The sequence below is a fragment of the Peromyscus eremicus genome, chromosome 20 (assembly GCF_949786415.1).
Source record: "Peromyscus eremicus chromosome 20, PerEre_H2_v1, whole genome shotgun sequence".
Taxonomy (NCBI): domain Eukaryota; kingdom Metazoa; phylum Chordata; class Mammalia; order Rodentia; family Cricetidae; genus Peromyscus; species Peromyscus eremicus.
In genome coordinates this window covers 54,953,812-55,025,900 of record NC_081436.1, presented here as the reverse complement: position 1 = coordinate 55,025,900, position 72,089 = coordinate 54,953,812, and the positions used below count along the sequence as shown (strand labels likewise).

Here is a 72,089-nt window from a genome sequence, read left to right as displayed (position 1 = left end):
GGAATGCAGTCTCATGAGTTCAGAGAATGGGAGCAGGGCACACTGTGGCAGTGACCTTTCTCATTGCTGTGACCAAATCCCTGACAGAAGCAACGCGGGCTTTGTTGGTTCATGTTGGCTCACAACTCAGATGCTCTAGTCTATCGTAGCAAGGAAAGCATTGCATGCTGGGAACTGACAACTGGACATGTTCATGTCGCAATGCGTTGGGAAGCTGAGATCTGTGATGGGAACTAGAAGTGGGTGTCACATTAAGCCCTACTCCCCAAGTTTTTATTTACATTCTCCAGTTAGGCTGCATCTTCTAAAGCATCCACAACTTCCCCAAACAGTGCACCAATCAGAGATGAAGTATTTACACCTATAAGCCAGGGGGAAAAACTTGTAACATTCATACCACAACACACACAAAATATCTTAATCAATTTCAGGAGAGTGTGATGAAGGGCCCAAATCTAGGCAGATGGCCAAGAAGATCAGTACGGATTAATGGCAGGTCTTTAGGTCACAGGGGACGTGCCATTAAAGGGGACTGTAGGTCTTCTCTATTCCAGCCTTTTCTTCCTAACCATGATGTAGATGGGATTTGTTCTGCCACACACCCTACCGCGGTGTCCCGCTTTGCAACAAACCTAAGCTAAATGGTAGCATTAACTCTCCCAAATTTTATTCTGAAACAACCTTACTCTATGTAAGTTATTCATCTCAACTGGTGGTTACCATTAAGGAAAGCTGGTGAACACAAATGTCCTTTTGAAATTCCTTTACTGAAGCAGTGAATATATGAAACTGTCGCATTTTCCCGTGGTTGTGGTCCCCATGAAGCAGGAACTGTCCAGAGACAATCTCTCTGCTTTACCTGACTTTAAATTTCAGTCCCTCACACTGTGCCTATGACGCTTAGGTCCTCTGGGCCTGCTGATTAAGGAGCAAGTGCATGCCTTTGGCCTCTGTGCTTTTTAACAGTGCTAAACTGCCTGTGTGGATTATGCTCCAGTTGGTTTATGGTGTTGAAGATGCAGCTGAGTTTATTGTAAAAGGTCATATTTGCAATATTTAACACATATTTTATTCTAGGCAAAGGGATTAAAATGCATAATGCAAATAAAGTTCATAATGATAAAGTAAGACATCATTGAAAATTCTACCTTTCTAAAAATCTGTTTTCATTTTGTCCACTTCTTTTTGGATATGCTGAATACATGATTGAGATTTTTGCATGCCTTCAATCCAGAATAAATCAAATACCACGGTCTTTGCCTTTTTGTTTACTGTGTCATATTTGATTGCTACCCAACCAACCTGCTTGCAGATTAGTCAATCTGTTTATTTAATTAAATTGGTAATATTAAAATGTTTGGTTATTCTCACTTTTAGAAACTATTTTAGTGTTTACGGACTATTTCTTGTATATGTCTTTTTATGCGTTTAGGGCTCATGCTTTATGAAAGCAATCCATTTGGTTGAATACAAGTCAAGGTGTGCTGAGCATTCTTATTATTCTTGTAAAAGAACCTATGCTATTTTTGAGAAGTTTTTTTTTTTAAAAAAAAAAACAAAACTAATTTATACTCCCATCTGCCATCCATTCGTGTATCCCTTCCAATGATTTGAAAACTGTGAACTCCAGAACTGAATCAACCCTGCCCTCTTGTGGTCAATTTTAGAATTTCAGGACAGACCTTTACCGAGGATTCATTTGCTATTTCCTTTTATTGGTATCTTACTATACATTAGCGAATTATGATTGCATGTATATGTGGAGTACAGTGGAATGCTTTTTTTACATTTGGAGACATTCTTTGCTGTTGTGATCCTAACATAATGCTGCTGTTATTGGCATTTTGTTTTCAAACGCTGGTATTAGTTAAACAGATTCAGATATGATTTGGTTGTACAGTCCAAAACATTAACTGGAAAATAATCTTGGGATAGATTCATGTACAAAGAGATTTCATGGTTTTACTTAAGAATAAACTTTTTTGAGGGCCTGATGGAGTTAAATCCTTTAAAAGGGTGAAAATATGCAGTTGAAACTGAGGAGGGTTTTTTTCTTTTTTGGTAGACCCAGAAGAACCAATAAAGATTGCCTAGTTTAATTACGTTCCAAATGTGGAGATCTAGATGCAGGCGGTTAACTGACTTTCCCAAGGGGAAAACAATAATAACAATAAAAACAAAAACAGAAACCCGAGGAATTCATACAGAAGCCGTAACCCAGCTCCCCTTTTCTCTAGCCTTTCAATTCCATGAGAAACCTCTTTCCATCAAGTCTCTCCCAGAACTGTGGCCAGCATCAAATGGGAAGAGATACAGGAAGCACTTTGAGAAATGGTGAGCAGAGAGAAGCAGACTTATCAGGTGTCGTGGCAGAGAGATGAATCCACAGGTCTGTGGGTTTAGGGCTTGGTTCTACACGTGGTCTTGGGCAAGTCACTTAAGTCTCAGATAGTCAATTTTCTAACCTGTAAATGAGAGATGGTGATAAAAACCACAAGTGCTATTGTTAGGGTGATATAGCCTGCTTAAAATCATTGGACATGGTGCACCTCAAAAAGGACTTAGAAGAAGATGAAGGCTTAGTGCATTGGAACTAAAATAAGAAGTTTGACTCAGTCCTCGTGTGCAGCACTGGCTGCAGGGTTAAGTACTAGCCATTACCTAGCTGTAGTGGCCTGTATAGGTTACTCCTCATTGCCTCTCTACATCTGTGTGGAGAATTCCCATTTATAATTCCATCTATAGACAAGGATGCAGAGGGCCAGAGAAACTTGATATGACCACATAGAATAAGAGGATGCTCCAGAATCTGACCCCCATAGCCTGGATCCATCACATTGGCTTGCTGCCTCACCAGGCAGGCTTCAAGGGGTCACCAGAGCTCAGGTTAACTGTATGTTTTCTGAATACTTCACAAAACATACACTGTCTTCCCATTAGGCAATTCTGTTGTGTGCTAGGAAACAGGGGAAACCCAGGTCTTTTTAAACTAATTACAAAATTTAACCTTGCTATAATTATATATCATCAAGGTGATGTAATTATTGCATCAGAGGAGCAATTTGATTTTGTTTGGGAAGAGCAGTGGAGAAACATGATAAGACCCATGCCCTATTTTCTCAACAGCAGAGGGAAGTTGAGGTCAAGACTCCTTTTGTTTTCAAAGGCAACTAAGACAGATCGGTCTTACATACCCATGGTACTTAGAGAGGAAATGAATGTTAGTAGATCACAAAGGTAGATGTAATCTTTTCTATAAAGAATTGAGATGTAGAAATTATCTTTGGGAAGTCCATCTTTATATGATGTCTGGATAAGGTTTTCTGAGCCATTAATATGAGAACTGAAAGTTGAAGACAAAAATACACAGAATAATAAAGAGCAGCTGAAATTGGAGGGCTTTCAAAGAAAGGTTGATATAGGAGTGTGGAGGTGAGATGAAGTGTGCATGATGAGCAGGAGGTACAAAACTCTTTTGGGTTGGGGGGTGGTGTTTGTCTTTCTTCTGAGGATACTTGGTAATTGAGCAAAGGGCTTCACTTGGTGTATGTATGTCTGTTTCTTGCTATACACTTTAAGGCAGTGGTTCTCAACCTGTGGGCCGTGACCCCAGGGACCCTTTCACAAGGATTGCCTAAGACAGTTGGAAAACACAGGTATATACATTACAATTCATGTAGTAGCAAAATTACAGTTATGAAGTAGCAATGAAAATGACTTTGTGGTTGGGCATTACCACAACATGAGCATTAGGAAGGTTGAGAACCACTGCTTAAAGAATGGGCTGGAAGCCGGGCGATGGTGGTGCACGCCTTTAATCCCAGCACTGGGAGGCAGAGCCAGGTGGATCTCTGTGAGTTCAAGGCCAGCCTGGGCTACCAAGTGAGTTCCAGGAAAGGCGCAAAGCTACACAGGGAAACCCTGTCTCGAAAAAACCAAAAAAAGAAAAAAAAGAAGAATGGGCTGGAAAGGCACATTGTTGAGACCATGGTTACATGTCTAGTACCAAATGGCGGTGGATTTGAATAAATTATAACTGATGCCGAAAAGTAAGTAGGCTTAATGGATCTTAAAGAGATGCTCCCAGTGGTCTTTGGTAAGGAAGTGGCTGTGAGAGATAAGAGGTTGGAGAGGACAGCTTTAGGTGTTCTTAAGTACAACTCAGTGGAGAGTCTTCAGGAGTCTCTTCATCACTATCACGGAAACACAAAGTTGTAAGTGACATGAAATTCACTACAAGGAAATGCTGTGGGATGTTCTGTATGGCAAATGTGTTGCTAATTAGTCAAATAAAACACTGATTGGCCATTGGCTAGGTAGGAAGTGTAGGCGGGACAAGGAGGAGAATAAAGCTGGGAAGTGGAAGGCTGAGTCAGAGAGACACTGCCAGCCGCCACCATGACAACCAGCATATGAAGATGCCGGTAAGCCACGAGCCATGTGGTAAGGTATAGATTAATGGAAATGGATTAATTTAAGCTATAAGAACAGTTAGCAAGAAGCCTGCCACGGCCATACAGTTTGTAAGCAATATAAGTCTCTGTGTTTGCTTGGTTGGGTCTGAGTGGCTGTGGGACTGGCGGGTAACAGAGATTTGTCCTGACTGTGGGACAGGCAGGAAAACTCAAGCTACAAGGAAACATCATTCTTGTTCCTTTCTGAAAACCGTGGCTGGAAGGGCTGACTTATCCAGGTTGGCTGTGCACAGTGTACACACAGGTTGAGGAAGACCAAAGGGTTTGCTCTCTTGGGAAGATTTCTGTTTACATTCTCTTCATCAAGCATGCTCCGGGGTAAAGAAGGTCTTCAACATTCCACTTTGAGATGTTACCCTTAAAGCAAGAAGGGGTGGGCTAGAATTTTATAATCATTTATGTTCAGTATTAAAAATATGTATGTAGTAACATGTGTCTGTATTTTGTCTACTTTCTTTGCTTTTGTGTTTATTGAGGAGGCATTTGTGGACCATGTATCCAACACTAGCACTGTGTCTGATACAGCATGTAGGACTGTGAAGGAGAGTTGCTCCCTGCTTTCAAAAGGTTTACAGCCTGCTACAAATGTGATACACACAGAAAGTAAGCTACTGAAAGAAAATAAGCATGTTCATGCCAAGTGTTGTCTGCTTTGGGAGCAGATAGAAGATGTTCTGAGCTTTGGGGGTCTGCAAAGTCTTGCTTGTCTTAAGATGTAATTTGGAAACAGAGAACAGAGAATGACTAAAGCTAAGTGAAGTGAACTGGAGGGGCACAGACTTTCAGAAGGAACAGGCTAGGCGCTGGGTCATGTGCAAGATAAGCCATGTGTCCAGAGTTCTGGCTGTGGATGAGGCTAAAGAAGTAAGCTAGGCGCTGGGTCATGTGCAAGATAAGCCTTGTGTCCAGAGTTCTGGATGAGGCTAAAGAAGTAACCCCGGTAGTTCAAGAAGGTCCAGACAATAATCACAGCAGATATGAACCAGGTTTTATGCCCAAACACATATTAGCCTTTATAAAAAACAGTCTAAGGTACCAACTAGACAAGGAAGCCTGTGGGGGCAAACGGATTTCCTAAAGTCACACTGATAACTGAGTAGGTTGTGGAGGGTGGAAGATAGCATCTCAGGATGATAGACTTTGACGACTGTGCCACATAGTCTCACAAAGGCAAAGCGTTTGGAAAGATCCATCTAGAGGGTCTTAAAAACACAAAAGTGAAATCATGGTTCAGATAGAAATTCTGATTTTTGTGGTGTTCTATACTTATGCCATACCCTAATAAAATATTTATTTGATAAAAAAAGAATAAAAGGCATCCTATAACAATCTCATATCTGTTTTCTCCATTGTCAGCAGAATATAATTATGAAATATTAGTTGCATTTATTCAATCTCATTATTTTAGCAATTGTTAGCTTTAAAACATCACAGCAGCAAATAAAATGAATCTTTGTAAAAAAACAAACAAAAAGCTAAAAAATCAAAAATAAAAATTGAAACAAACAAAAAAAACCCCAATGAGACAAAAAATAAAATGTCAGAATAAAACAAAAGGCCCACAGAAAAGCAAGCAAGCAAACAAGTAAGCAAACAAACAAAAATACCCATGGACTTCGTTTTCTCTTGGCCTGGATGATATACCCAGTGACATTCCTGAGATAGAGAAAGGGAAAACTGATTTTTCCCTTTCCTATCAGGTAACCATTGTAAATAGCTTCGTGGTTACAGGCATGACTTCGTGTCTACTTTCCTTTCTCAGTGCTGGGATTTTGTCTAGTTTGAACCTGTGCAAGTCCTGTGCATGCTGCCACAGTCTCTGTGAATTCATATGTGCATCTTTCCTGTTGTGTACGGAAGATACTGTTTGCTTGGAGTCGTCCATCTCCTCTGGCTTTTACGATCTTTCTACCTCCTCTCCTGCATAGATTGTTTTTGAAAGAGTGTGTGTGTGTGTGTGTGTGTGTGTGTGTGTGTGTGTGAGAGAGAGAGAGAGAGAGAGAGAGAGAGAGAGAGAGAGAGAGAGAGAGAGAACATAAAATTGGGTGGGTTGGGGGAAAGGAAACATGATCAAACGATATTGTATGAAAAAAATTAACTAAAAAAAGCACTCGTATAATTTACAGAAAATTTGTAAAATGAATATTAGTCTCTATCCATATAGCTTAGGAAATGGAAAACAAAACAAAACAAAGAGATATCTTTTTTTTTTTTTTTTGGAGGAGGAACGTCAATGAGAAATGTATCTACATCTAACATGGACTGGGGAAATTCCATATAGTTTCACCCACAGATAGAGTTACAGATGACCAATGGTCTATGAGAGAGTAGGAACAGCTGCTTCTAGGGACCAGCTCCCACATAGCATGTTCAGTCCTAAGTGGTCAGCCCTGGACACATGTACATACCAGATTCAGACTGTCTTGGACATAGCCAGTTCTGTGGCCAGGCATTTATTATCACCAAAAATCACCAAGTGCATCCTGGGAAGGAGAATGTATGTAGGTGGAATCTGGAAAACCTGAAACTAAAGTAGGAGACTAGACGAGTCTAACCCAGATGGTGAGCCTAGGTAACTGAGGACATTTAGTGATATTTCAGATGTCCTGTTGAGTACCTGAATACTTAAGCTTGCAAATAAGTAGATGACCTCTTGACTAGTAGTTAATGTTTTGTGCCTATGAAGACAGATCTGGAGTTTTACTGATGATAGTTGGATGACATCTACACCAATATGCTGAATGAAAACAAGGAATTGGGATGAGACTACATAAATACAAGGGTAGTGGTGAAGTGCTATTATGTGAGAGAACACAGAGCAGGGACAGCTGGGAATCCTCTGGGAAGATGGGGGAATGGCGGCTGAATCTGGGGAGCTCCAAGCCCCACTTTTAATTTGCAGCTGGCTTATTCTCTGTGAAACTTTCACATGCTGGGGAAGAAAGGCAAGAGAGAGAGAGGAGGAACAAAAAAGTGTGTCAGTCCAAGGGATCAGTCCTTCAAGGGACTGATATGACTTAGCTGTAGGTAAAGAAGAGGGAGGCGATGTAGTCGGAGGTGCTTGAGGAGTGGGTGTAGGTTAGCTGTGCCAGAGGCAGGGGGTTGGGAAAGGTGGGAGGAGTATGCAAAAAGCATAAAAGGTGGTCATTACTCTAATAGCAGGTGTGAGGATTCATTTGGCAGAACAAAGCAGAAATGCTAACTATTTTTGGCGTGTTTTTTATGGGGAGTTGGTAGTGTACATTGTCTTACCAAATATTTATAATTTAATGAGAGTGGAAGGGCAAAAATAAATTTAAAATGAGCACTCACATCTAATAGACACAACCACAGTGACGAAGCAATGCTCCATATTTAAAAGACAGTCAAGGAGTGCTCCAGGAAATGAACAGCCTGGTGCTCTACCAGGCTCGGCGAAATCTGTGGTTTTGGAGCACAGACTTCTTTCCCCTTCCTCACTTCATCCCCCTTCCCCCACTCCTTTTTTTGTTACTGGCCCCTCTTTTCCTCCCTGTGGAGCTTCAAAGGATGCCTGAGGTAGAGAAGGTGAACCTTGCAGGTGCTAAGGTCACCCTGGCATCTCCAACCCTGAGGAGGAAATAGGACGTGAGTGATGATATGGGGAAAAGAAAGCATTGTACAGAGAAAAGGAGGCCAAGCTGTGCAAGGGAATTATGGGAATGTCTGCCGTGTGCTGGAGAAGTCCAGCCAAGAAAAAGTGAGTTTTGCTTCTGATTGAAGTGTGATGGGAGATACGTGTGGCTTACAAGTTCCATGGTATGGCTCTGAGTTATGAAGTCCACACAAACTCCTTCTTTCTCTCATTGTAGCCATCCACTCAACTGTGTACAATTATTCTCCTTTCACAGATGAAGAAATTGAAGTCTGGGAACAATGAATAGTCTTCCAAACCACACCCCCAATCTAATTTAAAAACAAACCCCATCTCTACAGCACCTTATCAGACAGATGATTCACCCTATAACAGTTGTGTGTGTGTGTGTGTGTGTGTGTGTGTGTGTGTGTGTGTGTCCATACTCAAAAAGCAGGTGTCTGGCTCCAGCTAATTCCAACAAGTCTTGCCATAGAATATCATAGTGACTTTCATTCATTAAATAGTATAGCTCAGTAGCAAAAGATCTGGCTTATATCTTAAAGGATGTAGTCAGCCATGATATGAATTTGCTCCTTTGTGAGGTAGCATATTCAATTCTGTGGCAGAGACTTCAGAATTAACTTTCTGTCCACTTAATTGCCTTTGGTCTCAGAACAAACTTGTGTATGAATGTCAGCTGTGGAACACAGCTTGTGAATAATCAAGCAGGAAGCTTCATTTTCCAGTTGTTTTATTCCATGCTGTTCAGCTTAAATAGAGAGCAAAGGAGCAGTGATTTCAGATTAATTGCAGTGAAACTTGTTGGGTAATGTAAATTAGTGTCTGTGGCACCACAGGGGACACTTTCATCAAATCCTTTCCAAAGCTGGCTCTAATTGATCTCGAGGATACACCTTCAGATGTTTTTAAAAAGTGGTTTTCTCAATAGTCCCGTTCTAGAAGTATCTTTTTGTTACATATTAACCATATAAAGTGTTTTTATTGGTGGAAAGTCTTTGAGAGTCTTGGGCAACCAGTGTCTGGTGTGATAATTTGAATGTAGCCACAAAGGCTATTGTAGGAAGTCTGGGATGATTGAGGCTACCCTGAAGACCATGTTTAAACTTTGACTGAGTACAAAAATCAGTGCCATTTCTTCACACGTCTCCAGAAGCGGCAGACCTTCAATAAAATTTCATCTTTAAAATGTTTATTTATTTATTTGGGGTGTGTGTGTGTGTGTGTGTGTGTGTGTGTGTGTACACGTACATGCCAGGACATATGTGTGTGGCAGTCAGAACACAGTTTACAAGGATCAGTTGTCTACCATGTGGACCAGGAATTGAACTTACACCATCAGGCTTGGTGCCAAGTACCTTTACCTGCTAAGTCATCTCATCGGCCCTGAAGTTGCAGCTTCATTTCCTGTCTCACGAGACTTTCCAGGGCAGCTCTGTCTAGGCTCTAGTACATCTGTGGAGAAGGGGACAGGAGCAGCAGAACAGTGACCACCTTCTGTTCATTGTCACTAATGTGACTGTGGCATTCTCAGGCTAGGGTTAGGTGTGAGGGAGACAGATGACAAGGTCAATGTGGGAACACAAATAGTTAAAAATCACTTTTTTATTTCACGGCTCAGCCCCTGAGAATTCAGATCTTTACTATCTGGACACATTTAATATTTAAGAAGTAAAAGCCTGTTTCTTAGTATTTCAAAAGAAGTGCTGTCACTTGGAAATTCATATTTTTGTATCTTACTTCTAATTCCTTGGCCACAATTTAGGATAGAGGAAGAAAAAGAATAATCATTTTGAAGACATTTTCATTATTTAGGTGTCATCTCTTTAGGTTTTGAATTATTCAGACAAATTACGTAGATTTTGACTTTCTCCTTTCATGGCATTTGTGTTTATTTCATTTTTATTTACCTTACTAATATGATAGTTCAAAGATTCCCACCAAAGTAGACAGCGGTCATGACAGAGTAGCCATTTACAAAGCATCTTGATCAACTCAGTCCCAAACTTCATCAACTTGGTGCTTGCTTGTTCTTAACTGCTTCTCCCTTTTTTGTAAGTTTCTTCTCCATTTCTCCACATCTGAATATGTGTCTGTCCCTGAAAGTAATATCACCTCGGAGAGGGCCCTTAGTTTGGCCCAAGTGAATTTAGTTTGTGAAGTGAAGCATTCCTTCTACGTGCTGTGAGATGCTGAGACTTAGATGATAGGGTATGTTGTAGTTGGTTGTTTTTACTCTTTACTCTTTGGGGGTGGGCAACACAGCTCCCAAATAAATATACATGGAGACTTATTCTTACTTATAAATGTCTAGCCTTATCTTGGTTTGTTTCTATCCAGCTTGTCTTAATTTAAACCTTTTGCCTCTGGGCCTTTATCTTTCTCAATTCTGTGTACCTTTATTTCTTACTCCATGGCTTGCTGTGTACCTGGGTAGCTGGGCCCTGATGTCCTCCTCCTTCTTCTCTTGATCCTGAGACTTCTCTTCCCAGATCTCTCCTCCTATTTATTCTCTCTGCCTGTCAGCCCTATCTATCCTTTCTCTTGCCTTGCTATTGGACACTCATTTTTTTTTTATTAGATCAATCAGGTGATTTAGACAGGCAAAGTTGGGTTTTCATCTCCACCTTCAGGTCTGAGAGTGACAACAGTACTCCCCAGCTGATATCCCTTGAATATTACATTATCCCTGCAAAGCAGAGGCCAAGTGGCAGCCACTCCATTAATAGTTCTTTATTAAACTTCCTTCAGTTAGTTACTCATGTTCTTTTGTTGGGGATGGTGGTGGCTCTGATTAATTTAGGCAATAAGATACTTTCGGAAAACTTAATGTCATGACATTTTTATTCTATAAAAAACATAATAAAGAAATATGTAAAAATAATTGTGAATTCATCTTTATAAAAATAGTTTACTTGATGGAACAAAACTAGAATGTTTTGTTCTGAGATATGACATAAGATGTATAAATTGCAGGAAAACCCTAACTACTGTCCAAGGGATCATTGGTGATTATGCTAAAAAGAAACTAGTGAAGACATTTAAAAAGAAATTTGCTTACAGTGGTACTGCAATTGAGCATCGAGGACATGAAGAAGTCATTCAGCTACAGGGTGACTAGCACAAGAATATATGTGAGCTCCTGTTGGACCAAGGACGTTCAACTGAAGGGTCATGGGTTGAAAGTGCTGGTGACACTTTAAACTTAAGTGAGGATTTCCTGTCAATGAGTAGAATTTTCCTTTTGTCCCTTGTCACAGTTTAAAAGTCACAGAACTTGTATAATATAACTATTTGGGTTTCACTTTAAACTTGGACTAGTGTAACTCCTTTATGCAACAACAAACGGAAAAGAGACAAAACTAAGCAAAACAAAAGATAATATGCAGGTAGGAAAATTGCTGGCTCAAAGGCCCTTGGGTAGGAATGTGAAAGAACAAATACTATAGAAAAGGCTCAAGTAGTTGGACAGGACAGGATGGAAGGAAAGCAGAGAGGGACCAGTGTCCTGGTGCCCAGCCTAGCACTGGGGAGCAGTCCTTGGAGAGATCTGGTTGGAGGTGAATATGTGCACAGATGACTTTGTTATATAAGCTTGCTTTTCCTGTCTCACCTACCTGGAGACTCCAGGAAGACAACAGATCAATAACTATTTCTTCCCTTCTAGAAAATATAGATGTATCTGTGAGTTACATTCTGAAAAGAAATTCCATTGTGAGATTTGAAGATTGAGGTCAATACTTGTCCATTCCCCTTTCTGCTTTTTAAAACATACCTGGACTTCTCTGCTTCAGCTTGCCACTTTTTGTCATCCATATGTCTAAACCTGGGTCTGTTTTATACCATTACAAAATTCTCTTCCAGAAAGCCAGCCATGTATATAGTATAAGGGCTAAAGTTAACCTGTATGCCCTACTTGCTCAAGGACAGATAACTTCCTAGAATGCTGGGGACATTTGTTCACGTAAGACAATAAGCCACATGTTTTTACTTCAGTAAACAAGGTTGGTTGCCCCAACTGTCCAGGATGTGCTTGATCATATGTAGGCAGGAGGTATGTAGGCAGCAAGAATGTCAGGATATAGGCTTGCTACTGATTGGACAAAGGCAGAAAATACTATAGCTTTGTGGGTTTTTCCTCTAGGAGCATCTGACTGATAAAATTCAGCACCGTTCTCTGGGAATTCTGGGTATGGATCTGGCCAGTGTCCATCTTCCTAGCCAATATTTAATAAAGCTTGTTTCAATTGGGCAATTGTGGGTTTGGTCCCCCTCTTTGCCATTGTCAGGTTTAAGAGTAGCTCATCACACAGAGCATTCCTTGTGTTTCTCTTCCCTTTAAACATGAAGAAGCACTGTCTCCAATTTTAAAGCTCAGGCCTGTCGCTGCAGGTGGGTGTACGACTCTTGTAAACCTTCTTATCTCACAGTCACCTTTGGTCCTCACCCTTTAGCTGCTTCTGCAATGCACTGTGATGTTAACAGTAAACAGGAGTCGGTAACACAGCACCCACAGCACCCTGCAACATTGCACCCTGCAATACAACACTGCACCCTGGAACACAGCAGCCTGCAATACCACACTGCACCCTGCAACACAGCACCCTGCAACACTGTACCCTACAACACTGCACCCTGCAACACAGCACCCTGCAACACTGTATCCTGCCACACCGGACCCTGCACCAGTGCACCCTGCAATACAGCACCCTGCAATACAACACTGCACCCTGCAACACTGTACCCTGCAATACTGCATCCTACAACAACACTGAACCTTGCAACACAGGACCCTGCAACACTGCACCTGCAACATGGTACCCTGCAATGCTGCACCCTCCAATATAACACTGCACCCTGCACCATTGCACCTGCAACATCTCACCCTGCAACCCTGAACCCTGCAACCCTGCAACCCTGCATCTTGCTCTGTATTGCTGACTTTTCAGCAGAACCTCCCACAGTGCTGAAGACCATTGAGGCCTGTCTTTGTGGGGAAAGGTTTTGAAGCTGCATAGGCATTGTGGTGAATTCCTGTGATCCCAGAACTCATGGGGCTAGAGACAGGAAGAGTGAAGCTCAAAGCCAGCCTGTTCAGCATAGAAAGGTCTGCCTGAAGACCTCTGAGCCAGCAAACCTCTGCCTGTGTATTACTGCCCTTTAGTGCCCGTATTAAGTCAAGTATACCTCCTCTGAAAAATTTTCCAATTTTGTCAACTTTAAAATTAGTTCTCTTAAAAGAAACTTTAAAAAATAGTGTAAGTGATCATGTAAAGCATATGTTAGTTTCTCTACACATAACTTTAAAAATGCAGGGTGTGCTTTTTGATTATCAAGTTAAAGTACTCAGAGACTACAATTCTATTTTGTTTCCTTATTCGATTGTTTTGCTTGAGGAATACCTTCAACCAGCAGTTGTAAATACTGTTTAACATTTAGAAAAAGACATTGCTTGACTCACTAGAGTTTGAAAAAATACAACTTTCCTGAGAGACAATTTTCCCAGTGAATGCTGCTGGATAAGAGAAATCTGTCAGTTCTCCAAGTTCATCCTTATTTTTCAAGATTTTGGCTTCCTGTTGACAGTGACAAAGACGGAACATTCACAGACAGAGCAGCACAGGATTTGTTGCAGAGAAACAACTGGAGAACGCCAACTGGACTTAGTGGGTTATAAAAACCACAAATAAATAAAATTACGAGACGATTCAGTTAGACATGGTGGGAAGGGAGGGACTCAGGAGTATAGGAGAGGGAAGAGGGTTGAGTATGATAAAATACGTGTGTATATGTCTGAAATGGTCGAATAATGGTAATGAAAAAGGTGTTAAGAGAGAGACATACCAGATTTAGGCATTAATGCGTTGTAACCACTAGATGGCAGGAGAGAACAACAAAAATAAGCTGGCCTCCAGCCGCAGGAAAGGAAAAAACCACTGAAAAACTCCCAGTTTTTATTTTTCTTCCCACTTACTACAGGCTCACTTCCTCATCCTTCCCCTAATGCTCCCCACTGTCCTTTTGTTTACAGACGTAATTTTGAGAAGCCCTACCTGCTTCTGCAGAATTAGATATGAAAATCGGCCACAAGAAGAGTTACTAAAAATGCACAAAGTATTTTCTCAAATTCAGGAGTTTTTTTCATAACTGCTTTGTGCTGGAGGTAGAGATCAAGCTTCAGAAGATAGCAAGGCTCAGAAAGACTTAGGCTTTCAGTCCCGGGCTCTCACATGCTGGCAGGTTGAGGCCAGCTGGGGCTGAGTGGCGGGGAGGGTGTGTAGGGGGTGTGGGGGGGCAGACAGAACACGCCAGAAACTCTAGGGCTCTGTCTACATTGATAAGACATATTCGATCTCTCTGATATTATCAAAGCATTGGTCTGATAAGGATCAAAGTGCTGAACGGAAGTTTTTCTTTGAACCAAAGCAAAACAAAAGAAAACCTACCCACCCAAACATCCAGACCAACAAAGCAAGTGTGAAAGCCAAGCCCGGCCTGATGCAGGTGCAGAGGTGAAGACAGCTGCCTGCTGGCTACTCTACGGGCAGGGGAGGCAAGGGCTTGACTAGCAGTGCACTCCAGGCCTCTGCCGGAGAGCGGAGAGCGTGATTCAGGCTCCCGATTCTCCCTGGAGTCATCATTCTCCTCAGTAAATCCTCCTTACCTGTTATTGATTTATTTATTCTGTTCCCAAAGTCTTCCCCCTTTGAAGACTGGGTTCTGGATTCTGAAGTGTAGAATTTGAATTTTGGCCCCTGATCCACCAGGCACACAAAGACTCTATGAGGAGGCCTTATGAATCCTTACTAGTTGTAAGCTAATTTAAAATACCAACTCTTTCTCTCTATCAAAATAAATCATATATATATATATATATATATATATATATATATATATATATATATATATATATCAAAGGGAGTTTGAACAGGAGTACTCTGCATTAGTGAACAAATAACAATTCTGTTGCCAGAAGACATGGTCTATTAAGTGAAACTCTCACTGTCTGGCACATGTTACTTTCCTATGAGCAATTGTCAGAAATGCCCAAGAGGCACCCAAAGCATGTCAAACTATGGCCATTGCTCTTGGTTGCCTCCCCACCATAGCTAGATGAAAGACTTATTGCTGAAGACACTACACACTTTGGTGGCAGAACACAGAGAAGCCAGTCTTGGACTGACCAGGAAACTCTCTCTACTGGTTTAACATTCACAGGTTGCAGAGCCCCATGCTGGCTGCTCGAGGACAAAAGATGACAATGCCCCCCCCCCCCCAAATATGGACTCTGTATGTTACAGTATTAGCCTGCCAGACCATAGGGACTCACCGGTGTAATAGTGGCAAGACTGTTGATGGGGCAACCAACCACTCTCTTGAATTGATTTGAGACCAGCTCCACAGGAAGGAACTCGTGTTCAAATCCATGGCTAGGGAACCCAGGTTCTAGGGGAGAAACTATTGATCCTTTTCTAAGTGGTTTTCTTGTCATACTGCCTTCTTCTCGGTATTTATGTTTATATCCATAGATTTGTGCTTGACTATCCTTGTTCAGAGAAGTTTCTTACTGCAGTGGGTAGTGATTAATGCAGAGACACATTACCATTCAAAGTGCCAAAAAATAATTGACCATGAGTCCTGAACTGTAAAGATGGTCATTTTTTTCTTTTTGACTGTGACCATTGATAGGTTCCACAGGTCTCAGGATAGCCCCACACCCTTGCACATATGGGCAATAATAATTAGACACAGTGAGAAAAAAATAAGTAAATAAAAATTATAAAAAGAGGGCATGAAGCTGGGAGGAAGATGTGATGTGGAGTAATGGTGGGATTTGGAAGGGGTGTGGGAAGGGGATTTGGTCATATTGATTCATGTATATGTATAACATTTTCAAAAAATAAATATACATGCATGTATATGTATGATTTTTTTATCACTTATTATGACATTTTCAAAGAATACTTAACAACTATTTTTTAAAGTAGGCTTCAGCTGGGTGGTGGTGGCCCATGCCTTTAATCCTAGCACTTGGGAGGCAGAGGCAGGTGGATCTCTGTGAGTTTGAGGCCAGCCTGGGCTACAGAGCGAGGTCCAGGAAAGGCTCCAAAGCTACACAGAGAAACTGTGTCTCAAAAACAAACAAACAAACAAACAAACAAAAACAAAGAAACAAACAAAGCAGGCTTCAGGAAGCTTCTGTGAGGTTAGCCATGCCACTTGGGGGATACTCTGAGCAAAGGAGTGTCCAGCTGCCGTATTTTTAAAAATCTATAGGTAATAAAGGCACAGAGAAAGAGTCACCTCTTTAGCCATCTTCCTCTTTTTTACAATCTTTGTCTTTTTCACACACAAACATGCAAATGAGAGAAGGAAACACATGCTAGTGTAAAATGAACCCTGTCATAACTAAAGGGGATTTTTAAAATTCCTTTAGGTGTTGTTACCTGTTACTTGTTCTCTCCTGGTGTTGAGGTTTAATACCAGTCTGAGACAGGCGGCAGAAAGAGAAGTGTTGACTCTAAAAGAAGCAGCCTTTGTGATTACAAGTTCACTGAATAAGGGCTATGTGACCTCTGACAACAGTTCAGACACCCGAGAGCCTAACATGTCATTTAAAGACGTCTTTGTGCTGACAGACAGCGCATACACAGGGAGTGTAATTGTGTAGCTGAGTTGAGAAGATGCTGCTTCCCTTGCTGGGTGTGAGTCCTTAGTCAAGTGGTGGAACCCCCAGAGCTGTGGTTTTCTCATTGATAAAGCAACATTGATACTACTTTGCCCACTATCGGTGAAATTATTAAGATCACTCCATGTAGTTAAAAGGGAGGTTTATTAGTGGCGTAACTTACAAATGAAGGGATAGGTGGGGCGCAAGGTCTAGGGAAGGTTTTCTCTGGAGAACTCTGCTCAGTCAACATCCACTGTCCGGGGTCCAGGAACAGAGAGAGTGGTGCATCTGGATCTCGGGTCTTCAGGTGCCTCCCTTGGCCCCGCCTTGTAGGCGTGACAGTTACCGAAGCCTCAATGGGGGTTGGAACTTCCAGATCAAATCTGAAATGGCTACCCACTACAGCCCACAGTGTTTTTCTGGGTGTGAATTAAGCTGGGAAGTGCCTTACATATCTGGACCCATTGTAGGTGTTTAATGAATGGAAGTAATTAATTGGGGACAGAGATAGAAGAATAGATTGTGGACTGTGGAGTTTATTGGGCTCCATATCATTCTTGTTCTCCATCTGAGACAGGCTTCGGATCATGTGTGAGCTACCGAATCTCATCTGCAGGATGATGATGATACCATGCTGGCTACAGGCTTGTTGTCCTGGCACTTGTTAATAATTCTTTCCAGGTGATTAGTACTGTTGTTCAGTTCTTAAACTGCTTCTTGAAATAAAAACAGGTTTGGTCTTCAGAACCGAGAAAGATGTTACAGCAGAACTATGGCTTTGCGCCAGGTGTGTTGGTGTATACCTTTAATCGCAGGCAGAAACTGATTACTCTGTGAGTTCAAGGCCAGCCTGGTCAACATAGAGAGTTTCAGACTAACCAGGGCTACACGATGAGACTCTGCTTCAAAAATCAACCAACCAAAAAAAATAGAAGAACAATTGCTTCAGGGAGTGTATAGATTTATTGGCAGTGGGATAACAGCAACAAGGAAAAACAGAAGTATAATAGGTAAAAAACATGGTTGCTTAAACTTAAAGCAAGCCGGCATCATTATCAATTGTAATAACATGATATAGTGCATACTCAAGCTTGGGAGATTTAAAAAAAAAAAAAAGGGAAGTGTCAGTAGCTGCCGTCATGTAGATGAGGTTTTTATGGATGACTAAGATGGCAGATGTGGAAACTGAGATGAACAGACTGTAACTTGCTGTGCAAGAGAAATAACAGAGGAGAGGAGGCAGTGATGGGCAGGCCACAATCTTAGGTGATGTGAATAGAGAAGACCCCAAGGAGAAGTCCTTATGAGCTGGTGCTAGAAACAAAGAAAGGGAGAGAGTGAATTACAGTCATATTCGGAGAAAACGCCATGCAGCACGAAAAGTTCCTGCAAGGGCCATCACTTAGAAGCCTGCTTGTTATGTTAAAGTCATCAGGACAGTCATAGCTGGACAAGAGACAGTGAAGGGAAATTGAAGCAGATGGAGTTAGAGAGGTATCATTGTGCAGCAATGACTGATGAGAGAGCAGATTATTTGGACCTTGTGTGCTGTCTCAAAGACTATGGTCTAAACTTGAGTGAAATGTGAGATCATTAAATGATTTTGAGCAGAGAAAAGGTAAGACCTGAGTTTGTCTACTGAACATTTTCCCGGCTGTGCTTTCAGAAATACTTTAGAGGGAGTTGAAGGCAGAGAGTTGAAGTATATTGGACTCTTGAACACACGTACGCACACATGCATGCATGCACACATGCACACATACACACACACGCACACATGCATACATGCATGCACACATGCACACACGAGTTATTTTCTTAGGAAGGTTTTGGTAGTGAGAGAGGTTTTATGAAACAGATACTATGGTATAGGTAAGTATGATGACACTGGTAATCCATGTTGGTAGCCAGTTCAAACGTGACAATATGAAAGGACAGTCAATGGAAGGGTCCTTCACTTGCCTTTTGTGGAGAATGAGAGACCCAGAAAGTTCTCCAAGTGGGGAACAGTGAACCCATAGAATTTTTATCTCATTTGGGGGCTCAAATTAGAACTCAGAAAGCTTGCTTGGGCTCATCTTCCTATAGTTTTTAGTGCCGTTTCCTTGTATGAATTCTCACCATTCTTTACTTTTCAATGAAATGCCTAATAACATCCTAAAAACTTGCTGTGATGAGCTCTCTCCTTCGCCAGGGAGGAAAAGTCCTGGGAATGCACATTTCTCACAACTGCTGCTGCTCAGAGTGTGAGGGAAGTGTTCCCAGACTGTTTCCATCACTTCCCTCTCAGAATTCATCCAGTCTTCATGAACTACTTTTATCTCCTTTAATGCAACCAGACTCAATTCAAAATATCTGTTTTACAAGGTAATTATGATGTTATACAGATGTGGTTTGCATGGAAAGAACTCAGCACACGTCTTGTTTATACCAGGAAATCAATACTGTGTTACATCTCATCTCCTAGGTTTTCATCTGCCCACTCTTGTGACCTTATTGAGGACAAGAATTGTGTCTCATATCCTATCAATCACTTTTCTCACTGAACAGAAGATAGACAATAGTAAGTGTTCCTTCATTGAAATTTCCTGTTCACGTAAATTATGAAAGAAAGTTTGTCAAAACTCAGATGTGAAGCAGCTGTCCTACAGATGTTTAACTCAGTAAATCTGAGGTAGAACAGTATAGCTAATTCTGTTGTAAGTAGTCTTCGGAGAAACAATTGCCAATGCCTTGGGATGCCTTGACTGAGCTCACTTAAAACAGCCAGAAGTTAACCTTAATGTGTCCATGTCTGTGCATGAGGGTACCTGGTTCAGTCACCAGCAAGTAAAGATGCCATGTCGCCATTCTTATCTTCCATGAGAAATTCACACCTGTGAGGGGTTTTGATGCCTTTTTCATCATGGCTAAGAATCCTCATATCTTGAATATATTTAACGCTTGTGTCTTTGTGCAGACTGGCCATGGTCAATTGGGACATATCAATTTTTGAAAATGGATAGAAGTCCTAATGACTCCACCTTGTCTATTTTGACTCCTGCATTTTTCAGACCATTGACATATAGTTGTATTTGAAATGAATTGTATACTTTTTGAGAAATTAATTGTACAAATGAATATGCACAAATTCACCTGTCTACACACCTCCCTCAATCACACAGAAGAGAGCTTGTCTGCATTTCTTACTTCTTGCCAACAGTGATAGCATTTCTGAGAAAAAAGAAAAAAAGGAAATGTTGATGTTGAGACTGAAGAGGTTTTCATTATTTCTAAAGAAATAATCCCCCTTGCCTGAAGGTTATTCTACCCTAATGGAACAGACTTGTTTTTGTGTTTTCCCTACACCAATGAAATCTGTGTGCTTGTGTGTAAGCTTGGAAATGTTTCCAGGCACCAGTGTTTCCTTACTCTGACAAACAGGAGTCCCAGCTAGCACTAATTGAACAGTGTTCCAATTTAAATTTTTATAACCCTGTCCAAATTCTTACCTTTTTTTCTGACCCCTGGCTAGATTAGTATCTCATTAAAAAAAAAAAAAAACAAACAGATTCTTTTCCTCAATAAATATCCCCTTTCGAAGCTCTTTTTACTTGCTGTTCTTTTTATCTAACATACATTTCCTTGTCTTTGTCACTGGGTAAAATCCCATCCAGTCTTCAGAGGCCCCTGCTCCTCTGCCTGCTGCTCTGCTGTCGGGCAGCACAGCTTGTTCTTCCCCCATCAACAGTGAGGATCACTTACAGAACAACTACTTTAACTGGGAAAACGCACCTCATCCAAACAATCCCATAAGGTAAGAATTCCTATTTCTGTGTGTCTCAGTGGAGGAACTCAGAAGACCAGGGAGGTAAGTGGCTTTCTCAGCTTCCACACACAGTAAGAAAAGATTCTATTCCAAGTCACCACAGGGTGAAGTGAAATTCCAATACTTTTGTCCAAGTGCTGTGAGGCCTGGATACTCCTGGAGTGACATCATCATAAATCTAACCAGCCACTGTTTCATCATGCTGTAGTTATCACATGGGACAATAAGCTCTTTGAAACTGGAAACTCTGTGTTAGACACTTGCCTACACATAATCAGTTTTAAATAAATATTTGCTCAAAAAATTAGATAGAAAAGCACCTCTCAGATGTGGTGATATTTTATTTGTGCTGAATGTGGTGATATTATATTTGTGTGTTAATAAATAAAGTTTGCCTGGAGATCAGAGGTAATAGCAAGCTATTAACACAAAAGTCAGGTAGTAGTAGCACATGCCTTTAATCTGATCACTTGTCAGGCAGGGTCTTTGTGTGTTCAAGGACACACTAGGGAACAGCCAAGTGTGAAGATACATGCCTTTAATCCCAGTACCAACCATAGAGACCTGGAGGTCTGTACAGACAGGCAGTGACAAGGAAATGAGGTAGCTGGGCTAAGAACCAATGAGAGGGCAGAACAGCAAGGCAATAAAAGCCTGGGTAGACAGGAAGTAGCTCTCTTGGGAAGCTATAGCAGTAGCTCTTACTATTTCCCTGATCTCTAAGGCTTTTACCCCTATATTTGGCTCTGTGTTTCTTATTTAATAAGACCATTTAGAAATTTGTCTACACTCAGAGCCTCTTGAAACTAACAAGGTCAGTATTAAGTCTCTAACAATTCTGGCCTGTTAATAGCTTAATTCAGTACTGCCAATAGTTTGAAAATAGATCCATATATGCAGAGATTTTAAAACAGTTACTAAGATCCACAAAAGCTACACATTGAAAATGAAGGTACTGTCAAGAAAAGTCATTGGTGTCCATGATTCTCCTTAATAGTAACTATTGCTGTTGCTGTCAGAGACTGTAATCAAAGGCTATAGTTATCAGTTATTCCTGAGAGATACCCTCATTTTACTTCACTTTTCAGGAAATCTATAAGAAATAGCTTAAAAAAATACAGGATACTCATTTTTCTATTTGTATGTGACCTATTCTATATGTACCTTTAATAATATTTATTATAACATTCTGAGAGAGTTAATATTGGAAGTTCTACTACTTGCTGAGTAGGTTATAAAGGTCTTTTTTTCTGACATTGTGATTTTACATTTGGTATTCAGTCTTGCAAACCATGAAACCTAATACAGTACATTTAGATGTAAAATATTTGTGAAATTTCATTTCTATCCCTTGTCTTTGGGGTTCCCATTTTCCCTATGCTGTGTAGATTTCCATTTTTATTGCTTCACAGCTGGTTTCCAGAATGAAAACCACTCCAATTTTCTACCATTGCGGACACATGAAAGTCTCTTTTTATAGCAAACACTCAGCAAGAAATGAAGCCAGAAGCAATACATAGATGTACCAGCCCTTTTCTTTTAGGCCACCAACCAGCTCCCAAATCATGAGATGGAGACTTACTATTAGTTATGAATGCTTGGCCTGGCTTAGGCTTGTTTCTGGATAGCTCCTTTAACTTAAATTAACCTGTTTCTCTTTATCTTCCTTTTGCCTCGGGGCTTTTTACCTTGCTTACTTTCTTTCTGTCTGTCTTACTGTCACTGCTTTTTATGTCTGTCTGTCTGGCAGCTGCCTGGATGGCCCCTGGCATCTCCCTCTTTTTCTCCCCCATTTTCTTCTTTCTCTTCCTCTCTCTTCTCTTCTTCTTGAGCCTAGATTTCTCCTCCTATTCATTCTCTCTGTTTGCCAGCCTTACCTATCCCTCTCCTGTTTAGCTTTTTATTAGACCAATTAGGTGCCTTAGGCAGGTAAGGTGAAACAAATGCAACACATCTTTACATAATTAAGCACACATCCTTACAATGTTACACAAATACAGCATAAACAAATGTAACACATCTTTGCTCAGTTAAAATATTCTACAACATTTCCTCCTTTTTGTATAAAAGAAAGGTTTTCACTTTAACGTAGTAAGACTATATACAATAAGACCAGTTATCAAGTAAGCTCCCAATGTCCAGTCCATTTATATTTGGCAAATTCAAAGAAAAAACTCAATTATTTATCCTGTCATGGTGAGTCCAAAGTTTTGTACCTAATTCATGTTCTATCATAACTAAAGAAAACTATTACTATAACTATCTAGTCTTCAACACCATCAAAGACCCCAGAAGGATATATTTCCTGAGTAAACAGAAAGAGTGGTACAAGCTATTTCCAAATCTTTAGAAATGATAGAGATATCTGACTGACTGAATAGTTACCCAAGGTTCCTTGGCAATGTTGGGGCATCCAGTCTTTGGCCTATAGGCCTAAAATATCTGAGAGACTCTTCTATGAAGCAGGAATTTTGAAGGACTGTCCAACTTAGTCTTGGCAAAGTCTAGCTGTTGCTTCCCTGTGTAGCCTACAGAATGTCTGGCAGACTTTTCTACAAAGGAGGAATTTTGAAGGACTGTCCACCTTGTTTTGGCAAAGTTCAGCATTCTATTTCTTCTGTGTCCTGCATGTCCAGTTTGGATGATATACTGTCAGTAGTGGAGGCAAGGACAGTTTCTTACCCAAATGATTAGCTTTGTTGTATTGAAAGCAAAATCCGTACGAAGATTCTTCAATGCCCACCATCCTTTTATGAATTAAATTTGTGATGCCAGGAGCAGATGTGTCTCACTGTCATGGACAGCCTTAGGTTGTTAAACATCTTGAATGCCATATTCTGTAGGTCTTTGAAGCATCTGAAGATCACCTGTCTATCTAAAAAAATCCATTTATTCTTAAAAACATATATTAAGGCTACAAGTTTGATTATTATAGATGACTAACTACTAACCTGCATTTCTTAATCATACATTACATTTTTAAATAAACTGCATAAGCACAATACCTTAAACAAGAATAGAAACATATACAGTATAACATTAAATTTGTATACCAAAATCCATACCAATGTAAAGTATTTTAAGTTAATAGTTGTCCTTTCACCCTATATTCCTGTATCCCCACTAAATGATGACAACTATCCATAACCCACAGAATGACCAAAAACCACCTACCCCACCTCTTGGGAATGTGGGCAAAGACATCTTTTTAGGAGACCTGAGAAAATTGAGATAATGATTAAGTCCTGGGAAGATCAGCTACAACAATTTGTTGTCCAGTCTCTGTACAATGGGAAAATGCAAGGCTTATCTACAATTCTGGCTAGAATAGTCTGAGACTGTATCATCTCAGCCAGCATCCTTGAAGCTGTTCTGGATACAGAACTCTGAGGAAACTGTAACAGAGGCACTCTGAGAGGCTAGATCACCTGGGCCACCTGTTTTCATTGGTGTCTGGCTCCTTGCTCTGAAAACACACAAACTTTCAAAGGTAACATACATATCTGCATTAACACAGTCAGAGACCATATACTGTACACAAGTCATCCAAATATTTTTTTTTTGTTTTATGTTTGAGCAGGTAAAATATATGTCACCTGTCTTGTAGTTTTTCTAGGTTTATTTCATTATATCTGGGGCCAAGATTTTCAGGGGGTCTTCCACTACCAAACCTTATCTTTATCAACCTTGAACAAATCCACAGCCTTTCATTTCCTATGAAAACAAAAGCATAACCTCTTCCCCAAAGCAATACATTTTTGACTTCCATTTTAAAATTAAGACATTCCTAAAGTATCTAGGCTGGTTTAATTCAGCAGTTCCTTTTTCAATCTAGTGTTTCTTAGCAGCTGATGTTTGGTCATCAGCATTCAAAAAATTCCAAGACAACTCAACCATATACAGGATCCAGACTCACTGTGTATTTCCCATCTCTATGTGGCTTATTCATTTTTTATTATTTATAAACTATTAACTTTTTTCTATGACTGTCTATACCCATTTTCTTTTCTTTCTTAAGCCTACATATATTTTTAAATGCACTATAACCTGTTTAGAGGTTTGTTTGTTTGTTTTTTTCTGTCTGAACCTGTTTTACTGTATATCTCTAGCCTTTCTGTCTGCATGAGCAAAACCTTAAACTGCTAAGTTACTATTGGGTCCTCCACCTTTGGAGGCTGGCTCTACCCCCTTTTCAGGTCTGTGAGAGCTGAGCCTTAGGCTAGCAGCACCTGGTTCAGAGGTGCCTTTAACCAGAACTTCATTCATTCACTCCAGCTCTGTGATGCTGGTGCCCATGCTGCAGTAGGCTTTTTTACTTAGCTACTGGCTGCTCAAGTACTTGCTGTATGGCAGAGCCTCTTAAAGGAGCTGTATCTTTTTTTTTTCCTTTTTCAGGCCCCATGTGGAAATTTGGGCCCCATATTGGAACACCAAATGTACCAGGCTTTTTCTTTTAGGCCACCATCCAGCTCCCAAATCATGACACAGAGGCTTATTATTAGTTATGAGTGTTTGACAGGCAAGGTGAAACAAGCACAACAGATCTTTCCATAATTAAATACACATCCTTACATTGTCAGACAAATGCAGTACACCCAGGGTCCAAGGGGGCTTTGCTATGCTGGGCGTGGTATATCAGGGAAAAAAAATCTATGTACACTATGTTCTTATGACTGTTAACTTCATTCCTCTAAGACAAAATTACATCAATTCAGCTATAGCTCCACCAGGCATTCAAGGCAGGAATAACTCTAGACATACCAAGCTCTGTATCCACCTACTTTATTTCTCTGGGATGAAATCCTGTCTCCATAACTGCAATTCCATCCAGCTCCCTAGCTCATAGTCCTGCTAACGACTAACTCCTATGCTTTCAGCCTCATCTTTGTCCTCTGTATCCTCTTTCTTCATCTCTGCTACTCTCTACTCCTGGCACTCAGAAAACTCTACTGGAGATCTGCTTACCCTCTATGGAACCTCTGTTGTCCTCTCTTCTCTCGCCATGCTGTTCTGTCTTTGTCTACAGAAAATACCCACCTTTTCTTTCCCTGGGCACCTCATTCCCTGCCTCCTCAGGAATGTTGTTTCATTTCTCACCTTGATATGTAAAAACCTCTTATGTTTTCAGTAAAAATGCTGTGGAGAACCACTAAGCCTCCTCAAGGCAAGGGGATGGTCTGAGCTTCATTAGCATAGGAAGCAAAGCTATGGTCTCCTGCCAGCTTGTCTCCTAAACTCAGCAGGGCAGTTAGTAACTTAGTAGGTACAACAGGTCTGGGGAGCTGAATTGTTTACCAATTGGTCTGGTCATACAAGGATTTCATAGCAGAAGACAGCTAGAATATTACAGGCTGGGTAACACCAAATATTCATAATAAATGGCTTTGTCTTTTGACAGACCCTTGGCAGGTCAAAGTTCAGCTTTAATACACAGCTGAATCTCTATGATATATTCTTGCAGCCTGCAAGACTTTACACAGTTAAAGTACTATTCCACAGCATAAACAAATGTAACATATCTTTGCCCAGTTAAAATAACATTCCATAACACACAGACACATAGGGTGACAAGCTGAGAAGGAACCCTTTACTTATAGTGAGATTCAGTGTAGACCCCCTTAAAATAAAATAGCATTAGTGACCACTATGATATTTTACTAATGAAGACAGTTTCAATTAGACATTTCTTTTTTTTAATTATTAAGAAAATTTTTTTTTATTCATTTTACATGCTAATCACAGATCCCCCTCTTCCCTCCTCCTGCCCCTCCAGCCTCCTCTCCCCCATCCCACCCCCATTCTCTCCTACAAGATGGTAAGGCCTCCCATGGGGAGTCAGCAGAGCCTGCTACATTTAGCAGAGGCAGGTCCAAGCCCCTCCCCCTGCCTCAAGGCTGTGCAAGGTGTCTCACTCTTGAATATTATTATGGTACAGCCTTAATAATATTCTTCCCAGGGTCCCAGAAGAGAAACTATGAATGGCGAGAATTATTTTTGGGAATTGAATCTAAGTACACCAAGCTTTTTGTCTGTCTATTTTACTCTTCTGAGATAAAATCCTATCTACACAGTTTCAGTTCTGTTCTCGGGCCTTGATCCTTTCTTGCCTGATTTCTCTCTTCCTTTTTTCTGCTGTCCCCTCTAAGTTCTGTCTTAATTCTCTCATCTTAATTCTGCCTCATCTAGGTTCTTCTCATCTTGTTCTTACTCATCTAGTACTTCCCTATCTGGCTCTTCTTCATCTTCCACCTTGTCCTCAAATTCTCTAGTCAAAATCCTCCTCTAAGTCTCCTTATACCTCTCAGTTTTCCCTAAGACTCTGAGGAATCCAGTTATAAACCCAAGCCATAGCAATCCTCCCCCTCTAGCCAGGTCACCAGGCTTGAATTCCTACAGGGTCATAAAGGCAGACAAGAATTTTCCTCAGGCAGTGACCTTCAGGCTTTCTTATTCAACCCAAAAAGGGAGTGGTAGAGAAAGAGGTCAACTGAGAGCTAAAATTGGTTAATATATCAGAAAAAAGGAATTTATGTGCTCAAACTACATTCCTAAAAGTGGTTAGGTAAAAATGTTATGAGTCTATAATGTTAGTAAGGCTGTATAAGAAAAAAGGGTCTCAGCTTAAATTGCACAAGAAATAAAGCTACCCGCCTGACCTAGGAGTCAGGCATTGTTTCCATGAGGGTGTTACCTTAGTTCAGGAGATCGTTTGGTCTTGGATGCTTGATAGGTATTTTAGATAAGTACATTGTTAGGAGTTCTTGGAAGCACACAAAGCATGCAAGAAAATCATTGTAGGTACCAGCTAATATATATACAAAGCTAAAATATCACCATGGCTTTACCTGTGGAAAGGCCCTTGACCTTTCCAAGTAGTAGCTTTTGCCATAATAGCTGAATTCCATTACATTTTCCTGCAGCCTGCAGTATCCCACCATAGGCAGTGGGCTCCAAAAAGCCTGCTCATGCACCAGGGATGGATCCTGATCTTACTGCCAGGAGGACCCTTAAGCAGATCAAACTACACAACTGTCTCGCTTATGCGGAGGGCCTAGTCCAGTCCTTTGGAGGCTCCACAGGTGTTGGTCTGAATTTCATGAGTTCCCACTAGTTTGGTTTGGTTGTCTCTGTAGGTTTCCCCATCATGATCTTGATGCCTCTTGCTCATAGAATCCCTCTTCTCTCTAAGAATGTTAACTTACAGCAGACTTTGGTGCTAAACATAGACACTATTGCCTGGACATATGAAGTGAGTAGAGGCAGGTAGATCTAAGAATACTGACCACAGTGAGGTGAATACTCTCTTGAGTAGCTGTGCACTGAGTCCAAACAAGGCTCTGCCAACTTATACAAGATCATGTCTGCTGCTTTAATTTCCTCATCATAGGCATTTCTGATGTACATGCTTAGCATCTTATTTGCCTCTACAACTCAAAATTATGGACTTTTTTTAAAAGCTTTTAAATATTATTTACTTTTGTATTATAATTACAACATTTTCCTCTTTCCTTTCCTCCCCACAAACCCTTACATACACCTCTACTTGCTCTCTTTCATGACCCCTTTTTTCACTAATTGTTGAAATTACATGTATGCATGTATGCGTATATACATATATATGTGTATATACATATATTCCTAAGCAAAACCTGCTTAGTCTGTATAATGTTACCTGTGTGTGTGTTTTCAGAGCTGATCACTTGGTATTAGATAGCCACTTGGTGTGCTTTTCCCTGGGAAAGACAATTTCTCACTCTCAGAATTTCTCAGTTGCCTGTACTTCTTTGTGTAGGGTTTAGGTTTTATGGTTTTTACCCTATCCACTTCAACTGCTTTTTAATAGTATTGTCTGATGCAAATTCACATGATCCAACATGGACCTGTTTTTAAACAGAAATGGTTGTTGTTAGTTTTTTGGCTGCGTTGTGTTCTTACCCAGCAAGGAAATGCCACGAAACACGACAGAATCCGCTAACAAAGAGTTTTATTAAAGGTAAAGGGACAGAGAGTGAACAGGCCTGCGGGAAACACGTGTGTGGAGAAGAAGGAACCAGGAGCATGGCGCCTGATTTTTTAAAGGCTGGGCGTGGACAGATCAGCGTCACTACTACACGCAAGCGCGTAGATCACATGGCCACGTTGCACGCTTACGTGGCCAGTGAAACGTCACGCATCTCGGTCCCGCGAGATGCCCTGACCCGGAAATGGCTATCCTGACCTGGGCCTGGCTAGGCGGAAGTGTCCGCCAGGCATATGCGAACACGCCTGACCGTGGGGGCGTGTTGTAAATCTTTCATTCCTGACTCTTTCTTTTTTAAAAAAGAAAAAAAATTGTGGTTGACTGGGTATGGGGGCGACGTTTCTCTCAAAGACTGCTTCCAGCTGAATAGTGGGCGTTGGTTGGCTCTTGGGGGCAGGGGGATGAGAGAGTATCTTGTGAAGTCCTGGAATGATGGTGGGCAGGTCCTGGAATGAAGTTCTGCCGCTGTCCATCCGTGCTGTGGCTGAGAACCTTCCGTGCTGTGGCTAGGAACCTTCTGTTTGACAAGATACTGTTGACATAGAAAAGGCTTAGAGAGAAAGAATCATTATTATTTTATTTCGGAGTTTGCATTTGTCTGAGGTAGATCTGGCCTGTCCAGATAGAGACATGTGATATTTACCTGAGGTAGATCTGGCCTTAGTACTCTGCTTAATTTTTATCTGAGACAAGCCTTATTAGAGGTAGTTTATTTAAGGCACCTGTTTCCCTTATTAGGTTCGCATTTAGGAAACGCAGGTGATCAGTTGCTGAGTATTGAACAATGATAGATTATTGTATTACATTATTCCTTACCGCCTGGATATTGATGGTCCTTTTTTGCCTCCGGCTCTGTGTGGCCCTGGTTGGGAAATGAAGGGGTGATACCTTATTCCTCTGGAATTGGTGACAAGGCAGTGGATCCTGGTGTCCTCTGGAGCTTGAGAGTGAGAGGGGATACTGAGCTTGGGTGATATACCTGGCAGGATCTTGTAGCTGGATAATAACAGGCTGATGGTGCCTAGCAATAGAAGGGTTCTGGGTATCCCAGACTTTTGGGTCTACCTGAGAAGCTGGTAGGGGAAAAGAATTGTTAGAGTCAGCAGAGTGAGTAGCTAGGAGAGGTCTACCTGAGAATCTGGTAGGGGAAAAGAATTTTAGAGTCAGAAGAGTGAGTAGCTAGAAGTAAAGGAGCTGCTGGCGCGTCTGGGATGAGGCGAATGTGTGGAGCGAAAGAAATGGATGCTCCTACTTTAGCTAGAAGATCCCTCCCCATTAAAGGTACAGGGCAGCTTGGCACCACTAAGAATGTGTGTGTGAGAGGGATGCCCCTGAAAATGCAATTAAGTGGTGGTGTCTGGTGAGGTAGATAAGGCTGTCCCCCAACCCCGACAATAGGGAGACGAGCAGGAGAAGTGGGCCCCCAAAACTCTCTCAGGACACAGTTTTGACAAGGCTTTGTCGGTGCCCTTCGTGGGCCGGCGGTACAAGCCCGGGCCCAATGACCTTCTCTCCCACACTTGAAACAGGGACCAGATGGCTTTCGGGGAGCCGGTCGGGCAGTGCTTGCCAGCATCTGGCAGCTCCTTCTATGGGCTTTTTCATCTCTACCATGGTACACCTTAAATGCTATCGCCAGCATATCTGCCTGTGGAGTTAGAGGGCCGTTCTCCAAACGTTTAAGTTTATCCCTAATGTCAGGGAAGCTCTGTGAGACAAAGTGGGTCATTAGCAGCTGCCTGCCCTCCGGGCTTTCTGGGTCTAAGCTAGTGAACTCAAGTAGAGCCTTGGTGAGCCGCTCTAGGAAATGAGACGGATTTTCGTCCTTATCTTGAATAACCATTTTTAGTTTTTCATAGTTTACTGGTTTTAGGGCAGCCTTACGGAGACCTGTCAGGAGACAGGTAATAAACCTATCTCTGGCTAGACAGCCACCCTGGGTGTTATAATCCCAGTGTGGCTCCCGGTCAGGAACCGCCTCAGCTCCTGGAGGGTGTGAAAGGTTAGTTTGATGGATTTCGTCTGCGTGAATCCTAGCCTGCTCCCAAACCCGCCTGCGCTCCTCAGGAAGTAAGTTATTAGAAAGTATCATGAATATATCATGAAAGGTGAGACTATAAGATTGAGTTATATATTGAAATTGTTTAATAAATGCAGCAGAATTAGAAGTATAAGAACCCAGCTTACTTTCTATCTGAGAGAGTTCTGCTAGAGAGAATGGAACATGAACTTTAACCAGTCCATCCACACCAGCCACCTCTCGCAAAGGGAGAACAGTGGAAGGTTTTGGATGGCTGGAATCCGGCAATTTAGCAGCCCGAGAGCGGGTAGTAGGAGGAGTGAAGTTTGGAGCTAGGGCAGGGCCTTTGGAACTGGCCGCTGCCGAGGAAGGAACAGCTTTAGAAGAAGAATCCGGAAGAGGAGCGGTAGGAACAGTCGTTCTAGGAGCCGGAGCTGGAGGCCGAATAGGTGGAGGTTCATTAGCAGGATCTAGAGTCAGAGATTCCGGAGTTAGAGTATCCTCCGGTTCAGGCATAGCTAAGAGCATATGAGCAGGAGAGAAGGAATCCAGAAGAGACGGTTTAGCACTGAGAAAGAAAAACGCAATTATGTAGGGAAACTCTTTCCATCTGCCTGAGCGCTGACAGTAATTAGATAACTCCCGTAAAATATCGGGATCTAAAGAGCCGCTCGGCGGCCATTTTTTGTTGTTTTCTAAAGCATATTTTGGCCATTTTTTAGAACATAGATGAATTAGCTTAGGAATCTTTATGTGAGGCATTAAACTGAGAGGTTTTAAAGCTTCAACAAGACAGCCTAATGGAGAGGAAGGAGTAACAGGGTTGGAAGCCTTGTTTCCCATGTCTGCAGCAGAGAGGCAGAAAAAAATAAAAAAGAAAAAAAAACAAACGTGATCCGGAGCCAAGGCCCCAGGCGTCCCCAAGGCCAAGGACGGATACCAGGCACAAGCTGCTCCTTGGCTCGTCAGCCACAGAAGCAGGGGCCTCCCGCCACGTGAGGAAAGGATTCCCCGGGAATCCAGACAGCGTCTGCCGCTTCGTCAAGTCGGATGAACGCGTCGGCCCCACGTGGCCCCCAGGACGCACCCAACGGCGGTGGTCCCAACGCGAGATATATCTCAGGCTGCAGACGTGGGAGAGGGCTAGAAATCTCAGGCCTGCGATAGGGGCCGACCGTAGCCAATGAAGACCGTGGCCGGGGGTTCCCCTGGTCTCAAGAATAATTGTGAGGCGCCAGACGATCAACGGTCGTTCTCACAAATTCAGGAAACCATTTACGCTGGCCAAAAAATGGGGGGACTCACCAATCGGAGAAAGCAGTGTTGCATGGAATTTTTGCGGTCAGGCGAAATGGAGAGCGGTCTGTCGCATACGGAGCAGAGTGTTGCAGTCCCCGGTTTACGGGTTTCCAGGCGCAGGGCTCCTGGAAGCGCCCGCTCGGTCTCGGCACCAAAATGTTAGTTTTTTGGCTGCGTTGTGTTCTTACCCAGCAAGGAAATGCCACGAAATACGACAGAATCCGCTAACAAAGAGTTTTATTAAAGGTAAAGGGACAGAGAGTGAACAGGCCTGCGGGAAACACGTGTGTGGAGAAGAAGGAACCAGGAGCATGGCGCCTGATTTTTTAAAGGCTGGGCGTGGACAGATCAGCGTCACTACTACACGCAAGCGCGTAGATCACATGGCCACGTTGCACGCTTACGTGGCCAGTGAAACGTCACGCATCTCGGTCCCGCGAGATGCCCTGACCCGGAAATGGCTATCCTGACCTGGGCCTGGCTAGGCGGAAGTGTCCGCCAGGCATATGCGAACACGCCTGACCGTGGGGGCGTGTTGTAAATCTTTCAGTTGTTTCAAAAGACTTTCTTCTCTCTCTCTTTTTTCCTTCCTTTTTGAGGCAGAATCTCTATTACGTAGCCCTGGCTGTCCTAGAACTCCTCATGCAGACCATGCTATCCTTGAACTCACAGAGATCCTCCTGCCTCTGCCTCCCAAGTGCTGGAATTAAAGGCATGTCCCACCATGTCTGACCTCAAAAGAATGTTTTAGTAAAGACTTGTCCAGATAGCTGAGAATTTTGTTAAGACTGGAAAAAAATAGAACATTTTCTATTAGTTTTAAAAGTGAGCTCACAAATAATAGGTTTTTATTATATTTTACATCTAATTGTTGTGTAAAAGTGTGGCAAGGGAAAAATGCTACCTGTCTGAAACTAGAACTTAGAATTGTTCTTTGTGTCTAGTAACCTACAACAAATACTTACTAGGAAAGTGAAAAAAAAAATTAAATCAGCCACCATCTTAAAATTGGTTGACAAAATGACCATCTTTTTCTTCAATCTGTTTTGAGTCTTAGCATCACAGTTCTCAATATTTAGTTACCTTGGTAGCATCTCCACTACTTGTATAACTATTTCTTCATTTTACTTTTAGCCCATGCTTAAAAAGCGACATCTGAACAGTACCTACTGTAGGATGACAGGAAAAATAAGAAGTGAAATATTTTGGACCGTTGTAAAAATTTATTTATCCATTCATCCAAAAACTTTGGTAACAATGTGTGTGTATGTGTGTGTGTATGTGATGCCACAGTAGGGCATTGTCTTAGTCACTGTTCTATTGTGGTGAAGAGACACCATGACCAAAGCAACTCTTACAAAAGAAAACATTTAATTGGGGGCTGGCTTCCAATTTCAGAAGGTTAGTCCATTATCATCATGGGGAAAGCATGGCAGGCATGGTGCTGGAGAAGTAATAGAGGTCTACATCCTGATCCACAGTTGGTGGGAAGAGAGAGAGAGAGCTACTAGAAATCTCAAAGGCTACCTCCAGCGATACACTTCCTCTAATAAGGTCACACCTACTCCAACAAGGCCACGGCCGCCTAATCTGTACAGTATTTTCAAGTTGTTCCGCTCACTGGTGACTAAACATTCAAATATTTGAGCCCATGGGACCACTCTTATTCAAGCTCCATGGACATTTATCTTAAGGATGGTACCAGAGATGGATCCAGTTTTCTTCCATTTTGGCTTGGACAGGAATTCCCCGTAATTTAGTTCAGCATACATGCATAAACACCACGAGAAGGCTACAAATGTCTGTTTTGTGAGTAGAGAGAGGTTTGTTTTGCCTGGAGTCACAGAGGACATGATTCTTGAGCCAGTACTTCAATACGGAGCAGGTAGGAAGAGTCTGGAAAAAAGGGAAACAAGGAGGAGCAGACGTGTCCGGGCATTTACAGACTGACTGAGCCAGTTTGCTTCTGTACCTGGAAGGATACATTGGTTAAAACTCAGGCTAGATGGCTCAGAGGTTAAGAGCACTGGCTGCTCTTCCAAAGGTCCTGAGTTCAATTCCCAGGAACCACATACATGGTGGCTCACAACTATCTGTAATGCGATCTGGTACCCTCTTCTGGCCTGCAGGCCTACATGCAGGCAGAACACTGGATACATAACAGCCTGCAGGCCAGAACACTGGATACATAACAAATAGAGACGTGCCTCATTCAAAGAGCGAGGAGCTATGCCCTGAAGAGAAAAGACCCTGGGAGAAAAACTGGAACGGAAGCAGACATTCTTAAGAAAGCAAACCCAAACAGAGATATAGGAGCCTTGATTCACTCACATTTATGCCTTGAACTTTTTAAACATTTATCTACCAAGGACTGAGAGATGAGTAAGTGGAATTTCACTTCTAAGGGGCTCATGGCCTAAGAGGGGAGACAGGAAAACAACTCAGTGGTTATTACACTTATTAAAAGGGCGGTATGTAAACCCCTCCCCTCAGGGCTCAGGGAACCCCGTGGAAGAGCAGGGAGAAAGAGACAGAGGGGAAGGAGGACACCAAGAGAACAAGCACAGCTCCTGGGAACTCACAGCAGCTGCAGCTGCGTGCACAGGGCCTGTACCAGGCTTTACCGGTCCTCTGTGTATATATTATGGGTTCTAGTTTAATGTTTGTTATGGGATTCCTAAGTGTGTTAACAAGTGGGTCTTTGATTCTTGTGCCTTCTTTTGGGTTCTTCTGTTTGTCTTGTCCAACTCCAATATGATAGTTTTCGTTCTGTCTTATAGTTTACTATTATCCCTTAGAAGTCTGTTTTCTAATGAGAGACAGAACGGGAGTGGATCTGGATGGGAGGATGGAAAGGGGAGGTGGGAAGGAACTGGGAGGAGAAGGGAGAAGGACAACCTTAATTAGGATATATTATTTGAGAAAATAATCTATTTTTTAAAAGATATGGATTAAAAAAAAAGAAAAGAATATTTTCTACCTCATGGGAGAAATATTATCCGTGGCTGTCCTCATTGTTTTCTGTAGTATTGTGCTTAATAGCATTTAGTGTAAACTATCTGGAGTTGGGTAGAGTCCCTGCTGCACCCTCTCTGCAAAGCTGTTGGCTTTCAGAGGATGCAAAACCTGTTCTTTTTAGATCCCATTTGCTGCCTCAGGCTCATCTGCGGCTGTTTAGCTAAGGATGAAAGAACCCAGACAGAGAAGGCTAGCTGAGTGAAAGGGAGAGCAGACGCCCCGCAGACACACCTAATTGGCGAACTTCCAAAACATCCTCAGGTTTCCTTGAGCTTTGATGAAGCGTTAAAATCGTGTTTTCAGGGACTGAACGTCTTTTCGGAAGGGTGATAGATCCTCTTGCCAGGATAAAAAAGAGTAGAATGAGTCCCATAGCCTACACCTGTCATCATTTCACTTTATTTCGACAGCAACAGGCTGATGGAGAGGGCTCCTGCTTCCTAAAAAGAAGGAACAAAAAAAATGCTAGTTATCACACCCGGGTCTCCAGGTTGTGTCAGCAACACTGTGGGCACTTGCCAAGGAAAATGATTTAGCAGGTGAGAAGTAGTTTATAAGTGGATTTTCCACCCCTCCCTGTGGAAAGTAAACGGTGACTCAGACACTAACAGTATCTCAGGGTGTGAAAGAGATGCTCTGGGGTTTTCTTTTGAGTTGACTCACTGACACGAGGTAAGCTCAGTTTTGCATTGACTAGGTTTATGAAGTGCTGAAGTGCGGAAAAGGGGGACAGATGAGTGCCAAGCACGCAGCAGGCTCTCCGTTAGCCCTATGGAAAGCCGTGCTTCTGTTCTTCATTCCTTTATTTTATTTTTTTTTTTCTTTTTTGGTTTTTCGAGACAGGGTTTCTCTGTGTAGCTTTGTGCCTTTCCTGGAACTCACTTGGTAGCCCAGGCTGGCCTCGAACTCACAGAGATCCGCCTGGCTCTGCCTCCCAAGTGCTGGGATTAAAGGCGTGCGCCACCAACGCCCGGCCCTGTTCTTCATTCCTTTAAATTCTTCTGTTGTCGTCTCCACACTTGGTGATACACAAAGACACATATTATCATTTCCCTCGAAATTCCAGGACATTCCATACATTATAATTAGTGGGCAAGATCTATCTTATTAACTAAATACATTTGCCTCCGCTTTCTATTTACTGTTTATCTATTTACTGTAAATAAAACCAACAGATGGGTTTGGAACATTGGATGATAACTCAAGTGATACATCATGCTGCTGTCCTCCTTCCTAAATGTCATTATTGTTCTTTTCAGGTAGAGTCTCACCATGTAGCTTAGGCTGGTCTGGACATCACTGTATAGCCCACAGGGGCCTTGCTTTACGGTGATCTTCCTGTTTCAGCTTTCCTAATGCTGTGATTACAAGAGTGAGCCACCTTGTTTTCCTCTTTAAAAGAAGACTAATGCTGTCAAATTCGGATGCCTTTTACTAATTGTTAGTACTCCACTTGTAGCTTCAAAGCCTTAGACATATTTTTTTAGGCCACAGTTCTTTTATGCCTGATTTTTAGAGGGAAAAGGTTGCAAGATCATACAAGAAAGGCTCTAAAATCGTAAGACTTAAAACGTGGCCATCAGAAGTTGTTTTCCTCCCTTTTAGGTGTTTAAGATGGCCATGTAATTGTATACACACATTAGGTAACTGTTCCAAGGCATGAGGCATCTTCTGACTTTCTAATTATACTTGAAAATACTGTTAGTATTCCACTTTCAAAATAAGAGAAAAGAGCCACAAAAACATTTAATGCTATCTTCTTTATAAATGATATTCTTCCTTGCCTTGCATGGATAGCCAGAATGACTAATAATCCCTCCCTATATAGACTATACATCAAGCATATGGGCTTTCCATTTTATTTTATAATTCATGTTTGCCTTAAATTTTAGTTGAAGAAGAATTATCCAAGGAGCTTATCAAAGTGGGGAGACTAATATTCTGCCAACAGAGATTCTAACTTAATGGGTTTGGGGAGAAGTTACGGAGTTTTTTAGTTTGGAAAACCTTCTTGTGGCTTCTGAGGTACCATTGAGATGTACTCCCATTGAGATGGACTCTACCTGGGCTTTTGAGCCTTTTGTTAACGCAAATGCTGCTCTTATGTGCTCTAACGCCTCTCATAATAGTCATTCACATCTTTCCAAATACAGCCTCATCAAGTTTTGCTATTGCTAAAATATACGGTGATTAATTTTGTAGTTTTCTTATTTTAATGTAGTTCTTTGTGAATTTAGGAAAGCTTTGAGTTCAAGGCCAACCTGATCTACAGAGTGAGTTCTAGGATAGCCAGACAGAGAAATCCTGTCTTGAAAAACCAACCAACCAACCAAACCAACCAAACAAGCAAGCAGTGCTCCCCCACAAAACTTACTGATTTAAATATATTTAGGAATACATGTAAATATATTTAGGAATACATGGATAGTAGTTACTATATCATACAGCACAGGTCCAGACAGTACATTCAGATTTCACCTGTAGCCATAGAATTTATCTATATCAAGGCAAGACAAATTTCAAAGTCATTTACAAAAGTTCAGTTTTTAAAAATGTGATTGCTGGAATAGTGGTTGTTTCAGGCAGTGTGTGGTGGTGGAAAGAACACTAAGTGTGAATCAGGCTTTGCCACCAATTATCAGAATTCTCTTCAGAGAAGACACTTTCCCTATTGAAACACATGAGTGTCTAAGGTTTCCATCTGTGACTTTTCCATATGAACAAATGTCTATTCATCCCAGCTAGGACACTGATGGTTGATGAGAAACAATTCTACTCACATCCAGCTTGGTGAACCAGTGGGTTTCTTGCATTCCTTACAGACAGACATAGGTGTCCCAAGGGCAGCCACATCACCTAAACTCTTCTCAACATGGGGAACTCATGAAAGTCGCATCCCCAGAACTCACTGCATAATTTGCAGGCAGTTGCACTAAAGAGGGTCTCTTCTCCCCAGAAATTGTTTATTGTTCTTATAACATGTGGTGGGGGCAAAAGCCTGTAAATCTTGCAATTTTTCTGAGCTTCCTGAATTTTGTAAGTTTTTTTTTCAATTTTTATTTATTTATTTAAATTCCTGGACTATGAGCTCTTCTTATTACAGGAAGGGATGTTCCAATTTAGAGTAAATAGCCACAACTGCCCCCCAAGTCCAGTATAAGACCATTGCTAGTTACTTGAGTGAAGAACACAGAGAAATCAGGAATATACTTTCCTAACACTATGTTTTTAACTACAGGGTTGTCTTTACATGGACCTCCTTCACTTAACAATTTTCTAATGTTATGTTTGTGCGATTACATTGCACCTACAAATCTCTTATATTGCTTCTTGCATACTCTCCTGTTATATAATTACAATGTTCTGCTTTTAACGCAGTGTGAGCATATCTGTGTGTGCTAAATAGTGTCTCCTCCCTGTGTTGATGTCCTGATCTCTGTTTCCAAAGAATGTGACTACATTTGAGACAGAATCTTGAACAATATTGAGGAAAATTATAGGAGGCTTAATCCAGAGTCACAGGTCTTGTGTATAAAAGAGATTCAGACATTGACTCCCTGAATGAAGACTGTGTGTAGATGCAGGGGGAACATGGCCCAGAGGGAGCCCAGAAGAGAGAAGGAACTAACACTTCTAGTCTCAGATGCCCAGCCACTAGGAGTGAAGAGAGATACATTTCTGTTGCTTAAACCTCTTTAAGTCTGAGCCTTTAATTATTGCAGCCTTAGCAAACTAGTATTACACAGAACACCAAACTTCCTATCTTCTACCAGAATTGCCTAGAATGGTGACCTTATTTTGATTGTTTTTATTCAAGGGAACAGTTTGTGCATCCCTCAGGTAGGGGAAAAACCCCTTCAAACATTTGAATGGACTTTGGTCAAGATTTTTATCTTGTATATCCTGTTTGTGTTTCTTATGTCTAATTTTCTTATTCCTTATATCCTGTTTCTGATCAATCACCACCCACAACTTTGTCACTGAGCTTCTAGTTGTAGACTCTGTCTTTCCATTTCTTCTGCTTATCATAATTATAATTGTTTATTTTTATTTGTTATTTTTATTATATTTATTTATTTTTATTGACCCTGCACTTCACTTGGATGTTCACAGCCCTTGTAAGATAGTGCTGTGATTCTTCTTTCTGGACTGCCTGGGTGGGTAACCGTTGGAGCATAAGAAGTACCTGTTTGTATGATGTAACATAATAGTGAGTTGAACTGAACACTTTTGTGTGGACATCACTTTCAGACTTGATTTACATTGAAATAGTTTGGCTTCATAAATATACCTTTCTTTAATAAGTCTTTCGAAAAAATAAGCTATGTTATAGTTTATCAAATTCAAAGAAGCCCTCAATCAGTTTGAGAAATCAGAAATTATTATCACTTTCAGTGACGCTGAGTTGAGTCTATTAAAGCTGGATTTTATTTTACTTACAAATGGCTAGTTTGCATTGATCACATGAAGGTTTCTGAGACAAATGTTTTAAAAGATTAAATAGAAGAAATAGTAAGGGAGGGAAGCAGTAGCAATCTTTTCATTTTATAATTCATTTTTTATTTGACTTACATGCATTTCAGAGAAGAATAGTTCAAAGTGCCAATGCAGGCAGGCCAGAGTGGTGATGATCTCTCAGTTCAGAGCTTCAGTAAATTGAAAGGCAGGGGAGAGATGAAAGGGAAACCTGGAAACAATAAAAAGAAGAGTTAGATTTTATCTCCCCGTTCACTTCACATGCCAGATATATTTTTTAAAGGACAGAAGGACATAGAAACCATCTGTCTGAAATTCTGTTGATTCAGTAAATAACTTCAGAAAGCCCGGGGGTGAATCTGTGCCTAACTGGGCCCACTACCTCACCAGAAGTGGGAGTGTGAGAAGGGAAGTGGCTTAGTGGAATTTGCTGCCCATTTCTACTTTCAGCATCCCACTGTGCTATACAAACCAAAAAGCCTTATAAAGACTTCTACTTCAGTGATCTTATTTAACAGATGAACGTAATGGGACCTCGAGGAGCTAGGATCTTTGACAAAAGCAGATGTTTGTTAATTCACTTGAGTGTCATTTTACCACATAAACAGTGATAATAATTAACATTGAGCTACTGCTATGTGAAAAGCAAGTAACTGTGGTTTGCAAATATCTAGGTCCATTACTGCTGAGATCATAGGAATTACTAGATATTTAAAAATAATAACAAAAGTGATGAGTTTAGTCAAAAAGAGTAAACAGTAACAAGAAAAAGTAAGGAATAATAGGACAAATGTTACATTCAGCACAAGAATCCAACCGTACCGTTGGCAAAGATAAGATTGCATATCTGGATGAATAGTATGGAGCCATTAAGTCAGGGTTCAAATTTGAGTGAGTCTCTGACTAGTTAGATATATTTGACAAAACTTATTAGCCTCCCTTCTTTTAGCAGGCTTGTCTTAAAATGGGAAAAATAATTCACTCACAGCCCTGTATCTACCCACGTGAAACATGTTTAAGCAAGACAGTGGGTAGATGCACTGTAGGATGTGTCCTGTGATTCCAATTTCCTTGAATCCATGAGCTTCTGTAATCAGTTCCCTCTTAACCGTGACACACACTAAGGGGTTAACCTTCAAAGTGTAGATTAGAGAAATAGAGATAAGACGCCAGGCCTGTGAGTAGCTTGCCTAGTACAGTGACTTCTATCTTCCTAGACGGCTGTCTCTCTTGCTGGTTTTGGTGACAATATCAGCTACAGGTGACAGGTTCACATGGTAAGGAACTCAGGCCCTTACCCCAACAGTTGTCAAGGAGATGTGTTAACAGACAGCTCAGTGAGTTTTGGAATCAATCCTTTTCCAGTTAAGCCTTGATTACAGCTGTGGGAGATGACTCCCACCTCAGCTAGCTCAGATTCCTGGCCCACAGACTTGTAAGATAATATATGCAATTTAAAGCCCCTGAATTTGGGGACAGTGCTATGCAGTAACAGATAAGTGACCCAGACAGTGCCCAATACAAAGTGGTGAGTTGGATGGTAAAGATAAGTGATAGCATAGTAAGAATTTAAGGAGAGGCACTGAGAAGGTAGATTGACAGAGGGTGCTTCCAGATAAGTAGGCATTGAAGAAATAAATGATCGCTATAATACAAACAATACCTATGACCTAGAGTGAACAGCGATTTGAAACTAGAAGCATGAGCCCAGAGACTTCAGTATGGAGGTGTGGGAAAACAGAAGAGTCTTCTAGGCTGCTGAGAGTGAGTAGCCTCTGAACACAGAAAACCAGAAAAAAAGACTGTCATTTAAACTTTATTTGTTATTAAGTTATATTACTTAATATTACAGTAGTGTGTGTGTGTGTGTGTGTGTGTGTGTGTGTGTGTGTCTGTGTCTGTGTGTAAAACACACCTAAGTAGAGGTTAGAGAACAGCTTGCAGGAGTCAGTTCTCACCTTCTACTCTATGAGTCTCAGGAATCCAACTCAGATCATGGGGCTTGGTGTTAAGTGCCTTTATCTTCTGAACCATCTCACTAGCCCAAGTGTGCCTCTTAGAGGCTGCATTAAGACAGCTGTTGTCTTCTGTATTTTCAAGTCAGTGTGTATACACTTGTGTGTATCAGCAACCTGGGGGGCTTGTTAACACTGGATTGTTGGCCTCTGCTTGTGATTTCTGACTGAACTGGGGCCAGGAACTCAAAGTTTGATCAGGTTTTGAGGTTGCCTATGCTGGTGATAATGCTGCTTTGAGTTCCAGTATCATCCAATTTTATCTGACTTTGGTCCACAGAATATTCTGGACATTTTGTCCATTTTCCCATTTTTTTTAAATGTATTCAACAATTTATTGATTTCTTAGTTATAGACATTCTGCTAGGCATTAGGGTTAAAAATATTCAATGTCTACTACCGTGCTTATGCTTAAACATTTCATGGTGTAGTATGGTAAGTCCAACAGCAGAGCTATGTGCCAGGCAGAGGGAGAGTATGGGGATGGAAGAGGTGTCAGAGGAAGTTTCATTTGGGAGCTTTTGAAAAGCAGGGTGATATTTTAACTTTGAGTTTTGCTCCTTATATTTTGGATTTTTGAGACAGAACTTCTATAGTCCAGGCTGGCTTTGCAATCCTCCTGCCTCAGCTTCTCAAGGGCTGGAATTACAGGCATGTGTTACCCAAACCTGATTACCTTAGGGTGATCAAAAAGAGAAAGTGCATTCTACAAGTGAGGGTATGCAAGGACAGAAAAGAGGAAGTGGGAGGATGTATGCATATGATTCAAGCCATTGCCAGGAGCTCAATTTAGAGAGCTACACGATTAGAGAGGACCATGGAAGGGAGGAGGCTAGACCTGGGCTGTGCTTGCCCCAGTGTTCAGCATCTCACATAGCATCAAGTGGTGATTTACTGATAGGAACAATGACACTTATCTGAAAAGCCACATGGATTAGCTTGTTCTAAACAGCAGTTAACAACCCAAGCAATTAAAATGGTTTTCCGAAAGAGGATAGAAAAGGCAAAGAAAAACACATTATGTGATTCTATGTTTTTGAGATATATGGAGTAGGTAAATCTGTAGAGGCAGAAAACAGCCTAGTGATTGTTAGGAGCTGACAGGGGGGCCTCAGAATGGATTGAAAGCGGTCTGCTTGGAAATAATAAAGGTATCTTGGAACTAGAAATGATGTTTGTGGACTCATTTGAATTACTAAATGCTATCCAAACATACTCTGCAAAAGGAAATTTATTTTAATTAATTTTTTAAAATCTCAACTCACAAAATATTGGCATCATGTTCCAAATTTAATACAATATTTAACAATTTTGCATGTGGTATCAAAAATACAGAATAGGACTATTTTAATTTTCATGTGTGTCTAGAGAGAAATATCAGGGAACATGATTTGGTAATAAAAAGGTGATTCATCATTAACCTGGTTGAAACAACAATAGGAATTGTTGATAAATTAACTTAGCAATGGACACATCAATTCTAGACGTGTAGAAAATTTAAATGAAGATAACCCTTTTTCTTTTCCTGATGACGTTTGCTGACAGGCAGGCCTGTCTTGTCATCTTAAGGGTTAATGTACCCTTAAACGGTACCACGTCAAATGTACTGCTTTTCTTCTAACTCACAGCTAGGAAAAAATCTATCTAATATTGTAAATGAATAAAGGATCAGTGTCAGATTATCTCAGTATGTACACTGATTTTAGGAGGAAGGCATTCTTTTTTTTTACTTGAGTATTATAAATACAAATTTACAGTAAATTCTAAAATTATGGGAAAACATACAAAATGTATCCAGCATGAGCACAATTATTATTATTTTGTGTAGTTCCTTCTTTGCAGTTTTTACATAGAATTTTTCAAAAACTTGATTTTAGTCCTCTGAGGCAGAGAATTGAGTTTATGATGGTCATTTTCACAGCAGAGCATATCAAAGTTCTCTGCTAGGCCTTTCTAATTTTATTTTGTATTTTCTCCCTTCTTTTCTACTGTATATCACTTTCCTACCTCCATTCATTTTTTAATTTATGCTCACCAAGGTGTGTCCACATAAACATTGTGGGAAGATGTAATGCTGTTTCAATAATCATTGTTTTTCATTTGTAGAAATGGTATTACACAGATCTCATTCACTCCACTTTGTATTTCTGAAGTCCTTTCTAATTAAAACATTTTAAAGTTACATTTATCTATTTGTGTGTGTGTGTGTGTGTGTGTGTGTGTGTGTGTGTGTGTGTGTGTAAGCATGCGTGTGGCATAGTGTAGGCATGCATGTGTCATAGTTCATGTGTGGAGGTCAGAGGACAACTTGTATGGCTTTGTTCTCTCTTTCCGTCGTGTGGGTCCCAGGTATCAAACTCAGGCATGAGGCTTGTTGCCAAGTGCTTTTTACCTGACAAGACATCTCATCAGTACTGAAGTATCTCCTTTACAGTACTATGCTTTCCTGGAGTCAAGTACCTATGTGAGTGTAGCACGAATCTTAAAAAGTTTTATTAATAAAATCAAACCTGGAGCCAGGTATTGGGGTGAATGCTGAAAGAACAGAGAAACAGAATAAGCCAGAGCCACCTCACCTTGCTAATTTCTCAGCTGATCCTGTTTCCTCAGACTGGAAGCTTCTGAGTCCTCATCCAAATGGATCTCAGCTGAACTGTTGCTCAAAAGCCTAAAAGCTGAACCAGCTCTAGTCCTGGTTTTCATGCCTTATATACCTTTCTGCTTTCTGCCATCACTTCCTGGGATTAAAGGCGTGAGTTACCATGCCTTGCTGTTTCCAGTGTGGCTTTGAACTCACAGAGATCCAGATGGATCTCTGCCTCTGGAATGCCAGGATTAAAGGCGTATGCTACCACTGCCTAAACTCTATGTTTAATATAATGGCTGTTCTGTTCTCTGACCCCCGGAAAAGTTTATTGGGGTGTACAGTATATCAACCACATTTCATTTCAATTATTATATTTTTATTTCCAGTATCTCCAAATGTTATCTGGTATGGCTGTCCTTGCTTCTTTTTGTTTATTATTATTTTCATTTTAGTCCCATTTTATTTACATCCTGGCCACAGTTTCCCCTCCTTCCTCTTCTCCCAGTCCCTCCCCTCACCCCTATCTGTTCCCACCCCTCAATCCACTCCTCCTCTGTTTCTATTCTGAAAAGGGCAAGATATCAACAAAACACAGCATATCAAGTTGCAGTAAGATTAAGCACCTCCCCATGTATTAAGGCTGGGCAAGGCAACCCAGTATGAGGAGTAGAGTCCAAAAGCCAGTAAAAGAAACAGAGACAGCCCCTGCTTCAACTGTTAGGAATCCCACAAGAAGACCAAGCTACACAGCTGCAACATATGTGCAGAGGGCCTAGGTCAATCCCATGCAGGCTCCCTGGTTGTTGGTTCAGTCTCTGTGAGCCCCTATGAGCCCAAGTTAGTTGATTCTGTGGGTTTTGTTGTGTTATCCTTGACCCCTCTGGCTCCTACAATCCTTTCTTTTCATCTTCTGCAGAATTATACGAGCTACACCTTATGTTTGGCTATTTGTCTGCATCTGTTTCCATCAGTTGCTGAGTGAAGCCTCTCTGATGACAATTGGGCTAGGCACCAATCTATGAGTATAGCAGAACATTGTTAGGCATTATTACATTGACATTTTATTTTTCTCCAGTTGTGTTTGGTTCTATCCGAAGTGTCTGAGTCACTGAGCCTTTGAATCCTGGTGCTCCAGGCAGTGTCAGGAGTGGGCCTACTCTCCTGGCATGGGTCTTAGGTTAGACCAGTTATTGGTTGGCCACTCCCCCAATCTCTAGGCCACCCTTAATTCAGCACATCCCACAGGCAGGACAGACTGTAGATTGAAGATTCTGTGGCTGGATTGGTATCCCAATCCCTCCACTAGAATTCTTCTATCTCCTGGTCACAGGAGATGACCAGTTTAGGCTACATATCTACTGTTGCTAGGACTCTTAGCTGGGGTCATTCTTATAGATTCCCGGGAGATTTTCTTATGCCAATTTTCTTTGTTGAGTCTTTGTGTGGTTTGGGAATTAGGGTGACTGTGGCCTCATAGAAAGAATTTGGCAATGTTCCTGCTGTTTCTAGTTTGTGGAATACTTTGAGGAGTATTGGTATGAGCCCTTCTTTGAACGTCAGATAGAATTCTGCTTTAAAACCATCTGTCCCTTGGCTCTTTTTTTGGGGGGAGACTATTAATGACTGCTTCTGTTTTCTTAGGGGTTATAGGTCTATTTAAATTATTTATCTGATCTTGATTTAATTTTGGTAAGTATTATCTACTAAGAAATTTGTTCATTTCTTTAAACTTTCCAATTTTATGGAGTACATGTTTTTGAAGTATAACTAATGATTCCCTGGATTTCCTCCGGGTCTGTTGTGTCCTCCTGATTTTGTTAACTTGGGGGTATTCTCTCTCTCCCTTTTAGTTAGTTTGTATAAGGGTTTATCTATTTTGTTGATGTTCTCAAAGAACCAACTCTTTGTTTCATTGATTCTTTGTGTTGTTCGGTTTGTTTCTATTTTATTGACTTCACCCCTCAGTTTGATTATTTTCTGCCATCTACTCCTCTTGGTGTGTTTACTTCTTTTTGTTCTAGAGCTTTCAGTTGTGTGTTAAGTCACTAGTATGAGATCTCTCCAAATTCTTTATGAATGCGCTTATTGCTATGAACTTTCCTCAGCACAGTTTTCATTGTGTCCCATAAGTTTAAGTATGTTGTGGATTCATTTTCATTGAATTCTAGGAAGTCTTTAATTTCTTTTTTTTTTGACCCAGTGGTAATACAGTGGAGAGTTTTTCAGTATCTATGAGTTTGTAGGCTTTCTGTTTGTCATTGTTGAAATCCAGCTTTAATCTATAGTAATCTATAGTGGTCTGATAAGATACAGTGGGTTGTTTCAATTTGTTCTATCTGTTGAGACTTGCTTTGTGGGTGAGTATATGGTCATTTTTGGAGAAAATTCCATGAGGTGCTGAGAAGAAGGTATATTCTTTTGTGTTTTGTTGAAATGTTCTATAGATATCTGGTAGGCCCATTTGAGTCATAGTGTCTGTTAGTTCCATTATTTCTCTGTTTAGTTTCTGTCTGGATGACCTATCCATTGGTGAGAATGACATGTTGAAGTCTCCCACATTTCATGTGTGGAGTTTGATGTGTGATTTAAGCTTTAGTAATGTTTCTTTTACAAAAGTGGGTGGCCTTGCATTTGGGGCATAGACGTTCAGAACTGAGATGTCATCTTGGTGGATTTTTCCTTTGATGAGTATGAAATGCCATTCTTCATCTCTTTTGATTAATTTTGGTTTGAAGTTTATTTTGTTAGGTATATCAAATAGCTATACCAGCTTGCTTCTTAGGTCTGTTTGATTGGAAAATCTTTTTCCAATTGTTTACTCTGAGGTAATGCCTATCTTTGATGTTGAGGTGTGTTTCTTGTATGCAGCAGAATGAGTCCTGTTTTCATATCTATTCCAATAGCCTGTGTCTTTTTATTGTTGAATCGAGTCCACTGATATTGAGAGATATTAATGACCAGTGATTGTTAATGCCTGTTATTTTGTTGTTTTTGGTTGTGGTGCTGGTATTGTGTGTGTGTGTGTGTGTGTGTGTGTGTGTGTGTGTTTCCCTTTTTTTGAGTTTTGTTGGTGTGAGATTAACTAATGCCTGTGTTTTCATGGGTGTTGTTAACTTCCTTGGGTTGTAGTTTTCCTTCTAGTACCTTCTGTAGAGCTGGACTTATGGATAGATACTATTTAAGTTCGACTTTCTCATGAAATACCTTGTTTTCTCCATCTATGGTGATTGAAAGTTTTGCTGGGAATAGTAGTCTGGGCTGGCATCTGTGGTCTCTTAGAGTCTGCAAGACATCAGTTCAGGCCCGTTTGGATTTTAGGGTCTCTGTTAAGAAGTTGGGTATGGGGGCTGGAGAGATGGCTCAGAGGTTAAGAGCACTGGCTGTTCTTTCAGAGGTCCTGAGTTCAATTCCCAGCAACCACATGGTGGCTCACAACCATCTGTAAAGAGATCTGGCGCCCTCTTCTGGCCTGCAGGGATACATGCAGGTAGAACACTGTATATATGATAAATAAATAAATCTTTAAAAAAAAAAAAGAAGTTGGGTATAATTCTAATTGGTCTGTCTTTATATGTTACTTGGCCTTTTCTTTTTGCCATGTTTAATATTCCCTCTTTGTTCTGTCTGTTTAGTGTTTTGATTGTCCTGTGGTGTAGGTATTTTCTTTTCTGATTCAATGTATTTGGTGTTCTGTAAGCCTCTTGTACCTTTATAGGCAAGTCCTTCTTTTTGTTGGCAAAATTTTCTTCTATGATTTTGTTAAATATATTCTCTGAGTGTTTAAGCTGAGATTCTTCCCCTTCTTCTATTCCTATTATTTTTAGATTTGGTCTTTTCATAGTGTCCCAGATATCCTGGATGTTTTATGTTAGGAATATTTTAGATTTAGCATTTTCTTTAACTGATGAATCTATTTCCTCTACCATGTCTTCAGTGCCTGATATTCTCTCTTTGACCTCTATCATCTTCATAAAATTATTTTTAATTTGTTTTCTTATGCTTCAGCTTCATTGGAATGTTCCGGTCTTGCTGTTATAGAATAGCTGGGTTCTGGTGGTGCCATATTGCCCTTTCTGTTATTGATTGTGTTCTTACACTGGCATTTAGGCATCTGGGTTTGGGATAGTTATAGATCTAGGTGAGGATTCCTGTGTTTGTCTTGTTATATGGATGTTTTATTTATTGGTTTCTGTTTCTTTGCTGGTCTTCCCATCTAAATGGCCAAAGGTTCTGGTGACTATCAAGTCTTCAGGTCCAGTAGGGTATCTCTGTTGGGGCTTTGGGGGTTTGTGAAACGTCTGGGGTTTTGGGTGTTAATATTGCCTGTGTGGTTCCAAGTACCTGTGTAGCCTCTGTAGTTCTGGGTACTTGTTGGACTTCTGGGATTCTTAGTACAGCCTGGGCTCTAGTGTGGCAGAATTTTTCTGCTGGAGCTGGGGTTCCTAGATCTGGCCTAGCATCTGGTAAAGCAGAAGTCTTCTTCTGAAGTTATAGGCCAGATTATGGATCTCAGGTGAGGGGGTGCAGTCTGGGTTGTTGGGTGGGCTTAAAAGGGGTTTAGTGGGTGGTGGGTGGTGTCTTACCTGGGGTCCTAGGACCAGCCTTGCCTTGGTAAAGCTGCAGTGCTGTGGGCTGGGAGTCTTGTCCTTTGTTCCTATTATTTAATGCAGTTCATTTATTCAGCTTTCTTCTCTACACTGTAAGCTTGGCAATGCCCTTCTGCGAGTCTTGTTTTTCTCCTGTTAAATTTGGGGATTGAAGGGGGCATTACCTTGGAGAGGTCACTGTTAACATGTGGTCTAGAACTTTGCCTTTCCTGTCCTCTTGTTCTTCATTCCTCATGTCATTGCTTCTCAGTAACATATTCCTAATCTCTTGCACCTGCCCCCTTTTTGATTTACAAAAACTGCTGTCTTTGTATTATATTGCCTAGACGTGTTTTGCATTAGAATTATCAGTCCTAAAGCACAGAGGGATGGATCCCACCCTCATCCCCTGCTGAGTTTTTGATACATTAATTTGGGGAGTAGAAGAACACATATTTATAACCAGCTGCCTGTTTCTGCTCCTGCTGCTGTTGTTACTGATGTTGTTGTTGTTGTTGATGATGAATGATCAGGGAGAGCCGCTGATTTTCACAATGTTACCAAAGACGAGAAGGTGATCATTGGCCCACTTACCTGCAGTTATTGTTTTTGGTGCCCCCTATTGGTTGCAGGGTTCACCTTTGCTCAGATAGTACCCAGAAGTCAAAGGCTATCTCTGGAGACCCTGGCTAGTCCTTATGCTTTCTGAATCTGGTAGCTGTGTGGACTGTAATCTAGAACCAGGTGAGGTCAGATAAGATGCTCAGGAAGAAAGTTCTTCCAGACGTCATTTTGGACCATCTTCTGTGCTTACCTGACTTGGACCTAATCTACTCCTCTTTTCACTGTGCTCTTGACAGTTTCATCCTATGGAGTCAACCATTCTCCCCTGGTTCTGCAGATGATGCAGGTGCAGGGGCACTGGCAGCATCCTCTGGGAATTTGGCATCATGCCATGCATCCTAAAAGGTTTTCAGCTTCAGTGTTTCCTATAAGAGCTCACCTCAGTTTTTAAATACATTCTATTGTTTGTTTCATGCCTTGACTGTAACTTACAGTTGGAAATTTTGATGCATGTGAGGCATAACAATTGCAGACTATGACAGTATTTCTCACATAACTACAATTAACTCAGTTCTTTCCTCCTCTTTGACATTTGAAGTTTCTGCCATTGTTCCAGTATATCCATAGCATTAAATACATTGTTTTCACTGCTGTGAAAATATTATTAGTGACTTCTTTCCCAATTGTCCTCTTTAAAAATAAATCCCCCATTATTTGAAAGAGTTAATGTGGCTTCCAGAAGTGCTTGGCGTTCTGGAAGAACCAGGCTCCTTGTGTCTGATTCATTTTCTGTGTGGGAGGTGTGCAGTTCTAACCTTGTCACTGACAGGAAAGTTCAGACTCATCTCAAACTGCAGAGAAGTCTGTCCTTGCAGCTTTCTGGGACTGAAGCATAGCAGTCAGACAATGATTATATATGCTCCTCCGTCAACACGCTGGTGGCTTGATGGTACCAGGCCTGCCTTGGATTGGGGAACTTGCAATTTCTTTTCTTCATCCAGACTGTCTTAAACAGATAAGGTGATTTTAGTTTTAGATACATTGATTGCAATTTGGTAAGCAGCATCTGAAAATAGTTTAATGAGTCCTCACGGGAGGAAAGGAAGGAAAGTTTGATTTTTAAAGGAGGGTGCTGGTTGATGAAGGATGCCAGCTTTTCCTGTAGGTCAGGCATCCACCACACTGGAGGGAAGCACATTACACTTTGCCTTTCTGTTCCTGTTTGTCTTTGCATATGGTGTGGTTTCAGATTTTTCCTTACTCTCTCTGCTTCATGTCCAGCTGTCCTTTCCAACCACCAAGCGACAGACATTGGGACAAATAGAAGTTGTAGAGACAAGAACCCTAAGTGGAATACCTCACAGGATTTCATAAATTTTATGCAAGGGCTGGTTCTTCTAAACAATCTGTATGAGTAAAAACAATTAAAATGACAAAAAAAAGATGTTAACATTCATTTAAGCCAGGCTCCTACCCACAAGCAAACCTCATCTATGATGTACAAATGGGGATAATTTCTGCTTGAATTCTGTCTATACCTGGAAGATCTTTATCTCATCAGAGAGCTCATTATTCTTAGAAAGTTATAATGAAATATTTTACTGGGTACACTTGTGGACATCTGTAATCCAGGCACTCAGGAGGCAGAAGTATCATTAATTCAAGGCCAGACTGGGATATATACAAGATTCTGTCTTTAAAAGAATCCCATTTTATCTTTTTTTGAATTCATTGTCTTCTTTGGAAATCAAAGTATACTATTATGTGAAATTTCTTTGTGTTATAATTAGAGACATACATATTCTCAATATATATGTCTTATTCTAGAGTTCATTTGATGAAACATAGTGCCATCATTTATGAGAGTTACATTTAAATTGGTCATTTCATTAGATTCTGTCACAGACTATGTGTCTTTAATAGGAATATAGTTTGTAAAAATAGACAAGCTTATCATTTCCATAAGACTGAATGCATGATTGCAGCATGAATCTTGTCAATGAAATTGAGAGAAAAACAAATTAGAAAAAATGTTTTCAATATACTATACATAGAACAAAAGATAGTGTTGGGCCTGAGGGTTTTGTTTTTTATTATTAAGAGATTTCTATTCATTTTACATATCAACCACGGATTCCCCTGTCCACCCTCCTTCCACCCCCCAGTCTTCACCCCCAACCCACCCCACCCCCATTCCCACCTTCTCCAAGGCAAGGTCTCCCCTGGGGAGTCAGCAGAGCCTGGTACATTCAGTTGAGGTAGGTCCAATACCCTCCTCCCTGCACCAAGGCTGAGCAAAGTGTCTCAGCATAGGCACTAGGTTCCAAAATGCCAGCTCATGCACTAAGGACAGGTCCCGGTTTCACTGTCTGGGGGCCCCCTAATCAGTTCAAGCTAAACAACTGTCTCACTTATCCAGAGGGCCTAGTCCAGTTCCATGGGGGCTCCTCAGCTATTGGTTCACAGTTCATGTGTTTCCACTAGTTTGGGTAGTTGTCTCTGTACTTTTTTCAATCATGCTCTCGATATCTCTTACTCATATGATCCCTCCTCTCTCTCTTGTCAATTGGTCTCCTGGAGCTCCGCCTGGGGCTTGGCCATGGATCTCCACATCTGCTTTCATCAGTCACTGGATGAGAGTTCTATCATGACAGTTATGGTGTTTGGCCATTTGATCACCTGTGTAAGTCAGCTCAGGCACCCTCTCAACCATTGCCAGTAGTCTATAGTGGAGTCATCTTTGTGGATTCCTGGGGACCTCTCTAGCACACTGATTCTTCCTTTTCCCATGGTGTCTTCATTTATCATGGTATCTCTTTCCTTGTTCCCTCTCTCTGTTCCTGATCCAGCTGGGACCTCCCGCTCCCCTAAGCTCTCTTTCCCCTGACCCTTGCCCTCCATTACTCCCTCTTCCCCAGTTTGCTCATGTAGATCTCATCCATTTCTCCTTTGCTGGGCGATCCCTGTGTCTTTCCTAGGGTCCTCTTTACTAGCTAGCCTCTCTGGAGCTGTGAGTTGTAGTCTGGGCCTGAGGTTTTTTATACCTTCTATATGTACAACTGGCTGATCATACCAAACTCACCTCCACCATCTGAGCATCATCTGTAATTTGAAAGATTACCTAAAAAAAAACTTTTCTAGTTCTAACTCTATATAGAAAATTGTTTTGATAATTTTGATCACTTTGAGTGAATACAATTTATCTTTTCATCAGAAAACAATTATTTAGTATTTACTGTTATTTCTTATTCAAGTTATCTAGAGTCAATGTAGCAATCCTTTAAAGATATAAGCCCTATGGAACTACAAAGATGCCTCAATGGGTAAAAGTGGTTGTTGAACATGCATGATGGACCTGAGTTCAACTCCCCAGAACTCATGTAAAACTGGATCCATAGAGTAAGTGCCCGTAATCTTAGTGTTATTCCTGGGGAGATAGAGACAGGAGACTCTCTGGAAGAACATGGGTGTATGAAGCAGAAAAATGGCAAAGAGACCCTGTTTGAAACAAGATGGAAAACAAAGAACTAATACCTGAGTGTGTCCATTGATCTTCACACACTTACTACAGCATATGAGCCCTTGCATTCACGGTCATGGAGACATGTGCACACACACACACACACACACACACACACACACACACACTATGGAGCCCCTGCATTCACAGCCATGAAGGCATGAGTGCACACACACACACACACACACACACACACACACACAAACACACACACACACACACACACACACACACACACACACACACACTTACTATGGAGCCCCTACATTCACAGCCATAAAGGAATGAATGCACACGCACACACACAGTATGTTACATACTTTGTATTTGGTCTTTTTATTTGAACTTTAAATTTCAAGTGATCAAATTTACATATAAAATGTACAAAGGCATACACTATACACATACATTTCCTGCAGTGGATAATATACTTCCATATATTTTTCTGCTTTTGTCAAGTGTGTATCCATAAAGAATACATCTTTCAGTCTTGCCCATTTGGGTCTTAGTTTCATATTATGTTTTCTAGGTTCTATGTATGGCTAGTTTTGCTCAACCTTATTTTTGTGGGATATGTCCCTAAGGATGGGGGTAATGTGGCTGCTCATTTATGTTTACAATGTAATGCATGTATATATTGTAATCAATTCAATTCACTATTGATACACCATTAGATTATTTCTAGTTTTGGAATTTTTGCTTGTTTTCCTTTCATCTATTACAGACAATGCTGCTAGGGACATTTTTTCTGTTGTCAAACGGTTTACAGAAGCAAGAGCTCTCTTCTGTGTGAGTCCAAACCTGAAGGTGCTGCATAGTAAGGTATGTGAGTTTTCAACAGTAGTGAGTCAAGCCCCAACATCCTGAAATAGATTATATCATAACACACAAATGCTCCCCTCATTCTCTACCCAAGCACATAGTTGGTTTTGTCAGGTGTTTCACACTTTACAGCTGGATGATATGTCTTGTACTTCATGGTGTTTTTAATGCAAATTCAGTTACTAAAAATCTGCAATTTCCAATTATTTGCTAACCATTTATCCCCCCTCCTCCCCCCTCCCCCTCCTCCTTCCCCCTCCTCCCACTCCTCCCCTTTCTTCTCTTCCTCCTCCTCCCCCTCCTCCTTCTCTTCTCTTTGAGACCGGATTTCAAGTAGCTCAGGATTGCCTCAAACTCACTATGTAGTGGAACTAGACCTTGAACATCTGGTTCCTTTGCCTCTGAATTCTGATTACAGACTTACATCACTGTATTTGACTAAAGATTGATTTTTTTTCAGATTATTTATTTATTTATTTATTAGTTATGTAGTTTTATTTTATGGTATGGATGTTTTGCCTGCATGTATGTCTCTGTTAATCACATGTGTGCATATGTACAGTACTCATGGAGGCCAGAATAGAGCATCAGATCCTCTGGGACTGGACTTACAGATGGTTGTGAGTTTCCATGTGGATGCTGGGAATAGAACCCAGGTCCTCTGAAGAGCAGCCAGTGCTTTTAAATACTGAGCCATGTCTCCAGTCTGCTCCCCAATTAATGTTCTTGATGTTGGAATTTATCTTTTAAGTATTATGAATATCTTTTGCTAACAGAATTTTTACTATATTAATATTTTAGTAAAATATATTCTTAATTTTAGTGTAATAAAATGCATCAACTTTTTGTTTCTAGTCAGTACATTTGGAATATTGGATCCTGTTTAAAAATGTCTTCTTCACTCTGAAGGCATACAAAATATGCTTTTCAAAAATTTTTGAAAATGCTTATTGCTTTGCCTTCAATTACAAAATGGTTGCAAATATCATATGTATTATATATGTGAAAATGAAAATATTAAACATTAAAAGAAAATAGCCAGTGATTTTTTTCTAAACAAGGTATTTGGCATTTGTGGAAGATAGGAGACTTTTCTGTATGCTGTTTAAAATTGCACAGAAATTACAATGTATTATAAATTATAACATATTTATGAGGTTTCCAGACACTGAAAAATTTTATTCTTTTAAATTTTATTTTATATATCGTCATTGTGTATATATGTATGATATGTGTGTGTGTGGATGTGCCTGTGCCTCCATGCATATGTGTGGGATAGAAGACAACTCTGACATTAATGTAGGAGGCCAGCTCTGACCTGTCAAAGGGTTCTTGGGGGGAGGAGTGAGGAATGAAGAAGTATTATACAGAAATATAGACAGAGACAACAAGAAAGATAGAGACACAGGATAGCTTTGGGAGGGCCCTGGGTCAATATCCAGCCACCCCGACTTTATACATAATGGGCCTTTTATACATTAGCCGGGGAAAGGCAAAAGACCTCCCCCTTCCAAGGTCGAAGTATAAAATATCAACAAGTGTAGACCTTTCAAAATACCTGTTACCCATGCCTTTGGGCAAATCATCCTATTATACAGCCCTGCTGGGCAGAGCAAACTTAGACTTTGACCTTGAGTAAAGCCTTACCAGGGAGTCTCTGTGGGCCCCCACACATTGGTTCCTTCCTTCTAACCTTAATGAATTCTGCGGATCAAAGTTGGGCTCCTAAGCTTGTGTGTCAAGTGCTTTTACCCACTGAGTGATTTCTCTGGCCTAGGTCCAGACTGTTGTTTTTTTTTTTTTGTGTGTGTGTGTGTGTGTTTCTGTAGTGCTAGAGAATGGTACTTTCAAATAATCAGAATAGCTTCTCTGAACCTTCCAGAACATTTAGACATCCCTAAGTCAGTTACACACTTTGTGCAGCCATGATGAAATCCAGAACACTGGACAATGATTAATTTTAATCTTTCTATTAAGGTGACAATAAATGTTCTTCCCTTAGGATAGTAAGTAGGCCCTTTTAGTTTCATGGAAGCATGAATGAAAGAGTTGGGTATGGTCTTATCATTTGTTGTTATGTCGAAGAAAACTTTGCCTAATTCAGCATGACATATATTTTCTCCTCAACTTTATTCACATAGTTTTAGAGTGAGTCTGTGATCCATTTTGATTCTTTTTGTGTAGGATCTAAAGAATGGGGTCTAGCTCATTCTTGTGAAAGTGGATATCTAGTTAGTCTAGGACCGTTTATTGAAACAATGGTTCTTCACTGATATATCTGACATTCTTGTTGAAATAAGTGGATTTTAACTGTAAGTGTTTATTTCTTCACTTTCTCTTCCAGTAATTACTTTAGTTTTTTAAATAGTAATTGTAAGCCCACTAATTTCTTAGTTTCTCTTCTTCTCCTCCTCCTTCTCTTGAGGGATGGGGAATATATATTGGAGATCAAACTCAAGCGTTTGCCATGCCAGGCAAGTATAGATACTCCTTTCATATTAATAGTAGTTTATGCTCTAGAATTCTCACAGAAATATTAGCAAGGATTTTAAAATAGATGGTATTGAATCTATAGATCAATTTGGAGATTATTGCCCTTTTATAATATTAAACTTTATGATTAGTAAATATTAGTAATTAGTAATAGAATTAATTCTTTAATTCATCTCAACAATGTTTTGTAACTTTTAGGGTTTAAATTTGTACTTCTGTTAAATCTTTTCATAATTTATTTTGTTGCATATTTATTATAAGCCAAAGTACTTGGCTTTTCTTTCTCTTCCTTCCTTTCTTTCTTCCTTCCCCCTTCCCTCCTTCCCTCCTTCCCTTCTTCCCTCCCTCCCTCCCTCCCTCCCTCTCTCTGTCTTTCTTTCTTTCTTTCTTTCTTTCTTTCTTTCTTTCTTTCTTTCTTTCTTTCTTTCTTTCTTTCTTTCTTTCTCTCTTTCTCTCTTTCTTTCTCTTTCTTTCTTTCTTTCTTTCTTTCTTTCTTTTTTTTTTTTTTTTTTTTTTTTTTTTCCGAGACAAGGTTTCTCTGTGTAGCTTTGCGCCTTTCCTGGGACTCACTTGGTAGCCCAGGCTGGCCTCGAACTCACAGAGATCCGCCTGGCTCTGCCTCCCGAGTGCTGGGATTAAAGGCGTGCGCCACCACCGCCCGGCTTCTTTCTTTCTTTCTTTCTTCTGTCTATCTTGACAGAGTCTCTCAATGTCATACAGGCTGTCCTTGAAAAGATGTAGGTTACCACGTTTGGTATAAATAGAATATTTTACTAACTTCACTTTTGTATTTTTTCATTTTTAGTTTATGTAAGTATAATTGATTCTCTAAGACAAGTTCTCATCATGTAGCCCAGGTTAGCCTTGAAGTCACTATATACATCAGGCTGGCCTCAGTCTCTTAGTTGTCTTTACTCAGCTTCCTTAGTATTGGGATTATAGGTGTGCATCATATTGCCTGGCTGTGTAATACTTTTCTAACTTAACTTCTGTTTTCTGTCTGTCCTGCTGTCTGGGTCATTTCTGAGTCTGCCTTACCTACCCAAGTAAGCACCCTGAGTCAGATCTCCTGTGAACCAAGCCTATACCAATTATGTAGAACTAATAATGGGGGCCTAGGTTAAGTACTATATTTAAAAGGCATTGGGAGCCTTATGGGTGAAATTCAGACCTAGGAAGCCAGAAGGCTGAGCAGACATACACTCTAGGAGTTCTGCTTACTGGTGAGTTCAAAGGTGGGTTTTTACAGTCTCATTTAGAGTCTTTTCATTGAAGGGGATTGATTTTATTCATTTTATAATGAAGACCCTAGGATCTCACAAACTTTAGATCAGGAAACATCAGCTTTGGGGAATTATTATTGCCCATGAATTGATTAGGAACAGCTGTGCTCCATCACCTCCTGTTAGTAAGCCTGCTGGGAAACTTTTTCTAAAGTTTGCAAAGGAGGCTCACACATAACCATTAGTGTGCAAGCTATGTGGTGCAGGAGCCGGATCTGCTTCACATCCACTCAGGCACAGTGAGAAATTCTTGGTAGTTATGTGGTTTGGAAATATTTGTGAGAAATTATAGTTCAGCTCCATGAATTTACATCTAGATGTGTGGAGCACTACAGTACTTTTGTGTAATATATAGATGAGAAAATCAATGGCCGCATGATCCACGGTCTCCTCATTATACTGTTGCTGCAGAACTTAGCAGAAAAAGCAGTATTTGTAAATATTTTTTTCAGCTTTCTTAAAACTGAGAAATTAAATTAAAGCTGATGAGCTTTCTACCTTCTCTGGACATGTTGAAGTACAATTTTTCTAAATTAAATGAGAAACCCTTGTGTTTAGAAAACTTTCATTGCTGTGAGTTAGTATTTTAGCTATGGTTTCTTTACTTTCTTAACAGAGAGGCTCATTTAGGTAAATTCTTCCAGATGGCTTAAACTGTTTTCCTTTCTCATAGCTTGATAAGATAATTTCTCTTTGGACAAATTGTGTGTGGGGGAGGAGGAAGGTAAAGAGATGGAGGAGGGAGGGAGAGATATTAATCTCTTCTAGGTTGTAGGTCTGTCTTCTCTAGATATTTATGTGGTAGGTTTTCTCTCCCTTCCTTTAGTCAGCTTAGAATGGAGAAAAACCCGACAAGGCCTCATTTCCCTGCCCAGTGAAGGATGTGCTGCTCTGGACATTTGCCAGGGTCTGGTGTGGCTGGTTCAATTTCTGGCCTCTTTGTTGCTTCTCTGCAAAATCGTTTTCTCTTATTCTGTCCACATCTCTCTTTACTTTCAACTTTTCCTATTTTAGTCAGAGACACAAAGACCTTCCCTGTGCTGCCCTGGCTCTATCCTTCTGTGTGGATAGTATAGTGCATGCGTTCAATCAACCCTGTGTACTTGACATCCAAGGCTATTTAGTACTTGGTTAAAATGCTGTCTAGTTAGCTACTTTTTGTAACTTGGGGGATTGGATGTAGGGCCTTGCACATAATAGGTGAGAACTGAGCTGTGTACCCAGTGCCCTTTATTACTTGTTATTCTGAGTCAGGACTCTGCTAAGCTGGCCAGGATGGCCAGGGCTGATTGATAACGGTATACATCAGGCTCCAGGGAAGCTGGAATCACAGTGTGTGTCCTCAGCCCAGCCCACATAGCTTTAGATTTAGAACATATGTTTAATTATGAGTTTTTTCCTATGCCAGTCATTCAAAGGTAATATTTTAAAATTACCTAAATTAAGGAGTTTCAGTAGAATGTCTGTTAAACAAAGTGTTATAGTTTTTCTTTTTTTGTGTGTGTGGGGACTTATCAGTATATTTAAATGCCCATGTTATATATTAGATTTGGAATATACAGTCATATTATTTTATATTCCACTGTTTTTTTCAAGTAATCCTTATCTCTCTAAGTCTATATAATTATACTTTTCTAAACCTGATTTTCTTCATATATGCACATGAGCAATTCATTGATCTTAGATTGTTTAGGTTAATTTGTTTTTTATTTCATTAATTTTTTTCATTTCCTTTAATACAGACCATAGTTTCTCTTACCTCCTCTCCTCCTGTTCCTCACCCCTGCAACATCTACCCCGCTTCCTAACCTCTCATGGGCTTGAACAAAGCATGGCACATCAAGTTAAGGGAGGACTGAGCTCTTCCTCCTGTATAAAAGCTGGGAAGGGTAATCCAGCATGGGGAACAGGTTCCCAAAAGCCAGCTCAAGTGCCAGGGACAGGTCCTGATCTCACTGCTAGGAGCCTTAAAAACAGCCCAAGGTACACAACTGTCACACACATGCAGAGAGCCTAGTCCCATGTGGTCTCATGAACTGTTGGTCCAGAGTCCATGAGCTCCCATGTGCTCAGGTCAGCTGTCTCTGTGGGTTCCCCCATCATGCCCTTGGTTCCCCTGGCTTCTACAATCCCACTTCCCTTTCTTCAGGAGGACTCCCAGAGCTCAGCTCAGTGCCTGGTTGAGGATCTCTGTATCTGCTTCCATCAGTTACTGGATAAAGGCTCTCTGATGATAGTTAGGGTAGTCACCAATCTGATTATAGTAGATGGTCAGTTCAGGCACCCACTCCACTGTTGCTAGGAGTCTTAACTGGGGTCATCCTTGAGGATTCCTGGGAGTTTTCTTGGTGCCAGGTTTCTTCCTAAACCCAAAATACTCCTCCCATCAAAATGTCCCCTGCTCCATTGTCCCCCCAACCCACTTCCTGCACCTAGCCTGTCCAGCCCACATCCTCAAAGTCCCATCCTCCTCACCAACCACCAGGTGAACTATTTCCCCTTCCCAGGGAAATTCATGCATCCCTCTTAGGGCTCTGTTTGTTTTCTAGCCTTTTTTGGGTTGTGGATTGTAGGTTGGTTATCTTATACTTTACCCTAATATCCACTTATGAGTGAGTACATACATGTTTGTTTTTCTGGGTGAGGGTTACCTCACTCAGGATGATTTTTTTTCTAGTTCCATCCATTTGCCTACAAATTTCATAATATCATTGTTTTTTACAACTGAGTAATAGTCTATTGTGTAAATGTACCACATTTTCCTTAACCATTCTTCAGTTGAGGGGCATCTAGGTTGTTTCCAGGTTCTATCTATCTATCTATCTATCTATCTATCTATCTATCTATCTATCTCAGAGTTGTTTTGATTTGCATTTCCCTGATAACTAAAGAGGTTGAACAATTCTTTAGGTGTATTTCGGCCATTTGAGATTCTTCTGTTGAGAATTCTCAGTTTAGATCTGTAACTCATTTTTAAAATTTAATTATTTGGTATTTGAGGTCTAGCTTCTTGAGTTCATTATATATTTTGGAGATCAGCCCTCTGTCATATGTGGGGTTGATGAAGATCTTTTCCCATTCTATAGGCTGCTGTTTTGTCTTATTGACAGTGTCCTTTGCCTTACATAAGCTTTTCAGTTTCAGAAGGTCTCATTTATTAATTGTTGATCTCAGTGTCTGTACTACTGGTGTTATACTTAGAAAGTGGTCTCCTCTGCCAGTATGTTCAAAGCTAATTCTCACTTTCTCTTCAATGTAACTTGTTTTATGTTGAGGTCTTGGATCCACTTGGATTTGAGTTTTGTGCAGGGCAATTGATATGAATCTATTTGCATTCTTTTACATGCAGATGATAGACAACAATGACATCCAGTTATGCCAGCACCATTTATTGAAGATCCTTTCTTTTTTTTCTATTGTATAGATTTGGTTTCTTTGTCAAAAATCAGATGTTCACAGGTTTGTGGATTTATGTCAGGGTTTTCGATTTGGTTCCATTTATCTACCAGTCTGTTTTTAATGCCAATACCAAGCTGTTTTTATTACTATAGCTCTATAGTAGAGCTTGAAGACAGGGATGGTGATACCTCTAGAAGTTCCTTTATTGTATAGGATTATTTTAGCTATCCTGTTTTTTTTTTTATTTTTCCATATGAAGTTGCGTATTATTCTTTTGAGGTCTGTGAAGAATTGTGTTGGGATTTTGATGGGGATTGCAATGTGTAAATTGCTTTTGGTAAGACTGCCATTTTTACTGTGTTAATCCTACCTATCCATGAACAAGGGAGATTTTTCCATTTTCTGATTTCTTCTTCAGTTTCTTTCTTTAATGACTTAAAGTTCTTGTCATACAGGTCTTTCACTTGTTTGGTTAGAGTTACCTGAAGATATTTTATGTTATTTTAGCCTATTGTAAAGGATGTTGTTTCTCTGATTTTTTTTCTCAGCCTGTTTACCATTTATATATAGGAGGGCTACTTTATTTTATTTTATTTTTTTGAGTTAATCTTGTATCCTGTCACATTACTGAAGGTGTGCAGGTATTTTTCAGCTGTAGGAGTTCCCTGCTAGAATTTTTGGGGTCACTTACGTATACTATCACATTGTCAGCAAATAACCTAAGTTTGACTTCTTCCTTTCAAATTTGTATCCCCTTGATCTACTTTTGATGTCTTATTGCTCTGGCTAGAACTTTGAGTACTATATTGAGTAGATATAGAGTGAGTGGACAGCTTTTTCTTGCTCCTGATTTTAGTGGAATCACTTTGAGTTTCCATTTAATTTGATGTTAGCAATTGGCTTGCTGTATATTGCTTTTATTATGTTTAGATATGTCCCTTGTATCCCTGATCTCTCTAAGACCTTTATCATGAAGGGGTGTTGGATTTTGTCAAAGGCTTTTTCAGCATCTAATGAGATGATCATGATTTTTTTTTCAGTTTGTTTATATGGCGTATTACATTGTGTATATGATGTATTACAGTTTGTGTATGGTGTATTACATTGACAGAGTTTTGTATGTTGAACCATCCCTGAACCTCTGGGTTAAAGACTGCTTGTGTTCTTGAATTCAGTTTGCAAGTATTTTATTGAGTATTTTTGCATCAACATTCATAAGAGAGATTGATCTATAATTCTCCTTCTTTGATGCATCTTTGTGTGGTTTGTGTATCAGAGTAACTGTACCCTCATAAAAAAAATTGGTAATATCCCTTCTGTTTCTATTGTGTGGAACAATTTGAGGAGTATGGAGTACTGGTATTAGATTTTTTTTTTTTTGAAATTCTGGTAGAATTCTTCACTGAACCAATCTAGCCCTGGGCTTTTTTTTCTTTTTTCTTTTTCTTTTTTTTTGGGGGGGGGCAGGTTTTAATGACTGCTTCTATTTACTTAGGGGTTATAGGTCTATATAGATTTTTTTAAATCTGGTCTTGGTTTAATTTTAGTATGTGCTGCCTATCAAGAAATTTGTCCATTTCTTTTAGACTTCCAATTTTGTGGCATACAAGTTTTTGAAGTATGACCCAATGATTCTCTGGATTTCCTCAGCATCAGTTGTTATATCCCCCTTTCATCTTATTTTGTTAATTTGGATAGTCTTTCTTTGCTTCTAGGTTAGTTTGGGTAATGGTTTGTCTATCTTGTTGATTTTCTCAATGAACCAATTATTTGTTTCATTGATTCTTTGTATTTTTTTCTTTGTTTCTAGTTTATTGATTTCAGCCTGAGTTTGATTATGTTCTGACCTCTACTCCTCCTGAGTGAGTTTACTTCTTTTTGTTCTAGAACTTTCAAGTGTGTTGTTAAGTTCCTAGTGTGAGATTTCTCCAACTTCTTTATAAGTTGCTATGTGCTATGAAACTTTTCTCTTAGTACTGCTTTCATAGTGTCCCATAAGTTTGGGTATGTTGTGCTTTCATTTTCATTGAAATCTAGGAAGTCTTTAATTTCTTTCTTATTTCTTCCTTGACCCAGTGGTAATTCAGTTGAGAGTTGTTCAGTTTCCCTGCGTTTGTCGGTTTGTAGGCTTTATGAAGTTTGTGTTGTTGTTGAATTCTAACCTTAAACCATGGTGATCTGACAGCATACAGGGGCTATTCCATTTTTTTTTGTATCTGTTCAGATTTGATTTGTGACCAATTATGTGGACATTTGTAGAGAAGGTTCCATGAGGTGCTTTTATGTTTGGGTGAAATTTAATAGATGTCTATTAAGTCCATTTGAGTCATAACATCTGTTAGTTCCCTTATTTCTTTGTTAAGTTTTTGTCTGGCAGACCTGCCCATTGATGAGAGTGGGGTGTTCAAGTCTCCCACTATTAGTATGTGTGATCTGATGTGTGATTTAAGCTTTAGTAGTGTTTCTTTTACAAATGTGGGTGCCCTTGTATTTGGGACATAAATGTTCAGAATTGAGACTTCATCTTGATGGATTTTTCCTGTGATGAATATGAAATATTCTTCTCGATTTCTTTTGACTAATTTTAATTTGAAGTCTATTTTGTTAGATATCAGGATAGCGACACCAGCTTGCTTCTTAGGTCTATTTGATTGGAAAATCTTTTCCCAACCCTTTACTCTGAGGTAATCCTGTCTGTGAATTTGAGGTTTGTTTCTTGTATGCAGCAGAAGCAGGATGGCTCCTGTGTTCATATGTTTTGTTAGTCTATGTCTTTTTATAGGAAAATTGAGTCCATTGATATAAAAGGATATTAATGACCAGTGATTGTAAATTCCTGTTACTTTTTGGTTTAGTTGTTGTTGGTAGTATGTGTGTGTTTCCCTTCTTTGGGACCTGCCAGTGTGAGAAATTCTCTATTGCCTGTGTTTTCATAGGTCTACCTAACTTCCTTGGGTTAGAATTTTCCTTATAGTATTTCTATAGGGCTAGAATTGTGGATAGGTATTGTTTAAAGTCTGGCTCTGTCATGGGATGTCTTGTTTTCTCCATCTATGGTGATTGAAAGTTTTGCTGAGTATAGTGGTCTGGGCTGGCATTCATAATCTCTTAGTGTCTGCAAAACATCTGTCCAGGACTTTCTGGCTTTCAGAGTCTTCATTGAAAAATCAGGTATAATTCTCATAGGTCTGTCTTTATATATTACTTGGCCTTTTTCCTTTGAAGCTCTTAATATTCTTTGTTTATTCTATGTGTTTAGTGTTTTGATTATTATATTGTGAGGAGGTCTTTTTCTTCTGGTCCAGTCTATTTGATGTTCTGTAAGCTTCTTGTACCTTCATAGGCATGTCCTTTTTTAGGTAGGAAAAATTTTCTTCTATGATTTTGTTGAGTATATTTTCTGTGCTTTTGAGCTGGAATTCTTCTCTTTCTTCTATCTCTATTATTTTTAGGTTTGGTCTTTTCATGGTGTCTCAGAGTTCCTGGATGTTTTGTGTTAAGAATTTTTAGACCTAACATTTTATTTGACTAATGAATCTATTTCCTCTGTAGTATCTTTAACAATTGAGATTCTCTTTTCCATCTCTTGTATTCTGCTATAGAAGCTTGCATCTATACTTCTTATTTGCTTACCCAGATTTTCTGTTTCCAGAATTCCCTCAGTTTGTGTTTTCTTTAATCCCTCTATTTCAATTTTCAAGTCTTGAACTGTTTCCTCCACCTGTTTGATTGTTTTTTCTTGGCTTTCTTGACTTTCTTTAAGGGACTTATTGATTTCTCCCATTTTTTTGTTGGTCTTTTCCTCGATTTCTTTAAGGGAATTTTTCCTTTCCTCTTTCAGGGCCTCTGTCATCTTATAAAGTTATTCTTAAGGTCATTTTCTTCTACTTCATCTGTGTTGGGATGTTCAGGTCTTGCTGTTGTAGAGTCACTAGTTTCTGGTGGTGCCATATTGCTCTTTATATTGTTGAATGTATTCTTACGTTGGTGTTTACCCATCTGTTCTTCTAGCTGGTGTAGCTGGTACTTGTGATAGGGTCTGGTGATGTTGCGGGAGAGGGCTGTGCACCGGCAGGATGCTGCAGTCAGTGGGTTTGGGTGGTGGTGTGGGTCTTGTGGGGACAGAGTCTAGTGGGTGGCAGTGATGGTGGGGTGACCTGCCTGCAGGTCTCTCACCTGCTGCCTTGCTGCTGGGGCCTGCCTGTTTAGGTTAATTTCAATGTATGTACTCCTGACTTTCCTTTATTAGAGATATATTTGGAAGGAACCCCTTATTCACACAGGTTTGACTGTTGATAGGAATGAATTCCGAGGAAATAAACTTATGAACAGGGTTGCTATGTAAAGAACATGAAACTAAATATTTTTATTAGTGAGAGAAGAAAAGTAACCCCTCCAACTTCATTGTTCTCATTGGCTTTATTTTCAGTCTTTTTGGGTGAACACTAATAGATTGCCTTAATCTTTTCTCAGGAAACACTGTAAGCACCACTCAAAAACAACCCAGCCTCATGGAGAGAAACCAGGAAGAAACCCCGAAGGCCAGACTCCTCTACCAGGAAGTCTGCTTGGCAGCTCAGCGACTCGATTTCTTCCTTCAAAAAGGAAATGCCCACAAAGAAGTGTTCAAGCCACACATCCTGGCTCTCAGAGAGATGGTTCAGCAAGCCTGCATTAGACTCATGTTCCTACATCCGGTGGTTTATGGTAGGAAGGCTGAAGAGCTCTTATGGAGGAAAATATACTCTGATGTTGTCATGCTGCTCATGAAGACCAATAAGAAACAAATGGACACTTTCCAACACTGGGGAGGGCCCCTACAGGCTCACCTGAAGGCTGGCCTCAGGTTCTATGAGCATCTCTTCCTGTTCCTCCAGGGTCACTATGAGCTGAGGTTACAGAGCTACATAGACTGGCCTCACAGCGCTATCCACTTGATTGGCTGTAAGAAAGTGGGACCCACATCAGCAGAAGAGGCTTCCTGGGCCCGCATGGCCTGTCATCGCTGCCTGCTCTACCTGGGGGACTTGTTTCGCTATCAGCACGAATTCCTAGACCTGGCCACCAAGAACTTGGCAGAGAGATGCTATTACAGAGCCTTGTCAGTGGCCCCACATATGGGAATGCCCTTCAACCAACTGGGCGCTCTCGTGGGGAGTAAGTATTATGACCTCGAAGCTACCTACTTCTATCAGCGCTGTCTCCACTCTGAAGTGCCTTTTAAAGGAGCAGCTTGGAACCTCAAACGACTCTATGATCATGCCGGAAAGAGGTACAGTTGTCTGAAGAGGTACCAGGGAAGGAAACTGTCTCATAGCCAGAGGCAGTGTTGGGACAACAGAAGGCTTCTGGTTAGCTTCCTCTACCTGCAGAGTCTCTTACAGCCTAAGAGGAAATTCAAAGCCGCAAGGCTGATAGCCCTGTGCCAACTGGTTCTCGAAGACTTTCGTCTCTGTCTTTCCTATCGGCCTTGTCAATCCGGCCTATGCCAGGCTTCCCCAGAAGAGAAACCTCCTAAAGGGTATCTGTTTCTCCCGGACTTCCTCATCTTCCACATGGTGGCTCTTTGCCTCATGAATGTGCACAGCCTGAGGAAATCAGGCTCAAAACAGCAAAAACCAGCTGTTATCTTCACCTTGACTCTTTTCTCTCATCTGGTACAACATGTGAACACGCGGATCCAGGCTGAGCTGCAGAGGAGGAAGCTGAATCCAGAAGAGGCTTCTTCCGGCGATGGATGCTGGGAGAAAGAGCCTGGGAAGCAACATCAAGATTTTCCATCTCCTGGGCTCCAGAACAGGCACTCTCAGAAAAGCCACGGGTGGTCTGGCATTTCTAGGGAGAGCGAGGCCGGTTTTCATTCTGATTACGACTCAGATGAGACAGAGGAAGAGGAAATCTCATCCTTAAGTTCCCAGGTCCAATCAGACACAAGCAGTGAAGCATCCCACTCAGACACCACAGATGAAGAAGGGAGTGGCCCCTTGGGTTCAGATGCAGTTCAGAAAAGCGGAGGTACATCCAAACCTAAAGCTGCTCATTCTAGAAACAAACTGAAGTCGTACATACCTCCCGACAGTCTCCTCGATCTCTTGAAAACAACTCTATCCTCTAGCCTGCCAGCTCCTTTGAGCCAAAAACTCCAAGGAAAACATGGCTTGCCCTTGGCTTCCGTCTTTAGTCATAACGTTCTGACACCTCAGTCTGAGCCAAGGCCTGCTGTCAGCAGTTCTTTGTGCACTGAGGGTGAGATGAGCAGCTTTCCTGATGCAGAGTTCTACATGGATTCCTCTCGGGAGCAGAAGCCCTCCATTTCCCAGGACAACAACCTCCAGACCACTCAATGGAAACTGGACATTCTTTCTGCAGAGGGACTGTTGCCTACCATCAAGGTGATCCTGAGCTGGCTCCACAGCAATCACAGCATCCTCTTGTCACACTGGAGGAGTGTATTTAGCTTGTGGGACCACCTCTGTGTGTTGCTGAACCTGTTGCCCTCAGTGGGAGACCTTCAGCATCCAGGCCTTGGCCTGTCTCACCATCTCCAGGAGTTGCTACAGAGCTGTCGATGGCCACACGCTCCCAAGTACCTTCAGCTCCCTGAGGACATTGCCATGTTCCAGCAGCCTCCTCCTCAAGCGTCTCAGGACAGGGAACGCTTAGGGCAGGATCCACCTCCACTCACCAACCAGGAGGAAGTTATCGTCCGTATCTGTTTCTTCAGAAATTTTGGTCACTTTGCAACTAGACTTCCTGGACAGTTCTTGAGCTTTGATTCTAAGTTGGGTGTCTTTGTGAGCAGTACCCTTGAAAGGTCAGAAGATCCACCTCAGCAACTTCCAAGAACAGCTGCACGAATCAGGTTTTCCAAAGACATAGTCCAGCTTTGGCTTCAGAGGGAAGTGGCACTGCTAGAGAAGACCCTCCGAGGTCCCCAGACTCGGTCAGTGTTGACCCCTTACCTCTTCCCTGACCCCAGGGCCCTCTGTGAGCATCTTTCAGTGATACAGAAACTAGCCACTAGTGCTAAGTTTTTCCTTATCATACCCAAGGTTGTGGTTGACACACTGTACATCCTAAAATGGGAGGATCGCAGAGCCTTGGCCGCCATTGCTTTCCTAGAAGATGAGTTAAAGAGAAGGAACCAGTACATTCTCTGCCAGTCCTTTGTGTCCAAGAGGTTGGTGAGGCCCAGGATGACCAGACAAGACTCTGATGCCTGGGACCTCTACAATATTCTTGAGTTCTGCAAAAGTCTGCTGGACTCTTCCAGGCCAGGGATATTGGATCCCAGCAGCATGGTGACTATCATTACTGGTGTCTGTTTGGATCATCCTAGGAATTTCTCATACCCACTGCAGTTGGTACTGGGGATGGCAACGGAAGCTGGTGTGGAAATCAAGAACATCCTGAACTTCCACAGAGAATGGAAAGTGATCAGTTGACATGTTCACATCTTCCTGCCCCTGGTCCTTCAGTGCTTATCGCTCAAATTCAGTGTGTTTCTTTGTCATACGCACCTAATGCTGAGGTAGGCAGTGTGTACTTGAGTATTTGTGTCTACCTGTAGGTAGAATGTAATGTGTCAGCTTTCAGAGGCCTTCCTGTGTCCTTCGTGGCTGTCTTAGCTCTGTATTATGCTTCCTCTGATATAAAGCTCAAGATTAACTCATTGTTAAGTGATCTTATGGCAAAGCAGCAAATTCAGACATCACTTCAGTGTCCAAATACAGCTTCGTGGATGGTCTGTGATTTACTTAGCTCTGTTTTGTGACACACATCTTTTATGTATATTGTTTTGTTATGGTGGGGCCAGGTCTGCTATTGAAGGCATGTCTCTGCCATCTATGAAACTCAATAAATATAAAGTTAAAAATTTCATGATGCTGGTAATGAACTTTATTGATATTCCTGGTCATGTCTAAGTAAGCATGATTGAAATAGCCCCCCAGGATTGGCAGATTCCATTCTTCTTTGGGTAAGTTGGGAATGCCTATCACAATACTAGCCTTTTGACCTACACCTGCTGAAAGATTTTCAACTTCTCTTTTTGTAGAATTATTCCTTGCTTTTTCCTGGCTCCAAGATATCTTTTGGGAGCTGTTCTCAATCTTCTGCTTCACATGGAATCAACTAGAGTATGTAGATGAATTTCTAAACAGTCTTATTAAATAAGAAACACAGAGCCCAATATAGGGGTGAAAGCCTTAAAGATCAGGGAAATAGTGATAGCCACCAACCTTACCTCTCCAGCTCTGCATTTACCAAAAGGGGCTACTTCCTATCTTACCCATGCCTTTATTGCCTTGCTGTTCTGCCCTCTCATTGGCTCTTACCCCAGCTACCTCACTTCTTTGTCACTGCCTGTCTGCACAGATCTCTAGGTTTCTATAGTTGGTACTGGGGATACACGCTTGGCTGTTCCCTAATGTGTCTTTGAACACACAGCGACCCTGCCTGCCACGTGATCAGATTAGGGGCATGTGCTACCATTGCCTGACTTCTATGTTTACTAAAATGGCTTGCTATTTTCTCTGATCTCCAGGCATGCTTTATTTAATGACATACAAATAAAGTATCACCACAAGAGTATTCTTTCAGGATTCCACACTATGGAGGTATTCCTTCCCTCTGTCCTATGACCTCCTTATAAATGCAGCCTCCATCCAGTTGGTCCCCACACATGCAGATAATGCCCACACTTAGCTTCTTCCTCACCCCTATATTCTTATCATATTTCTTTGTAGTTCAGTCTCTCCATCAAACTTTCAGTTCTTCCACCATCTCAGGTTTTAAACTGCTTTCACGTTTTATTACATCCGTTAGAAAAATTTTAGCAAATTAAAAACAAACTCAAGTAACATCTCACTTGACCTTCCCATTTCTTATATTTTATTTATACTCTCGTGCTTCTCCTGAATACATAGCTTTTTTAAAATCTATAATTAATATTGGATAAGGGTCTTTCATGTGTGTGTGCATATTTGTGTGTGAGGGTATGCACTCCTGTGCCGTAGCACATATGTGGAGGTCAGGGGATAACCTCAGGTGTTGGTCCTTATCTTTGACTTTAAGATAGGGTCTTTTGTTATTTGCCACAGCATACCTAACTAGGCTAACTGAGCTGTGAACTACCAGAGGTTCTCCCTTCTTTCTTCCCAGCTCATGGACTGTTGCATGTGACTTTAAATGGGCTCAGCAGATCCAATATTTGGTCCTCATCATTGAAATCAAAATGCTTTAACTATGAAAACTTCTCTCCAGCTTCAGATAAGCATCTTGTCAGCCTACTTCAAATTACAAACACTTCATATTATTATATTTACTTATTTGTCTCCTTAAATAGCTGCTTTCTATCAGTGTTTAAGTATTTTTCTTTCCCAACTTTTAATATTAAATTACTAATCATATGATTAGTATTTTTGTTATCGTTTGAATTATTTTCATGATAGATGAGCAGAATCTTTTACTAAGTAAAATATATATATAAGCTAGGTGTAGTACATGCTTTCAATACCAGCACTGGAGAGGCAGAGGCAGGATTGTGTGTTGGAGAACAACCCATTTCTATTAATCTATAAGTTGCCACATGGCTTGTGGCTTACCAGTATCTTAACATCTTCTCATGGCAGCGTCTGGCAGTGTCTCTCTGCCTCCGCCTTCCACTTCCCAGAATTCTCCTCTCTCCTTGTCTTGCCTATACTTCCTGCCTGGCTACTGGCCAATCAGTGTTTTATTTATTAACCAATCAGAGTAACACATTTAACATACAGAACATCCCACAGCACTAAGGTACACATCAAGATGCCGTCTCAAAAGAAAACAGAAAAGGATAAACAAATATTAAATAACTTATATGTTATTTATGGATATCAAGTTTTAAGAGTCATTAAGAGTCATTGTCATAGAATATTGTTTATTTTCAAAGAGAAAAGACACATTTTATAAAGTTTTGTAGCTCATAGTTTTCATCAAGTGTGTTATGATAATTTTCTTACCACTTATATTAAAATGACCATCATATGGAAATGTAATACATAATCTCCTATTTTGACATTTGTTTTTAAAGCTTTTGTGTCCCGTTATAAATGATATAAACAAATTATTGCATATATCCTCGATCATTAGAATAAATTTCTAGAGGTAGTATTGCAGCCAAGGGGGATTGAACCTATGGTGTTCCACATATTCAGGAAAGAAGTTCTTTTTATAAGCCAACAAACTTCCAATTCTCAGATAGAGTTTTGAAGGCATCTCCTTTAGCCCATGTTATCTATGTAATTCCAATAAGTCTGTTACATCTGTGGACAGTTTCTAACTCATTCATCTTTCTTTCAATGAATGGAGCAGTGGACCCTTGTCTGGAAATTATGTGTTCACTTTGTTTCTGTTGTCTCTCCAGTTTGGTCTGAGCATAAGCAGGTCTTCTTTGTAGCTGAAGTTTTCCTGTGTACCACCTGGTGTGCAGCTGCTCAGACCCAAGTAAACACACAGAGGCTTATATTAATTAACACTGCTTGGCCATTAGCTCAAGCTAACTACTGACTAGCTCTTACACTTAAACTCAGCCCATTTCTGTTAATCTATATGTTGCTACATGTCCTGTGGCTTTACCTGTGTGCCATTACATGCTGCTCCCTGGACAATGGGCTGGCAATGCCTGACTCAGCCTTCCTCTTCCCAGAATTCTCCTTGTCTGCTTATCCTGCTTATACTTCCTGCCTGGCTACTGGCCAATCAGCATTTTATTAAACCAGTGTACAAAAGCATTATTCCACAGGACTTCTTCAAAGCACTGGAAGGGCCTAGAAGAGCAAAGCAGAGAAATGCCACACACATAAAAATGACCTGAAACATTGCTTTGTTGTTGAAGCAACTTTCTCTGTAGCTTAGGCTGGGCTTCTCCATAGTGCTGTGCCAAGCAAAACTTAGTATCTTGCCTGAGTAGGAGTGGTAAGGGAATGAAGAAAGGCCAGACACAAGCACAGAAAAGCTGGCATCAGGTGGGCTGTGTCTGGCACTCTGATGGGGGGATTGACTCCCTTACACCTGGGAACCTCAGGCATGGTGGGGAGGGGTTAGCTACTCTTGGTGGGCTGTTTGTCTAGATGAGCACTCTCAGGTTTTAACAATCCAGGAAGAATAAGCAGCAGTTGATAGTTTTCACAAAAACCTGGTCAATAATTTGTAGACACTTATACTTGGACCAAAGGAAGATCCATGTTGAGCCTGAGCCAGGAAAGCTTTGCCACTTCCATCAGTCTGAGGCTGTGTCCATGTCAACAATACACATGCACTCAGGGCTTCCTCTGATTCCCACACCACCTCAAAGTCTTAACCCTCCTATCTCAGCCTCCTGAATGCTGGGATTACAGGGACCTCCTAGCTTGGTAAACTATATTTTCTTTTTTCCCCTTCAC

General features: G+C 40.8%; 1 protein-coding gene across 1 annotated transcript; it reads left to right on the top strand.

Annotated features, from left to right (window-relative positions):
* Positions 1-20,409: 20,409 nt before the first annotated feature.
* LOC131896950 (nonsense-mediated mRNA decay factor SMG5-like) lies at positions 20,410-68,548 on the top strand. The gene is made up of 3 exons (XM_059247798.1): positions 20,410-20,555; positions 53,397-53,494; positions 65,143-68,548. The coding sequence occupies exon 3, from the start codon at positions 65,181-65,183 to the stop codon at positions 68,112-68,114; it is 2,934 nt and encodes a 977-aa protein (XP_059103781.1). The 5' UTR covers positions 20,410-20,555; positions 53,397-53,494; positions 65,143-65,180; the 3' UTR covers positions 68,115-68,548.
* The last annotated feature ends 3,541 nt before the right edge of the window (positions 68,549-72,089 follow it).

What these genes read in the sequence shown, in the direction of transcription:
- LOC131896950 (XM_059247798.1), top strand. Translation starts at nt 65,181, where the DNA reads ATGGAGAGAAACCAGGAAGAAACCCCGAAGGCCAGACTCCTCTACCAG.